The sequence below is a fragment of the Notothenia rossii genome, assembly GCF_949606895.1.
Source record: "Notothenia rossii genome assembly, chromosome: 5".
In the NCBI taxonomy this organism is placed as follows: Eukaryota; Metazoa; Chordata; class Actinopteri; order Perciformes; family Nototheniidae; genus Notothenia; species Notothenia rossii.
In genome coordinates, this window is record NC_136903.1 from 45,657,247 (window position 1) to 45,729,335 (window position 72,089).

Genomic DNA, 72,089 nt, shown 5'->3' on the forward strand with positions numbered 1-72,089 from the left:
TGCGTCCTAAAGGAAGCAGAACAAAGGATGAGGAGAGGATACCAATTAACAGATGGAATTCTCCCGCTAAAGTCATTTGATGTAATTACCAAGTTCATCTGAAAGCATGAAAATGAAAGTTTATTTATGTCTTCTGTAGACATCAATTGTCACTTACTGTTGTGAACAACATCATTTATCCAGATGCAGACAGATGTTACATGTTGTCGCACAAAACACACAAAAAGCTATCTAAATATTTTGCTTTCCTGCTACATAACATTCCTCTTACTGTTCAGTTTGTTCCTCCTTCTCTTTCTTTCTCTTTTCTATATCTTCATTGTCTTTTCTTCCTCTCAACCCAGATCTGGAAATGTACTGTACATTTAAGCTTCTGGAACTCAAAGCCAGTAACACTTACAGCATATAAAAGCAGTCTGATGAAGAATTAATATTGCTGCCAGCCTCGGGGTATCGACAGAAGAGCCTTCACCAAAAATAATTGAAGGCATCAGCACGACAGAGAGCTGCTCGGCATACATAGTGCCTCTGTGGTTTCAGTCTCCGTTCAACTTCTCAGAAAATGCATCTCAAGTGGTATCCACACTTCCATTTCGATGTCTTCTTCTGTTCTGCTGAACAGTCAGATCGATAAGTGGATTTTAATTATACTTAACTGACATTCCAATTTCTATAGGTAGTGCTGTACGTCCCATCAGCCCAGACATTAAAACTCAGCAGAAGGCCGTTCAATACACACACTCCACACACACTCCTTTTTCATTTTGTTGTTGTTGTAACCAGATAGAACTAGCAGACCAATTAGGCAAAAATCTTCAACTCATTTTCTAAGACGAGTATTGAATGAGTGATAAGTGGGGGGTGTAGCAGGTGGAGATTAAATAATTTTAATGTGAGCAGGCAGAGGTGGAAATGATGGCACAGTTGGCGATCACACCTGAGATCTGCTGTGTAATGACTGTAGATTGAACTTTTTGAAACTGTTTAAAGACTATTCTGTCAGAGCTATTGTCAATACGAAAGTGAGCAGCAGACTGTTGACCTGCTGACGGGAGCTCGCATGCCATCTGATTTCACAAAGTTTTGTTGTCTGACTATAATGTCTTCATACCGCTTCTCCTAATAAGTCTGTATTTTCATGTTTGCATCTCTTGCTGTAAAAGATTTTGCAAGTGACCAATCAGAGGACTCTTTATTGTTTACCGTGGTGACTCATAATCAAAAGAAGTTTGAAAGAAGGCTGTCTATTGTGACTAATGTAACTTCCAGATCAGCTACATCTGCTGCTGGTGGGCAAATCACAGTAATCTTACATTAACCACCTATCTGAAGCTTAAGAACAGTCAAGTGTTGCATTACTCAGATTAGGGGTGGGCTTGGCAAACATTACATGTGGTTTCAGGGGCTTAGGCTCCGCCACAGAGCATGGAGTCATGTGATGAACAGATGAACAGCAGGAGGCTATTGGATCACATGGACAGCACACACAGCTGACCCAGACTTGTTGCCTGTGTGGAAAGGAAAATGGTTGCTGGCGGGGGGTGGGGGTGTGTACGAAGGGAGACAGCAGCGGAGCCTGGTGAGGCTCTCCATAGGGGGCGGGGCTCAAACCCAACCCTGTAGGCCTGCTCAGTCGGAAGGCTGAACACTTGAGACACGTCCTGCCAGAGGCTGCCATTTTGCAGCCTATTGTGATGCCACGCAGAAACAGCGTGGCATCACAATAGGGTGCACAATTCTGATTGGGTGAAAGCTTTTACATTAAAATCTTCACAGACTGGGTTGTAGTGTCAGTGTGGAGCTTTACTGGTGTCACCTGGTGAACAGTATATTTGGTGTAGCCATTTTTTGCTCACAATTGTAAGGATTCAAAAACTTGTAATTATACAGTGCTGCTACAGTAAGGAAGCATGGCCACATGGGAACAAATCTGTGCAAACCAAACTGGGAGGCTTATTACATATTGTTTGCACACTGAACACCAACTGATTTCATTAATATAAGATAAACCATTATTTTTTGTATCAATGTGAAAATATGACATGCCTTGCATAAACACAAAATCCATGTGCTCATGTTTTAAATGGAGCAAAAAACACTTTAGACATGTTGCTTTTTACTGTTCAAAACTGGAGAGAGTGCCAGCTCAGCCAGTGCATTGAAAATCATCTCATACCAGACTTTCAACAAAGATAGACCAAACAGAGCAGTGTGGAAAGGGAAGTGAAGACACCTGCTTTCACAGCACTGTCCAATGTGCAGATCCTATCACATGGTCAACCTCACACCTAAACATTGGAAAATAAACATTACATTTAAAACGTATATTCTACATAAAGGTCTCACAGCAATACCATCCTCAATCAAGTCACAAATAAAGGCTTCAGTTGAGGTATATAAAGGCTTCATCCACTATTTGATCAATTCAAGAATCAATTCCAAGCATGCTGCTGAATAGTAACTGCTGGGAGAGTCTTTGAAGCAGGCACAGTCTTGTTCTTGGGAAATTATTATTGGGCTGAAATACACTCTGCTTTCCTCTGGGGGCTCGTGGGGATCAGTGTCCCATCTCCCATGTGATGCTTTGCAAGGATCCTAGTGCCAAAGCACCTGATCCCCTTCTTCTCTTATTGTCTATCAGTAAGGTAATATAACAATCTCTACTAAAAGCCACGACCAAGAACCTTACTTTCTACGTTCTGGATGTTTTCATCAGTTTTACATTCCCTTGCACCAAGATAAATGGTATTTCTCAACAAAGACGTCCTTCCCATTCCAGAAAAGTGCTTCTTAATGTTCGCAAAACTTTGAAAAAGCTTTACAATACATGATGCAACGGAGCCCTGGAGGGTTCATAGAGAGAAAAATAAATAAAACGTGGCCACGTTTTACTTTCTCGTTCGCACGAGATACCTTCTCGTGCGCACGCTTTAGTAACTCGTGCGCACAAGTTAATAAAGCGTGCGCACGAGTTAATACAGCCTGCGCACAAGTTAATAAAGCGTGCGCACGAGTTAATAAAGCGTGCGCACGAGTTACTAAAGCGTGGTCTCGTTTTGTGCGTGTGTGTGCGTGCGTGTGTGTGGGGGGGCGGGCGGGCATTTGTTTATGATAGTATCGTTCGTTCCGGTTCACTCCGGCAGGACTATCACATCGAGATTAAGATTAAACGACTTTCTTTCACTTGGGAATACACATATAACTATGGAGAACCAGATTCGTGGTAATTTGAAAACAAATGCCGATGGTGTCGGACACACACAAACACACCGAACACGCACACAGAGTGGAGCTGAGTACACACACACACACACACACACACACACACACACACACACACACACACACACACACACACACACACACACACACACACGCACACACACACACCCATCATGCGCCCCGGTGACAGGACATCTCCTTCATAAAACGAGGGGGAATACTCTGGTAGTTCGATGTGTGTATAGGTGTGTGTGGTTAAACGTAGCAGACTCGATCTCTATTCAGCTGTTCTAATGAAGGGAAACGCAGTGAAGTAAACAGTATAAGGCACAGCTCTTTGCAGCTGGTGCTGCTCTTCTCAGATTCTACTGAGTTACACATTACTGCCTCCCGTGCCCTGTACGACAAAGCCAGTTCAACAGACCCTGGATATGTTCGATTTACCCGGCTTAATAACCCTAACTAACGCGATGTCGCTAAGCGGTCCTCCGAAGCTGGTTATCAACTCAGTAAATCAACCAGGGTTTCTCTGACCGGCTGAGAGCACATTCACGTGAAAGGGACGGGGTTAGCAACATTTGACCAATCAAAAACATGGAGATGCGTGCTGACAGCGCAGCGTCATACTTCATGAATGAATAGTGTACATTTAGCAAATCCTGCTTCGTAGTACAGGCCACTAGTGCCGCAGAGATTTCATAAAGTGAAGGAGGTTTTCCTTCTATAAAACAGCTGTGGGCAGCAGATACTGTGAGTCACGGACAGGAATCCCTCAATTTAAATAAAACGAGGCCAAGCTTTATTAACTCGTGCGCACGCTTTATTAACTCGTGCGAACGAGAAAGTAAAAGGTGGCCACGTTTTATATATTTTTCTCTCAATTAACCCTCCAGGGCTCCGTATGATGCTATTAATTTGTTGTTACTGGCGAGTCTGTGACTTCCTATTCCTCTACATGTTAATTACAATCTTAAGCTTAGCAGTGGATAGCATGAAACCAAACAAATTGAAACGTCACTTGGATACCACACACCCCAATGATGTGGAGAAGCCTCTCGATTTCTTCAAGAGAAAACTTCAGGAATATCATGTTCAGCAGATCCGCTTCGTTAAAAGGGCATCAGCTACATTTGATGCGCAAATTGCATTATACAAAGTGGCCTATCGTAATGCCCAATCTAAAAAAACACACACCATCGCTGAGCAGTTAATACCCCCTTGCCTATATATATGGTTTCAACTTTGATTGACTCAAAGCTATTCCCCAGTCAGACAACACTGTTGCAAGACGCATTGACGACATCTCAGAAGACATGAAAGAGCAGCTTGTTGAGAAAATAAAAGAACACCACTTTGCACGCCGGGTAGATGGGGCTACAGATAGCAACAAGGAATGTATGTGAATGGCTTATGTCAGGTACGTTGATATAGATCAGGGGTCTCCACCATGAAAAAATAAAACAAGTCGTGAGCTACTTTTACTCGTCTTTTTTTGTTTTGTTTTTGCAGTGCATTTAGCACATTTGAAAATTATTTCAGTGTTTACGAAAAGAACATTTATGCAATTTAATTATTTTAACCTGCTTTATTTGGGGTTGGACCTGAACCTGGGCAGTGGTTCTCAACCTATGGTACGCGTACCGCTGGTGGTACGCCATCTCCCGCTAGTGGTACGCGGAAGAATCTGACATATAACAAATATTTGTATTTATTATTTTCTTTTTTTTTCAATTTTTATTTAATATTTATTTAACCAGATGAAAAACATTCACTGTAAAACCCAATGTTGCTCTTTAGTTATCATGACTCATTTTTACTTGTCAATACAACACAGATTTGTGCAAAAAGTCATTTTAACTTAAAATAATTAATTGATAACGTCTCAACCACATGGAAGTTGACTCAATTAAGACCCTTTGTTATGTTAACAAGATAAATCAAGTTGAGTCTAGTTGAGTTGACAAATGCACAAAAGTTATAGACTTGTGCGTCATCACGCTGTACGCTGTGTAGCACGTTTTGCGTCCTTCCCTGCTAAGCGCGCGCATTGTTCGGTGGATGGAACAATGCCAGAGACTGAATATACATCGTATTTTAACAAGGTGAGTGTAAATGTTATATTGATAGCTTACAAGTAATATTTAAGACATGTTTTACGTTTTTTAATTGGTTACATTATCGTCCGTGTTGCCCGTTTATTGAAAACGGAACAGCAAAACTTTTGGTGAAATTCACAGTGGGAATAGCTAACAGCAGCTTAGCAGCCCGAGTTAGCTAGCTGCTAGCAAACAGCGCAGCCATTCCCTCCTGTTTGACTTGTTGATTAGTTTGTCGTCCGTGTTGCCCGTTTATTGAAAACGGAACAGCAAAACTTTTGGTGAAATTCACAGTGGGAATAGCTAACAGCAGCTTAGCAGCCCGAGTTAGCTAGCTGCTAGCAAACAGCGCAGCCATTCCCTCCTGTTTGACTTGTTGATTAGTTTGTTTCCCAGACTTTTTAATTTAAATGACCCCCTGCCCAGTTTGGTGTGCGTATTGAGAATGTCTTTTTTATTTCATTAAAAAATTGTGTTCTTCAAACTTTTAATTGCTATAGTTAAAATGAGTTGCACGTGCACTAAATAGGCTATGAGTAAACCATGGTGGAGAATTTTTCGGACAACAGTTAATAGGATGCGTTTAATTTTTACTTATTATACACATATATATATACACATATATTTGTGTGTGTAGTTTTTTTCACATGCTGTTGCAATTGGTTGCAACAACTAGTAACGTTAGAAAAACTACAACACCACACCGGATCTAGCTAGACTGGAAACAAGACAATAGGCACGCGGTTTGGCAGCCGGCCAATAGTAGTAGGCTAACGTTACGGTTCGAGTGAGTGGCGAGCGCTATACGACGAAATGGATGATAAAAAGATTCAGAGAAATGGCCCGCCTTGCACGCAAGTACTTAGCAGCACCGGCAACATCACTACCTTCTGAGAGGTTGTTTTCAGTGTCTGGGCATGTTGTGCAAAAGAAGCGAGCTTCACTGTTGTCTGAAAATGTCAACAGGCTTGTCTGTTTGAGTAGCTGGCTGAAAGCAAAGAAGTTGTAGGCTTAGGTAAGCCTACAACTTCTTTGCTTTCAGCTTTCAGTTTTATTGGTTACCTAACTGTTACTGTTCATTGTTTCTGAAATACGTTTTCTGACTGCTATGTTCACAGCAAACTTTAGAAAAAGGAAATATTAAGCCATGGTTTAACTTTATAATTGTATTTTGTACTGCCCTGTTTGCATGTTGCTTCTAATAAAAGAAACATGTGCATAAAGCAAGCCAATCCACTTTTCCATGTTCATAAGAGCATTAAAATGAAAAAAAATAATGGGACAAAAATAAATCAAGGGACATTTAGAATAGATAAAATTGTGTGATTAATTGCGATTAATTGTGAGTTAACTATGACATTCATGCGATTAATCGCGATTAAATATTTTAATCGTTTGACAGCACTAATATATATAGCTTTGAGGAAAATATAACATGCTTATTAAACTACCATGTAATATCTCTGTCCTAATTCTTTCTTACTTTTCTTTTTCCAGGTGTACATGATCAAGATCCAAACGTGAATGCGGTGGATTTGTAAGTTTTGTACCTATTACTCAGGAAATCGCAAAAGAATAATTGAACATTATAGAGCCATTCATGGACATCATGGAAGAAATTGCCCTTTGCCCTGTATCTACAGTGACTGTCCGCTAGTTTTCCGATCACAGGAATCCCTTAATAAGCATTTAAGAGAACATGGACTTTCACATCATGGACCTGTTGGAGGGTTAAACCTTAAAATTAACTGTCAATTGTGTGACTTCAATTATCCAGTGACTATAAAACAGTACTTTGGTCATCTTGGGAAACATCTTAGAAACAAAGAGACAGTTACCTGCCCTTTTAATCACTGTTCTCACGAAACAAGAAATTACACTACCTGTACTTCGCATAAAAGTCGTTTTCACAACAATGCCACACTACAAGACTTGAAATCTGAGCTTATTACTCAAACACATTTAGGCGTGGAACTTGTGGCTGATCAAGTGGTTTCAGATGTCAGTGATGCAGAATGTTCTGAGGATGAGATTGTAAATGAGCAGGAGGATACCTCTGATAAAGTTCAAGCAAGACTTGCGTCTTTACTTCTGCGATTGGAAACTGTTTTACATGTCTCAAAGACTGCAGTTCAGCAAATAGTTACAGAATTTAGGGATACTGGTGTTTTATTGAGTGAGGTAAACAAAAATACTCTTGATAAAGCATTAAGGCAGAATGGATGTACCATTGATGAAAACACTATAAATTTAGTAAAGGATACCTTGTGCCAGGCAAATCATTTTAGCTGTCTTTCAGAGGGTGGGTCTTTGTCAACTGACAAAAGGAGGTCATCTTTTTTCAAAGAAAACTTCAGTTTAATCAACCCAGTTGAATATGTTTTAGATTTTTCATCAAAAAAAACATTTGTTTATGTGCCAATCTTGCGTGTTCTTCAAGCGTTATTGAATAGGGGTGATGTAATTGACAGAGTTTTGGAAGAAAACCGAAAATCACCATCTGGCCAGTATAAGTCTTTTTTTGATGCATCGTACTGTAAAGAAAATCCACTTGTTAATGGTGAAGATCTAAGTATTTCTTTGGGCTTGTATATTGATGACTTTGAGATCTGTAACCCTTTAGGCACCTCAAGAAAGAAACATAAGCTGTGTGCAATCTATTGGATAATTGGCAATTTGCCTGTAAGAGACAGATCATCATTGTCTACTATATATCTGGCTGCCCTATGCAAAAGTCAAGATATTAAAACATTTGGTTATGGTCCAATTGTTCAACCACTGCTGAGAGACCTACAGTTGCTTGAAAAGGAAGGAATTTACATCGACAGGTTAGGAACCAGTGTCAGAGGCACAGTGCTATACATTTCATCAGATAATTTGGGGGCACATTCATTTGCTGGCTTTCAGGAGTCCTTTAATGTGGACAAGTTTTGCAGATTTTGCCTTGCAAGTCGAAAAGATATTCAAACTTGTTCTGTAAGAAGTGGGTCATTTGTATTGAGAACGATAGAGTCACATAACCTGAACCTGTCTGAGCTTAAAGAAAACACAAATTTGAAAAGTGTAAATGGTGTAAAACGTGAATGTGTTCTAAATGAACTACAATACTTTCATTGTATAACAGGGTTTCCACCTGACTTTTTGCACGACCTATTTGAAGGCATTGTACCCTTTGAGCTGTGTTTGTGTTTGAAAAAATTCATTGACAGGAAATATTTCACATTAGATAATTTAAATACTGCCATACAGTACTTCCCTTATACGTACTCTGACAAAACCAATTGTCCTCAAAACATTTCTGTAAATTTTCATTTGTCTGGAACCATAGGAGGAAATGGCCACGAGAATTGGACTCTGTTAAGGTTGTTGCCATTAATTATTGGTGATGATGTCCCTGAAAATGATGATGCATGGTCTCTGATTCTGGAACTGAAAGACATTGTTGAAATCTTGGCATCGTCCTCTTTTACAGATGAAAGCATCTGTTACCTAGAAGCAAAGATCTTTGAACATAGGAAACTTTTAACAGATGTATTTCCTGATGTGAAACTCAAACCCAAACATCATTTTCTAGAGCATTATCCCCATCTGATTCGTTGCTTTGGACCTGTGGTTGACTTCTGGACATTTCGCTTCGAAGCAAAACACAGTTTTTTCAAGAAAGCTGTTCGTGATATTAATAACTTCAAGAACATTGTGTTGTCTCTGGCCAACAGACACCAGCTTATGTTGGCATACCATTTTGACATGCCTTGCCTGTTCAAGCCAGCAGTAGAAGTAGAGAGGACAACACACAATTCCCTTGAAAATGTGCCCCTCCCAGTCAAACTAGCTATTCAGCACAAATTCAGTCATCTGACCACTATATCACTTGCCACAACAGCCTTAATACATGGAACAAAATATGTAAAGGGAATGTTCATATCATTTGGAAGCACAAGTGGACTCCCTGATTTCTGCCAAGTCCTGTACATTGTGATAGTGGACAACAAGGCATTCGTTGTTCTTCAACCTTTCTCTGGTTGTTACCTGGACCACTATAGATGTTATGAAGTTTGCAGTGCTGAGGATTCCCAACTGGTTGTGGTCGACCCTGCAGAGCTGAACCACTACGTCCCCCTGACAGCCTACGTGGTGCAAGGCAGACTCCTGATTTCTCCCAAGGCATTCCTGCTACACTGAGGTAATCCTTTTGCTTATTTTCAGGATAATTTAAGTAATAATAATTGTCTTATAGGCCTTAGTTTCATTAACAACTCTACCTTATGTTCTATACTTTTATATAGTTCATTATTTTACTACCATTGTTTTTAAATAATAAAAAATAACCTTCTTTACATCTTAACAGGGTTTAAACAAAATCTTAAATTGATAGTCTACGGCAAGGCCACAACGCCTTGCATTGCACTCTCCTACAGCAAAACCCCATACTTAGTTGACTGAAGCCCCGTCCTTTTCCCATCTACACTAAATCTCTTCACCGAAAATAGCAGATCTACAAGCTCACAACATGTCAGACATAGTGAGCTTGTAGATCTGTAATTTACACAGAATGTTCCCAATATTGGGATATAGGCCTCATGTGGTTAAATTACTTACTAGGTCGGGGTTCTACTATGACATGTGATCATTACTTTGCCTTGTTTATAAGAAAATGTATATTTGTTTTGTTCTTTTTAGATTCACCATGTTGCTGCGTGTCATCCTAACCGAAGAGGACATTCGGAGGGTCACCATTGAGAACATGCCCGACACGGTTGATGACCTGCACTTGATCCTCAAAAACAAGCTTGGATTGGAAGGAGTTTTGAGGGTACAATTTCAAGATCCAATGTTCAATAACGAGCTTTGCAACTTGAGTAACATGTCAGATCTCCCTAAAGATAAAGTGACTTTAAAAGTGTACAGTCATCCTCTTGAAGAACTCCAAGTTCATACAGAAGAACTTTATTATCATACAGACTCAACGTTGGACACTGCAAGCTTAACCACAACCCCTGAGTCGAGCCCCAGTCGAGTCCAGTCCACCTGCAGTCGTCACCTGCCTCAGTCATTTCAGATCCCTACTTTTGCGTTTGATACAGAGCTAAGGTTAAGGGAAGGAAATGAAGCCTTCCAGAAGGATGGAACCCTTCTTGATATCTCCAAATGCATGAAATCAGACATTTTGGAAAAAATAGCAGAAGCGGTTTATGCCTATAGCCCATACCCACAACATGAGGAATATGCTTTGGTGGCGCAAGCGCTCATCAAAAAACATCCATGTCTGAGGGAACCAGGGTCTGTCGCTGGATGGCACTGTTGGACGTTTAGTTTAAAGTTTAAAATGGGTAACTTCAGACAAAAGCTCCGAGAGGCTGGATGCCCAGAGCTCAAGATCAACTCACTCAACTCACGGTCATCCAGCACATCTGGGAAAAGAACTCTTAAGAGGGCTAGAAAATCAGAAGTCAACTTCTTGCCAGACATCCCGGAAGGAAAAACAAAACACTCCCTTGACGAAGAAAGGACAGCAATGCTCACAGAAATGAAGAAGAGGATGGTTGATTGGAAGCAAATTCAAGCGATGATGACCAGCACCTTCTCTTTGCGGAGAAAGGAAATATTAGAGGATGAGCCACCTGTGGCTGACATCAAAGATAAATGGCCAGCACTGTTCTCTGAACGTCAGGTAAAGTACTTCTCTATTTCAAATGTGATTGAGGAAGATCAGATTGGAGGCTGATTAAGAATAGAAAGATATGTTGTACACAATGGCTAATGTCTGCTGTCATGAAGATTATACAGTTATATACATACAGTATATCAGTGATATTGAATTTACAGCCAATCCCTCGGCTTGTTCTTTGCTTCTTTTATGCCTACTAGATTGAAGCAGAGTTTGCTCGCCTCACCACTGTTGACCTGAAAGGCTGCCTCTTCGCTGGTCTTGACAAGTATCTGCAGAGGTTCATTGATATCTACAAAGCCAAGCCTGGTGTGGTGGAGCTGAAGAAGCTGTTGACAACACTGGATAGTGATGTAAGTATGCTTACGTGATATTTTACACTGTTTTTCTGTTAAAAAAAGTTCTTATAGTAAATGTTACTATAGCGTTGGTTCAGTAACAGGCTTCTCCCAGTCCCTGTCTCTCCAGCTCTTTATAAACAGCAAATGTACTTTCACACGGGTCAATGGTGTCATCCAATTAGGAGAAAGAACCGCTTTGTCAGCTTCAATTTTATAGTTTTCCAATTTTGTCTGCAGCTCTCACTCACACACACACTTATCATTTATTTACTGTTAAATACTCTATTCTGATGTTATCTGACTGAAGCTGTTCCATTGGTTGTGTATTGTCTATTATTTTTAGTGTTCCAACCAATGGAAAAGGACCGTTGTGTTGATGGGGATCCCCCACTACCTCAAAGAGGTTTCGTCCAACTTTTACAAGAAAGTTCAGGTATATTTTATTTTATATTTATATTTTCCGTCAGTGCAGATCAGGCCCCCATTCTTACCCTTACTTGTACGTATCCTGTATTTTAGGACCTAAACAGTGGGTTGGGACCAATCATGAGTAAAAGGCCCTTTCTTTGTTTCCAATTTTCCTCAAAATATTTACTTCATTTTTGAGCGCTAACCGCTCCAACATGTGGCTTTGTGTGTATGTCCGTACCAGCATGGCCTCGATGGCAGTGTCCAAGCTTAGGAGTATAAATGAACTCATCGAAAGCACCGCTCATTTCACACTGGGTGGGATTTTTTTTTTTTTTTTTTTAATAAAGCCCTTAAAAAATTTGGTTTTTAAGTACTCAACAGCTCATACTCTTTTTTTTTTTTTTTTTTGTGAAGTGTTGTGAGATTGTAGGTCAGCTATTTTCATTAGTTTGGGTCCCCGGGAGTGTGTCTTAAGATAAAAAGTTTAGGAACCACTGGTGTGTTTCATGCTTAATGCTGTTGTGGCCACAACAACAGAATCAATAAAGGTTTATTTTATCACGTTTTCCACTTTGTTTAGGCCACAGATGCTGAGGAGGACATGACAAGAGGAATGATGCTGGGCATCCTCATAGTGGCAGACGGGGATGATACTGTCAGTTTCGCAGTGGTCATCGAGGAAGAAATCATCTTTCCATCAGTCAGTGATTTTCCAACAGCTGTGTCACTGCTGATGGGTCTGCTCTACGCACTCAACATCGACTATCCCAAAGGCATAAGGTACACATTTGAAGTCATTCAGAAGGTGCTCATGGACATTGGTGGAGGCCATTGCACTGCTTTGGTTCATGGCTTGAGAAACAAACTCTTGAGGAAGACCATGTAAGCTTAAAGCAGAGTTTAAGCATTGACCCTGAACTTGATGGACATTGGAGGAGTCATGGACTGAGAAATGGACTCCCATTTAAGTTTGATTGTTGGAGAACTGCACACAGCAATATTCTGTATTGTTACATCGCTTGAGATACATACTCTTGAGGAAGCCCGTGTAAGCTTAAGGCAGAGTGTAAATATTGATACTCAAGTAGAAAATGCAAGTTCAACTGAACAAAAAAAAATGTGAACTTGGTATGAGAAATGGACTCTATATTTTGTTATTTTGGTTAGATATCCTGTAGATTGTGTACTGCATTTGACAATTTAATGACTTGTGCAGGTTTACATGCCACTTTGGAAGGGCACACACTGTGGATTTGTTGGGATATTTACACTGTGGATTTTGGGTATAGCGACACAGTGTATTTGGAACACAGTAACACACAGTGTATTTGGGACACATAACACACGGTGTGGATTTATTTGGGGGACACAGTAACACACACGGTGTGTATTTATTTGGGGGGGACAGTAACACACACGGTGTGTATTTATTTGGGGGGGACACATAACACACGGTGTGTATTTATTTGGGGGACAGTAACACACACAGTGTGGATTTGTTGCACTGAGGTTTTATCCACACTGTGTGAAACTTCAGTGTTTACTTAATCTTATTTGCGATGCATTATTTAGAATTGCACATGTTTTGATGCATTTTTTTTATTCTTTAGTTAATTGCTCTATTTGTAACTGGCTGCACATTGTTGAATGCCAACACGTTTGTTTAAGATGTCATCAAAATGAAAACTTAAATGTCGACTTAAATTTCTATAACTTGCAATGCAAAATATATTTGAGTATTGATGATTGCCTAAATAGGATGCATTAAATAATAGATAACACATCAAGTATTATGGTAGTATGATTAACTGCCCACAGTGAGATGGTAAGAAAGAACAAGGCAAGGCTATTAAAAAAAGCTTTCTGGTACAAATGTTCCATTTTGATGACATCATGTGTTGGTACTGTCTTAAAGGAGTAGTTCACCCAAAAAAGGGACTTATTTTCTATCAGTTACACACCCCATGAAGCCTTGAATTCATGGAGATTTATTTTTACTTTTGTTGGATTGGATCGTTGGATGGTTGGATTGTTGGATGATTGTCTTCTGATGCATTATTCTTGTTCCCAAAATTGTTTTTATTGAGACTCATCTGTTTTTATTAAAGATGCTTGAGTTGGATCTCAGTGTTTTTGGTTCATAAAGTTGTATCTTCAATAAAACAAGAAACATATTGGGCAGTATTTGTTGTTAAATTGTATTAGATGTCTGGGGTGAAAACTGCATTACATTTAAGCAGATAAACTCATTAGCATTGCAGTTAAATCAACCAAAAACTAAAGTAGTATTGACTTAAGGTTAAGTTATATCAACTAAAGGTATCAAGTTATATCAACTGAAGTTATCAAGTTATATCAACTAAAGGTATCAAGTTATATCAACTGAAGTTATCAAGTTATATCAACTAAAGCTATCAAGTTATATCAACTAAAGGTATCAAGTTATATCAACTGAAGTTATCAAGTTATATCAACTAAAGCTATCAATTAGTGAAGTTATATCAACTTAAGTTATCAAGTTATATCAACTAAAGGTATCAAGTGCTGAAGTTAAATTAACTAAAGTTATCAAGTTATATCAACTAAAGCTATCAAGTTAGACAAACTAAAGTTGGAGTTGAGTCCAATAGCAATATTTATTTGAGTTAACTCAATTGTCTTTGTTGTCTTGACGTAAAATTCTTTCGCAGCATGGATACGCAAATATTTAAGTTGAAACAACAAGTTGGGTCTTACAGTGTTGAGACACAATCTCATTTACAATGCTGACCTGGCCAAGAAGGCATTCAAAACAGGCTATATATGGACAAGTGCCATCAGTTTGAGGCTTGATTGAATAACATTAATTACAAAAATACTATCAAAATACTACAACGAATGAAAATAAGCTTGACATAATTGAAACTGTGGTTTGAATAAGTTCTAATAGGCTATTGTTGTTTTTAGATTTAGAAACACATTTTCTTTCAACATTTATTTCTGATGACGGACCATACTACCCGCGATTAGCGAACGTTGCAAGCAAGCTAAAGAAAGAAGAAAGCTGAATGATGTTGTGAGAGAGGTACAGAGGAGAATATTACCAGAGAAAGTGAACAAGTGAATGAGGAGGAGGACACTCATCCACCGAGCACAAGCGCAGGCTCTGCCATCAACGCAAACGTGATATGCACAGCCACAACGCTGTGATGGAGGAGAGAAGTGACTCAGGAAGAAGGCATTTGCGCAAATAATGGAGAAAAGGCTGTGACCGAGGTCAACAGCTGAAAGAGCACACACTTGTCCCTAATTGTTATCTTTTTTATTTTTTTATTTGCCACCACAGAAATGGCAATAGGAGGCTTCCATTATTATTGTGGAACTGAATTCCCAAGAGGACATTTTCTGTTACAATGTAGGTTGTTGCAGGAGGCCTACATTCAAACTTTGGTACAGGAAATGACATGTGTCAGCGAGAGAGACTGCCCTTTGTACATGTAGCTGTGTCTGACAATGAATAATGTTATTATGAATACATTTGCCTCAGAGACTGTATTTTAACATTGGTCATATGGTGGTACTTGGAGAGCCAACTATTTTCACAGGCGGTACTTGGTGTAAAAAGGTTGAGAACCACTGCTCTAAGGGTTTCTCACACACTCTAGGGGGGTCCAGGGGCGTGCTTCCCCGGGACAATTAAGTTTGAAATGTTTAAGTTAAATGCATCAATCTGGTGCGCTTTGAGCACAAAACGAATTCATAGATACTGCTCTCAACACTCATGAAAGAGAGCTGTATACTTTTCAATAATCCAAAAATCTTTAGAATATAATCACAACCAATACGAAATCATTTAAACTTGTTTATTTTATAAACTCCTCCATCTTATCTTATGTGGTCTAGTTAGCATTCTTTCTTTTTATTTATGCATATTTTAATAATCACTCCCCTTTTAAACTGCATTTTAAATTTGTGACTGTCCTATAGTAGGCCTACGCAGTGGAATGATTTGTTACTTCATCTTTTACTATATTAAATAGAAAAAGGTCTGCATTGGAAATATGTGTACATGACTAAAGAATTTTAGAACCACTGACATAACTTCGACTAAAGTTAACTATCCAAACACTCAGAGAGTCCCTTAAATCACCTGATATATAGTTATCAGCCTCTCATTCTGACAGGAGATAGCTCTCCCTCTCCTTGTTGTAAAAACAGCTTCTAATATCTGTTAGCTCTGAGCTAGCACCAGATGCTAACATCAAAGATCCCCATAACTGGTGCGCACTCTCTTCTAGCTCTCTCTCTCTAGCTCTCTCTCTCTCTCTGTTTCCCTCGCTCACAGAAGCGGTGTGCTCCTCCGTGACGATGGCGGCTTGCGTTAAGTAAATACACATTTGTCAAGTGGGGGACACAAACAGGATTTCGAAAAGTGGGGAGGACATGTCCCCCCTGTCCCCAGTGGAAATTACGCCCATGCGTGTGTGTCGTCAAGTGCAATAAATATATATGCAAGTTGCAACACACACAGTAAAACTCTCATGCCCCTCATGTGTTGTATAGGCTGGCATGAATAGGCTGTGTTCAATGGGGCTGATCTGTTATGTAGATTCTTACAGGTCAAGGTCAAACTCCTTATGAAGTGGTGAGGTGCCGCTCCACATTGCTTTTCTTCAAGACTGCAACGCTGGTCCCGCAAATCAAGCAAGAACGTGATATGGTCGATATTCATTGTGGAGGGATGGGGGGAGGAGGGGTGTTATAGATATAGAGTTGTAGTAAAAAGATAGAGTTCGCTATGATTGAGGTTTTGTTTATGCATAGGGCAGATTCTTCTAATTGTATTTCGATATTTTTGTGTGTATTTTTTACACTTTGGATTTGCTTGGAGAGCTACTTATTGAGACGTGTTGGAGACCCCTGATATAGGTGATCTACGTAGCCCCTAAAGGGACATTAAAAAAAACGGGTTAATATCTTGCGCACACGAGAAAGTATCTTGTGCGCACAAGAAACTAACCTGTTATCCCGTCTTTTTTTTGATAGTTTTTTTTAAAGTTACCGGTGCGCCAAGGAGGAAGTGGAGCACACAGGAGACAACCATTTCATAGCAGACTGTTATGTTTACGTGGGGAAATGACAGTGTATACATTATTTGAGATATAGTTCAAACTCAGACTTAATTTTATGGACACAGAGGCCAGGGGTGTAGAGCTATTTGTTTAAGCACCGGATTGGCAAAACAGGAGAGTCTGTAAACCAGTCTGCTTTGGTCTATGAATTAATGTCCGTGACTCTCGGAGTACCTGCTGCCCGCAGTTGGTTCAAAGGGAAACAAACACTCAGTACACACACACAGAGAGCGGAGCTGAGCAGAGTACAAACAGACTCACATCATGCATCCTGGTGACAGGACATCTCCTTCATAAAACGAATAAAAGGGGGAGTAATTGGGCAGTTTGATGTGTGTAGAGGTGTGTGTGTGTGTGTGTGTGTGTGTGTGTGTGTGTGTGTGTGTGTGTGTGTGTGTGTGTGTGTGTGTGTGTGTGTGTGTGTGTGTGTGTGTGTGTGTGTGTGTGTGTGTGTGTGTGTGTGTGTGTGTGTGTGTGTGTATCAAGGGCCGCTAAAGGCGGCTCGGTTCGTTGACGGCCGGCACCGCCCTTAGATGTTTATGTTTCTAAACGCCATTATTGAATTTGCGCTGACGGTCCACCGTTCCCCCGCAGCGAGGCTCCCCCCACGTTGACAGTACACTAGTAACTTTCGCAAAACAAGATCATTTCTCGTGCGCACGAGAAATTAACCTGTTATCCCGACTTTTTTTTCTCTCTCTCTCTTTTTTTTAAATTTCCCTTTAGGTGCTCTGTAATGATCTGAGCGAGGATTTTCTATTTTATAACTATGTCTTGACTGTGTGGGGATCTGCACAGATGGGGCCCGGGCTATGGCGGGAAAACGTGGAGGGCTACAGTCGCTCATCAAGTGCTGCACCAGGAGCAGTGTGGACCCCCTGCGTGATACACAGAGAGGCACTCAAGTTGATGCAAATTTGTCCGATGTTATCTAACCCCAGTCCCCCGTCAATTATATAAAAAAACGACCACTGAAAGCTCAACTTTTTTCCGCATTATGCGAGGGGATGGTCTCCGAGGACAGCCCTTCTATTTCACAGTGAGTCCCGATGGCTCTCTCGCATAAAAGTGCTGTCCAGGGTGCTAGCGCTGAAAGATGAGATCTTTCAGGAAAGGAAGGGAACATGCCAGCAAGTTTCCTCATGAAATTGGTTTGTGAAGCTACATTAATTGAATCTGCAGTTGCAGGGCAACAACACACACCTTCCACACCTGGCAGACAGGATACAATCCTCCAAACAAAAACTGGACATGTGGGGCAGGAAACTCCAACAGGGGGAAATCAACTAATTTGAGAATCTGAAGGCATTCATTGTCACCAACAAGCTGCAGAGCACAGTGTTTCCATGTATTAGAGATCACATCTCAGCTTCCAGAAATACTTCTCTGTAGATGACAGTGCCAAATAGGACTGGATTAGAGATTGCCTAACACGTTCAGCACTGCAGTAGAGGAACAATACATGGAATTACTTCAGAGTCAACCATGAGGCTGCAGTTCAAATCCAAGACCATGGCTGGGTTATGGGTTGGAGTGGAGAATGAGTACCCTCTCATTGGTCAAAGAGCTGTGGGCATACTGCTGCCTTTTGCAAAATCCTACTTGTGTGAGATAGGATTTTCTGCTGTTGCTGCCATCAAATCAGATCAAAGCTGAACATTGAGAATTAACTGAGAGAGGCTGTTTCAAAACAACAGAAGATCTGCAAGGGAAAGCAAGCACACACAAGTCACTGATATGTAGGCTATGGATGGTATGTGTGGAATAGAAATGGCATATAATTATGTTCTACCTGCAGTAGAAATGGTAGTTAATGTTGATTAATAGATTTTCTTCAAATACCTGTGAATTAACCTGAGAGAGATACCGAGGCACTCCCGCAACATCTTGCAGGAAACAGTGTCTGAGGGCATGTTCATTTAATAAACTATGAATGTTTTATATCCATGTAATGGGAAGAAACTCATCTAACTGATTATTCCAAGGGTAGTTTTCACAATAAGTAAAAACATTTTTTTGGACGGACACTATAATTTACAGTTTTTTACTATGTTCTGAATTTTCTTTAAAATAAAAAACATCTATATTGATTCTGACTCTTCTACATCCAACTCACAGGTTTATCATTACTTTGAGAAAAAATATTATTAATTTAACCCTTTTAGAAGGGAAGATATGGTCATTTGTTCTGGGAATGTCATTTTCGAGCCTGAGACCAGAAAAACAGGCTCAGGGCTAAACAGGTTAAAACATTGACTACTCAGGGAAGTAGGCCGACTAGTTTTAATAAGGCCTAATTATTTTACAGTGGAACAGGATCATCTGCAAATACAATTGCTTTAGTTCATGTTCAATCCATTATAAAATATAAAATTATTGTAGGATCTGTGTGACTTGTTATTACTAGTAGAGAAAATGTAATGTTTTTACAAGTTTATACAATTAATCTTACCAATATAGGTGGGAACCGTGTTGGGGGGGGGCTCGAAAACATTTCCAATTACCCAATTACATGGCTGAAAATGTTTGGAACCTGGGTTAATGTAGGTTTTAGTTGCATTCAAAATTCAATGGAATGTACTGTATATAAAAAGTGTGTCCTTACAGGGTGGTCCATGTAGACAATTGAACAGGTTGCTGAATCTAGATAAAGGTCAAATTGAAAAAACACTTTTTCAACCTTTACACAAGCTCCAAACTAAATGAAAATAACAGGTGGTGTGTTTACTCAGTGTTGGGAATAACGCGTTACTTTGTAACGCGTTAGTCGTTATTTTTGGCAGTGACTAGTACTCTAACGCATTATTTTTTAAATCCAGTAACTCAGTTACCGTTACTACATGGTGCGTTACTCCGTTATTTTTTATATAGTCTCGGCTTCCAGACGTTGGTGAGCGGCGCCAACAGCGAGGCGAACAGAGATGAGAACTGTACTTAAATACAGTACTTGAGTAAATGTACTTAGATACTTCTTGTGTCACATGCGGAGACGTGCTGTGGGCGTGTTTGTGTGTTTACTAACAAGACTATCATGGCGGCTGCGGAGCTCAAGTCGAGTTTCTCCGCCTGGAGATATTCTCACTATTTCACTTTTGTCGAGCACAAAGAAAATAACGTTTTAGTTAAATGTAAGTTGTGTCTTGGCGGGTCAAAGATCCTATCGACTGCCCAAAACAGCAATTCAAATCTGTTGAAACATCTGCAGAAACAACATGCTGGGACGAAGCTAGTAGCCTAGCTATGACCACAGACCCAGACTCATCCGACGCCACTCCACCTCCACCTAAGCAACAGCGGCTGGATTTTAACCGAGGGATGGCTAGCTAGGGAAAAGTTGATAAAGCCATTGCACGGTATGTTGTAGAACACATGCAGGCTATTTCTACTATTTCTATTGCTATTTCTTGATCAACAGATTGTATTATTCTCCAATGCAATAACAGTACTGAAATGAAGGCTATAAGGGCATTAATGGGAGCCCCTTTTTTAAGTAACTAATGCGTTACTGTTCACAGTAACGCGTTACTTTTGGGTGTAAGTAATCAGTAAAATAACTGAGTTACTTTTGAAATGAAGTAACTAGTAATGGTAACTAGTTACTGGTTTTCAGTAACTAGCACAACACTGTGTTTACTCATTATGATACTGTGTGTCAGTGCCCGTTACACATTTTTACTAAAACAATTATGCTTTTTTGTATTATTATCTGCCCTCTAGGGTGAGGGTTTGGGTATATTTAGTCAACAAAACATCCTGGTTAAGATGAGTGTATTTTGGTGTCCATGGCTGAACAAAAAAAAGAAAGAAACCAGTGCTGACCGTCGGAAGTGGGACTGTGTCTCAGTCACCTTCTTTGATAAGCCAACCATCCAGCCTGACCTCTTACCTTCCAAGTTATGCAGCGCTATAACAATGTCATGCTCAGCTTTTGGTTCTGAGACACTAGTCATAATTGGATCATATGACCAATAAATCAATGTATACATATGTACATAGTTTCTGTTCTTATGAGCCATGGTGAAGCTCTAAGTCTGTGGAACAGTCCCATATGATCTTTTAAATTCGTAACTCTCGGCTGATCTAAAAATGGCGGATCGTTGAGTGCCGGATTCTGCGTCTTCACAGAGCTGGCGCAACCTAGAACCACACCCATCTGTCACTCAAAGCAGAAGGACATACCCTTAATCATGCTTTACAATAATGAGTGAGCTGAATTCACCTTGGCACAAGTCACTTTACTTTTTAAATCAAAGAAACCAGCTTATTTTTCCAGGCTTGACAGACTGTTTCCTGCACACTATGAAGGAATAGTCCATTGTTTTTTGTGTCAAATTGGTACAATACAATTCTTTATCAGGAAATATTTGTAAAACAAATATCAACACTTAGTTTGAGATACAGCTTATCAAAGACTGATCTTACCTGTTGGAGCCATCATGTATTTTGTGTGTTTTATTTTATCTGCACAAGGTGAATGTAACATGCAGTTCTGACATTGAACACAGGATGGAGCATTCATATGAGAGTGAATTTGGTAATCACCTAGTGAGTCAGGTGGTTGGGACGGGAAGCAAACAGTTTTTGACCTTGTCAAGACAGTGTCGTGGAGCCGAGTCGAGCTGTGAGTTAACGTATTTGTATCAGAGCGTGACTGGCATTCGTATATTGTTCACCGAATGGTAACAGACAGAGCAATGTGGATACCTTCATATGATAAATATATTGAACTTCAAATACATTGATCTGTAGATTCAAAGATATACAGATATGGACCCACCCGAGACAAATAACAAAGTGAGGTAATTTAGTACCGTTTATTATTGCACTACTTTTAAATGCCTGTTGAAAAATGTGGTCATTTTTTGATAATTCCAGCTGTCCATCTCTCCCTTTGGAGTGACACTTTGTTTCCAGCAGAATCTCCACTCACAGCCACAGCATGTCTCAGCTCTGTAATTTGAATGGATCTCCTTGCTAGCGTTTCAAAGCTGACCAAAGTGACTCATATTTCATACTGAAGGAAATGTATAGATTGTCACCTCAGTACTTTTGTTCCACGTTCCCAATCTCTTCAATCCCTCATTGTGGACCAGACACCAGAAGGGGGCAAAACAAAACACCAGGAGCCATTTTGTAATCCTTCACAACTGCCATCCCCAGAACAAATGATGGCTTCAGATAATCAAACAGGAAACACACAAGCCAAGGTGATTGTTTTTGTAATGAAACAATAATGAAACCTCTCCTGCTGGAGTTGTTTCTCAGGAACAAACAGCTGTGAGATGCCTTCAGGCTGCCTTTAGGGGGGCATTTCAAACAGGGCCGCTGGAATCACATCACAAAGCTGGATCTGCCCAGCAGTGCTCTGCTGTCACTCACAGCCAATAACAAAAGGAAGGCAAATGCAATAGTCTTTTACACCAAACTTAACTTTAAGTTAATTAATTACACAATTAATACAAATTAAAACTCAAATTAAACATTTTATATGATTTAATGCTGTAACCCATTATTCATTTCTCTTTATGTTGGCACAGCGTCCCTCCAGCTCTGAGAACAGTGCTCTTTACTTGTGAGCAGGGGCGCCGCCAGGGATTTTGGGCCCCATGAAAAGATATCACATTGGGCCCCACCACCAGGCCCAGGCCACGCCAACCAAGCACAATGCTGTAACCACACCTCCAGAACCCAACCGACTCATTTATGCTTTAAATAACTACCTGTACAGGCTTGCATCTATCTTGTAGTCCAATACTAACTACACAATATTTACTGACACTGAGCGGTGAACATATAACACTGTGCAGACGTGCAACATTCTACTGCCGACGCCAGCTCCCCGTGTCCTGTCGGCGTATTGACCGTCTCAAGTCACCTCTCCAGTTCCCTCTCAAGTCATCTCTAAAGTCTCCTCTCGAGTTCCCTCTCAAGTCACCTCTCGAGTCACCTCTCAAGTCACCTCTCGAGTTCCCTCTCGAGTCACCTCTCGAGTCACTTCTCAAGTCCACTCTTGAGTCTCTTCTCGAGTCACCTCTCCAGTCCCCTCTCAAGTCATCTCTCAAGACACCTCTCGAGTTCCCTCTCGAGTCCCCTTTCAAGATAGTTCTCAAGTCCCCTCTCGAGTCTCACCTCGAGTTCCCTCTCAAGCCACCTCTCAGTTTCCCCCTCGAGTCCCCACTCAAGTTCCCTCTCGAGTTCCCTCTCAAGTCATCTATCAAGTCTCCTCCCGAGTTCCCTCTCAAGTCTCCTCTTGAGTTCCCTCTCAAGTCAACTCTCGATTTACCTCTCGAGTCACCTCTCAAGGCCCCTCTCGAGCCTCCTCTTGAATTCCCTCTCAAGCCACCTCTCAGTTTCCCCCTCGAGTCCCCGCTCAAGTTCCCTCTCGAGTCCGCTCTCAAGTCATCTCTCAAGTCTCCTCTCGAGTTCCCTCTCAAGTCACCTCTCGAGAGCCCTCTCAAGTCTGTTCTGCCAGGGGTCCTGCCAACCCTATGCCCTGTGCCGTTGGAGGCCCCGCCGACTACTCTTCTGCCGGGGGTCCTGCCAGCCCTATGTCCTGTGCCGTTGGAGGCCCAGCTGACACCTGTTTCGTCGAGGGTCCTGCCAACTCCATGTCCTGTCCTGTTGGGGATCCCGCCGACTGCTCTTCTGCCGGGGGTCCTGCCAACCCTATGTCCTGTTCCGTCCAGGGTCTCGTCTGCGACTGGCCCACCGGGGGTTCCGCCGGCTCCTGCCCATCCTTGTGCCCGGCCTCCTGAGTTCCGAGCGGCTTTCGCCCTAGAGCCCGGTCTCCTGAGTTCCCCAGCCGAGGACCCCACTATGAACTCTGCTTTGCCCCCGGGCCGTCCGCCCGAGGACTCCATCATGAACTCTGCCTTGCCCCCGGGTCGTCCACCCGAGGACTCGGCCATGGACTCTGCCTTGCCCCCGGGCCGTCCGCACGAGGACTCCACCATGAACTCTGCTTTGCCCCCGTGCTTCTGGGTTGTCGTCCCGGACCCGTCCTCTGGACCCCCCACCCACCCTTTTTGGAATTTCGATTTTTTGTTTGTACGTCTGGAATCCGTCCCTTGAGGGGGGGTTCTGTCACGATTCTTGTGTTGTGTCACGTTTTTAGTTTTATGTGTCTGGTAGTGGGTGTTTTGCTTTTCTCCTTGTCATGTTTTCCTCCCTGTGTATTGTCTGGTCTTTTCCCTGTGTTTTGCTGTCTGTCATTAGTTTCCCTGGTGTGTCTAATTTCCTGATTGTTTTCACCTGTCACCCCTTCTGTGTCTCCTGTGCTCATCAGTGTCAGCCCCGCCCCTGATTGTTCCCACCTTTGTCTTGTTACCCTGTGTTTAAATTCCCCTGTCTCCCAGTGTTCAGTATCAGTTCGTTTTTGTCTTTGGTCATGGTTAGGTCTATGCTTTGTGTCTATGGTCATGGTCAGATCTATGCTCCTCGTCTTTTTCCTTGGTCAGGTCTATGCTCTTTTGTAAATTGTGAAAAGTTTTGTTCCTCACCACGTGAGCGATTTAATTTTTTGTTCTCATTTTTTGTCATGTCATCCTGAGATTAGTTAGTGACCATTTGTTGCTGTATTTTTGGAAAATAAAGTATCCTACCAATACTTTACCTCTGTCTCCCGGGTCGTGCAATTGGGTCCTACCTCCTAAGTGTCTGAGTTCTAAACAACTTTCTTCAGAACAGAGAGAAGTAAACTTTAGACAAACTGCTCCCATCTCGACATTTTACACACAAAACCAAAAAAACAACATATATCAGTTCATTGGGGTTCCCTGATGCTCACGGTCTGGTATTTTTTTTTTAGAGCCATAGTTTCTGAACAGGTGGCAAAATTGTCAGATATAATCCTCAATGCATTCTTAATGGCACTCAGTGCTGCAGTTGATAAAGTCGTCACCATGGTAACCTCTGATCTCTGGGTTTACACACACAGGTGTTTGTAAACATTCATTCACTACTACTTACATTTAATATCTTTATTTAACTCCTTCAGCCTAATTTCAGCTGCAGGAACCATTCAAATATCAAATATTCAGCCTTTTCAGCACATGATGGGAAATGTTCAACTTTTTCAAAATAAGTTATACTTTTTAAAATATTCAGCTTTTTAAAGTATTTTTTTAACATGGAAGTCATTGCAATGCATTTGAGCTGTAACAATTAAAACACACACACACACACACACACACACACACACACACACACACACACACACACACACACACACACACACACACACACACACACACACACACACACACACACACACACACACACACACACACACACACACACACACACACACACACACACACACACACACACACACTCTCTCTCTCACACTATTACGTTCCCTTCTGAGCTAGGGGAATAAAAGGGAAGCAACACAACCAGATTGGTATTGGTATAATTATAAGTGGTTTTAATGCACAACAGGTGAACAAAATGGCAGGCAAGCAGCCTGAAACAAACAAAAGAGCCAAAAGGGCACAGGTTGACAAATAACCAAACAAAAGGAGGACTCTAAGAAAGGAGTCTAAAGACATACAGGGAAAAGGGAAAAGTTTGATTATTAACTTAATAATCAAACTGCTCTTTATTAGTCACATTAATAATTTAATAAGCAATTTTCCCTCTGCTGGTAAAGTAACGTGTTTTTTTTCTATTTTAAGAGGGATCAGTAAGGAAATGCTACCGTGAAGGAGTTTAATTGATAAGATCCCTGATGTTAAGGTGACCAGAAAGTTTATTTCCACTGTGTACAACATGTTTGAAGGGACCCACAATCTATCTTTATGCAAGGGAAAATGTGCAGCGAGGCGGTCTCTATGGGGAAAAGAACACCTGAATCTAGATCCCTCTGCAGGTGGTATTGTAACTATATGTTGATGCTAATACTTTTGTACTTTTACTTGAGTAACATTTTGAATGCAGGACTTTTTATTGTAACCGAGTATTCCTACACTCTGGTACTTTTACTCAAGTGCAAGACCTGAACTTCTCCCACCTTTGACAATAAATCCTGAGTGGTTGCCAAAAAAAACCTTGTTCTGAAGTTTATTTTGTTCTGGTTCTGGTTCTGCTGGACCCTGGATTCTGATCGATGTCATTACATTTGGTGAAAATCACATAAGGAGTTGTTTAAGACTCGTTTTGTCAAAGTGTAGGACTTGGACTTGACTTGAACTTGCCCATCCTGACTTGAGACTTGACTCGGACTTGCAAAACAATGACTTGGTCCCACCTCTGCCTGTGTCTAATGAAAGGAACCTAAATACAAGGGGAATAGTTGTTAAAACCTAAAAACTCAACAAATATAGTAGATATCAATGAAATAATTTAAAGCAGCCACTTACAAAGAAATACACATAGCTTGGCATATCAATCATCGTGTTAGCATTATAACTGTGAGAGGAGATCTGTGTCAAATCGCAATTTTTTCTCAAATACAGTATACTCACATTTTATAAACATGGGGAACAACCTACAATAAGAGAATGTAATATTTGCTGTATATGTAGCAATTAACAAATATTGACTTAGAAGTGAACAATAATAATTATTTTTTAAATGCAGGAGAACCAATATGAATTTCAGTTGAGCAACATTTGAGTTATTTCACAATAATGATGAATCTCATTCTCCTTGAGCTACCTGCAACTGTTGTTGATAGAAAGGGAAGCTAGGCTGTGCTCTGGCAGTGGCTTGGACAGATTGAAATACAATCTCAGTTATAGTGGAGTTTCTGTGGTCTTATGTTAATCCTCAACCTATAGACAAGTGCATTATTAGAGCCCTTACACCCATCTTTGGTTTGCACAAAGCCCCGGTGTGATCTTGTTGAGGGGGGGATTTGGAGCAGGGGGTTTGTTATCCCGGATGATTCTGTGCAGGTTTTGTTTTCTTTCCTCTGCTCTTTCCTTCTTGTGTGTGTCGTGTTCCCAGTGCTGAGATGTCACAGCCCGTCTCTCCAGTTTCTTTTTCTTTTTTCTCTCCGGGCTGCGGATTGGTTCAGGTTGGCTTAAGACCGTCTAATCCTAGATGACAGTTAAGTAATTATTGTGGAGGCAGGCTTTGCCCAAGACACTGGGTATTGAATGAGGCTGTGGAGGCTATTGACAGGACGTGGGGGAATTCTGTTTTTCCACAGTGTGAGCTTTGGTAGCATGAGAAATTGGACACTTCAGGCTTATTCCACCTTGGCCAGTTTAGAGTGGGCCATTTGTTGTGGATCAAGTATTGCACAAAGTGGTTGGTTATACTGTATGTACTGCTTTCTCTCCATATAAAACGATACAAAAATACTGCTTTGGGTGAATAAAAACTATGACAGTGATATGTGTGGATAATCTGCATTAAAGGGGACGTTGTTACTGGATAGACACATTGCTGTAGAATTGAATAAAAATGTGCAACTTAAAATGGAACTCCTTCAGCACCATTACATTTAGATTGGAAAGCGAGGAATTGGTTTGTCATTGTCTCATGCTGCCATAACAACAATACAAACCTCATTAGGGGTTGTTTGAATTCGAATAAGCTTGTATGTTGTAAAGAACACCAATAATCCAGTGGGCATGCAGAATATGGAATATGTCAGATACATAATATAGATGTGATGAGGTTATGTTAGACCTAGCTGGTGCCTGTGAGTTTCCATAGGTTCTGTTTGGACCCAGTTTGTTCTGTAGCTGCTCCCACAGCGGTGAATATGCATGATTTAATGTTTCAGATGCGAAATCTGACTGACTAAATAAACGGAGCTAGTACCCTGTATTAAACATCTGCATCATGTCAATACAATATGAATATTTAGATATAACTTATTCAATCTAAATACATATAAAAGGGTCACATTATTCTCTATAACCAGCAGCTCCCAGACCAAAATTGACAGATCTTCATGTCAGTTTATGGTGCGAATATGGAGAAGTGCGTGCATAATTTCAAGCACTGCATCTCTTCCTAATATGATTATTTATCCTCCGCTTTTGTCTGCATTTCAAGTCGGTGATATTTCAATTATGAATATCAACAGAGGGCATATTATTGGGGTATTTCCAGGACTGTCTCAGAAAATTAGAATATTGTGATAAAGTTCTTTATTTTCTGTAATGCAATTAAAAAACAAAAATGTCATACATTCTGGATTCATTACAAATCAACTGAAATATTGCAAGCCTTTTATTATTTTAATATTGCTGATTATGGCATACAGCTTAAGAAAACTCAAATATCCTATCTCTAAATATTAGAATATCATGAAAAAGTATACTAATAGGGTGTTCAACGAATCACTTGAATCGTCTAATTAACTCGAAACACCTGCAAGGGTTTCCTGAGCCTTGAAAAACACTCAGCTTGGTTCAGTAAACTAAATCACAAGTATGGGGAAGACTGCTGATCTGACTGCTGTCCAGAGGACCGTCATTGACACCCTCCATCAGGAGGGTAAGACACAAAAAGAAATTTCTCAAAGAGCAAGCTGTTCACAGAGTGCAGTTTCAAAGCACATCCACAAAAAGTCTGTTGGAAGGGGGAAATGTGGCAGGAAACGCTGCACAACCAAGAGAGATGACCGCAGCCTTAACAGCATTGTGAAGAAGAGTCGCTTCCAGAATTTGGGGGAGCTTCAAAGACAGTGGACTGAAGCTGGAGTCCAGGTATCAAAAGTCACTGTTCACAGACGTGTCCGGGAAATGGGCTACAATAGCCGTATTCCCATGGTCAAGCCACTTCTGAACTCAAGACAACGGAAGAGGCGTCTGACTTGGGCTGAGGAAAAGAAGCACTGGACAGTTGCACAGTGGTCCAAAGTCCTCTTTTCAGACGAAAGCAAGTTTTGTATTTCATTTGGAAGTCAAGGCGCCAGAGTCTGGAGAAAGGCTGGAGAGGAGCAAAATCCAAGTTGCTTGAAATCCAGTGTGAAGTTCCCACAGTCAGCGATGGTTTGGGGAGCCATGTCAGCTGCTGGTGTTGGTCCACTGTGTTTCATCAAGCCCAGAGTAAATGCAGCTGTGTACCAAGATATTTTAGAGCACTACATGCTTCCGTCTGCTGAAAAGCTCTATGGAGATGAGGAATTCATTTTCCAGCATGATCTGGCACCTGCCCACAGTGCCAAAACCACCAGTAACTGGTGTACTGACCATGGCATTACTGTCCTCGATTGGCCTGCAAATTCCCCTGACCTGAACCCCATAGAGAATATGTGGGGTATTGTGAAGAAGAAGCTGAAAGACACCAGACCCAACAATGCTAATGAGCTAAAGGCCGCTATTGAAGCATCCTGGGCATCCATAACACCTCAGCAATGCCACAGGCTGATTGCCTCCATGCCACGCCGCATTGATGCAGTAATCCGTGCAAAAGTATTCCCAACCAAGTACTGATTGCATTAATGGACATTTTCAAATGTTTGATTGTGTTTTGCTGTTATAAATCTTTTTTTTTTACTTGGTCTGAGGAACTATTCTAATTTTTTGAGATAGGATTTTTGAGTTTTCTTAAGCTGTATGCCATAATCAGCAATATTAAAATAATAAAAGGCTTGCAATATTTCAGTTGATTTGTAATGAATCCAGAATGTATGACATTTTTGTTTTTTTAATTGCATTACAGAAAATAAAGAACTTTATCACAATATTCTAATTTTCTGAGACAGTCCTGTATAATGGGGATGCATAACACCACGCTCACTTATCCTTGTGTTGAGCTAAAGGGTCTCTCCATATCATATATCATATATATGTCTGTAGGCACTTGGTGTTGTGCACCAACAGAAATGTTGACATAGTCACATTTTATGTTGGTTTTTGGTTGTTTTGTTTTGTCACTCACCGTTTACCCAGCGCCGTATAGACTGAGAGTTACGTCATCTCCGTTAACTCCAATGGACCACTTTTTTACAGCAATGGCGGATCGTGGAGCCTCTCAATCGTTCCCCGGAAGTTAGCGCCAAGGCTAGCAGAGCTGTAGAGTTGCAGCATAATAGACCGTTCGTGACGGACTTTTAAAGGTAAGAAGAAGTTTAAAGATTTATATTGCGGATATTATCAGTACATCTGATTCAAATTAACATGTGTATTAAAGGATGTCAGTGGATTATCCCTAAATTAGTAGATTTAGGGAACGTTTACAGATAACAGATAAAGCTAGGATAACGGATCAAGTTAGCAACACACGTTGAACAGCCGTTTAATTGTAAATTCCGTTCTCTTAATGTCATTTCGTCCAACGTTGTTGAATTAGAGAAGAGGGGCTTCTAAACGGGATTGTATGCGGGGGTGGAGGGAGTTAAATATTAGATAAATATAACTTTGATGCGTGTAAGAGTGAGTGTTTTTAGCAGAGCCATATTGTGTCCTTGTGATTATGTTGATTATTACCTGTCTGTATAGTGTTGCAGCTCAGCTGATTTTGGATTGATGGACTTAAGTGAGAGTGAAAACACAAGGTAAGTTTAATACTACTGTTTTATATAAGTAAGCATACTTAACATGTATTCTATCACTGTATTATATAAGTAATCTTGTCAGTAACCTACTTTATGGCAGGTGGAGGGGCAGTGATGTTACAGGTGGAGGAGCAAAACTGCAAGACTGCAAACTCACAAGACAGAGAAATCAAAGTTTGTTCTCCAGAGAAGAGGTTGATTTCACTTCATTTATTTCCTATTTTCTAAAGATGTGGAAATGGCAAAAAAACTAACTTGAGAGCTGTAACCAAGACAACTGTAACAACATGAGTAGAGAGCTACCAAGGTTTTTCAAGTCCCTCTCTTACTCCATTTTGCCAACCCAAACTTCCAGGTACATGACGGGACACCTTGCTTGTTTTTGTTGTTTGCGCTCTTCTGGCTGGGTGGTGGCAGTTGGAGGGCAGTGATGTTTGCAGGTGGAGGGGCAGTGATGTTAGCTGTTACACACCAGGCTCAAACTTAACACATTGCATCCTTCTTTGCAGTGTCCTTATTCCTGGAAGGGGAATCTGCAATTCCTGCAGAGTTTTGTAACCCGTTGGTCCGCACGCAAAACACATTTTTAAAGCCTTCTTAATTGTCTCATTGCTCCATTTCATCCCCTTTGTGGTGAGTCTGCCTAATGCCTTAAGTTGGTCTTTTGAAAACGTTTTCTTATATTCGTTGTCCCTAATTTTCATTGTTTTCCTGAGAGCTGAATTGTCCTTCCTGATTTTTCTTAGTGCAGACTTTGCTTTTTTGGTGATTCCTTCTTGGCTCTTTAATTTTCTCTTTAATTCTTTTTAATAGATCTGTTTGACTGGCTGCTGGTTCCCTCGTATGCTGACTGGCTGCTGGTTGCCTCGTATGCTGACTGGCTGCTGGTTCCCTCGTATGCTGACTGGCTGCTGGCTGAGTGGGTGGTGTCCACCCTCCCTGTCTCTCCTCACTAGCCATGTCCTCTCTTTCTTCACCCTCACTTTCCTTTCTCTCAGTCTCCTCATCCCTTCTTCCCTCAATCTTTGAGACTAATGTAAGTAGAAGACATGGCACTGTAGATTTTCGAACACTTAAAATATTATACCACTTACAAATAAGTAATATGACTTTTGTTACTAAGAGTTCATACTTATTATACCTGTGTCACCTTTCACACTATAGCTGTGATCATGAGCTATGGGCTTTGTAGATACAGGTCCCGGGGTGAATCGTGGTGCAGGGGCCCTTCTCTTTTTGACCACAGGGCGATGCACGAAGATGGTGGGTATAGCCTCTGCTCTCAGCCTAGTCTTGCCCTTTTTTGTCTTGACAAACTGGTCTGCATCAAAATGTGCCTGCGGAGTGACTTGAGGTTACTTCACACACAGAACAACTCAGTTTTGTCTGCCCACATACATATTCCATAGTGGTTGAATACACGGTATTAGGAAACACTTTATACTTACTGGACATGTTATACTCATTACATACTGTATATAAAATATGACCAAGAATGTGAGACAACTTTATAGAAATTCATATCACATCTGTTACTGATGCCATTTGTCATACTTTGTTAAACTCACAAATAATAAAGTTCCATAACTTCAGTTGGGAACAAAGACCACACCCTATCTCCCCAAGGCAATTTCCCATCCAATAGGTGTGCTATATAGGTGTGTATAACCCTTTCTCCTGTCTGTTACTCCCTCTTTCAGCACAATAACCAGAGGGGGATTCAATGGAGCCTGAATACCTGCACTGAGACCCTCACCCTGCACCCTGAGTCTCAACTCTCAGTGTTTTTCAAGCCTTTCCCTGTTTTTTTGTATTAAACAAAACATTAAGCTTTCCCAATGGTGTGGTTTTCGTTTTGTGAAAAAGTGCAAATGCAGTGTTTGTATATAATAACCTCACATATTGTTTTGCTGTTGGTTCTGAAATTGCTCCTGCTGACTTGAGCCAGCCATTTTTTCCTCCGCTCAGTGTCAGTGGAGAAGCCGTACATTCGTACTCCTTTCTCGGAGCGATTTGAGCATCCCCAGGCAGCACAGCAAACCATGGTGGCGACTAGGAGGCATCACAGAAAACCAGGACAACACGGAGGAAAAGGCACAGACAAACTGCATGATATGCTATTCAATGTTTATTGAATTCCATGTATTTGCAATGGATGTTCCTAAAACAACACATTTAACATCATCATCATGCTGCTGCTGCTGCTGTTGCTGCTGCTAGTCCTTTGATAGTCACCTGTCGGTCTCCTGTCTTTTCTGAAAGCCATAAAGATGACATTAATCATTTAGATAACTTGTGTCCTCAATTACCATGGGATTACTGAAACTACCATGAATTTAAGAAAATGGTAGAAATGAATCTAATCTGAATTTTGAAGCATTCCTTTAGATCCCCTCCCTCTAAATATATCAATAAACATTAGAAAGCGATGCTCCTGACTACCATACAAGTTTAAGAAGATAATATTGGTTTTAAAGAATTCAAAGCTATAAACAGCAACAGGCTCTTTAACCAAGGCACTGTTAGCCTAACATGTAAACTAGTTGTTCACACTAATCCTAATATTATCACTTAATATTAGCAAATTCTATTTTATTTTAAAAAACATATTGATGTAAATACACACACATATCGATTTGATGTATAAATATTACAAATCAAAACCTTTATTCACTAATAATTACCAAAAATCGTAGTTATATCTCCTGTTATCAATGCATTCACATTGCCCGCCATGAACTTCCGGGGAACAATCCTCGTCTGCATGAACCACGTGACGATAACCGTTTTTGGACTTCCGCTGTCGTAACTCTTCTATCTATATGGCGCTGCGTTTACCCAGTCATTCCAGGCTCCCTGATTGTCTACCTTGTGCGTGTCTCCCGCGCTCATCAGCACCAGCCCCGCCCCTGATTGTTTCCACCTGTGTCTTGTTGTCGTGTGTTTAAATTCCCCAGTCTCCCAGTGTTCCTTGTCAGTTTGTCTTGTCTCATGCCTAGGTCAGATCTATGCTCTCCTTGTTGTCAAGATATTTTGTTCCTCACTACGTAAGCGATTTTCCTTTGTTCTCTTTTGTCATCTATTAGGATATTCCTTGTACTTGCGTCCAGGAGAGAAACTTAAAATAAAGAGACAAATGGAGTCTCTGAGAAGGTTCAAATGGGTACTTTAATTAAGTAACGTGGTAATAGAACAAGCAAAAGGTAAAGAAGAGACAATAGCCGGTGTTGTCTTGGTGTGGCAGCTGCGGAGTAAGAAGAGAGCCAGCTGTGCTCACCCGCCGCCTTATATCCTCTCTTGTGCTGTGGAGGAGGGGGCCGGCCGCCTCAGTCTTCAATGTCCGACATCGAGTAAAACAGAGGATTTCGACATTTTACATTCAATGCTTACATCCACACGCCTTTTCTCCTCCTTATCTCTTTCATAACTTTGTATTTAATACTTTACAATGGCTTCAATAGCCACTTTAATAATACTGTACGGTCGCCCCGGATGTCGTCATGAAGGATTTTCAGAATAAAAGCTTGGCATTAAAGTTGTGCAAGAACTTCCGTTTTTTTCAGAATAAAATAGCTTTTAAGCTGACGGTATGTTTAAACTAAATATAGCCATAAAACATTGATTTTAATTTCTAACAGATCTCATCGAGAGATTTTAAAGTGATTATTTGTGTTCACCTATTGAAAATAAAGTATTTTACAAATACTTTACCTCTGTCTCCTGGGTCATGCAATTGGGTCCTATACCCTGAGATTCTGAGTTCGTAACATAACTAACTGACCATTATGGACTCAGCCGACCCAAGAACACTTCACGCCGCCCTGTCAGCCCAAGGCGTGAAGATTTTTCACCACGAGGAACAGCTGGGCATAGCCAACCAGGGAATAAAAGAGCTGGGAGGACGCCAGGCAGAGTTTCAGGAAGTCATCTCAATGCAGATGCAACAACTGACTGCACAGATTAATCAATTATTCACTCACCTACAGACTGCTCCTCCGGTGACGTCATCCACAGCTGGGGGTTTCCTTGTCGAGAATCCTGCTGACACAGTCAACCCAAACCAGGCTTTTTCTTCCTCTTTACGACTGGCTCTTCCGGAGAGATTTTCCGGAGATTCCATGAACTGCAGAGCTTTTCTGGTACAGTGCGATCTGCACTTTCAACACAACCCAGGAGCCTTTTCGTCTGACCATGGTAAAGTGGCTTTTAGCGTGTATCACTTAACGGGAAGAGCTGCAGCCTGGGCTACTGCAGAATGGTCTAGAGACACTGAGTTATGTTACTCGCTGGCCGATTTCATAGACACTATGAGTCGCATTTTTGATCACTCGTCACCTGCGAGGAATTATGATGTGGGAAACAAGGCACTGTTAGCCGTAAAAGCTGCCCTTGAGGAATGGAGACACTGGCTAGAGGGGGCAGAGCAGCCGTTTTTAGTCTGGACAGACCACAAAAATCTGGAGTACATAAGAAAGGCTGAACGCCTCAACTCCCGTCAGGCCAGGTGGACACTATGTTTTAGTAGGTTCAAATTCACACTCTCCTTTCGTCCCGGATCCCAGAATCAAAAACCTGATGCTTTGTCTCGTCTTTACGATCCAGAACCACTTGCTGTAGAGCCCAAGACCATCCTTCCACTTAACCGTGTGATCGGAGCCTTTTTCTGGCAGGTGGAGTCGGACATTAAAAAGGCAAATGTCATGAATCCAGCACCTAGCGATTGTCCCAACAATCTGCTGTTTGTTCCTGAGTCCATTCACTCCAAGGTCATACACTGGGCTCACTCGTCTGTGATTTCGTGCCATCCGGGAGTAACAAGGATAATGTTCAGGATAAAACAGCGTTTCTGGTGGCCAGCCATGAGGAAGGATTTGGTGGAGTATGTAGCAGCTTGTCCGGTGTGTGCGTGTAATAAGACCTTGTCTCAGGTCAAGATGGGCTTGCTCCAGCCGCTGCCGGTTCCCCAATGTCCTTGGTCAAACATGTATCAATGGACTTTGCGACAGGACTTCCCTCATCGAGAAGCAAGACTACGGTCCTAACAGTGGTGGATCGATTCTCAAAAATGGCTCACTTCATCCCATTGACCAAGCTTCCCTCTGCCAAAGGCACCGCAGAGGTCATGATGAACCAGGTATTTAGGATCCATGGATTCCCTAATGACATTGTTTCCGACAGGGGTCCACAATTAATTTCCGTTTTCTGGAAGGAGTTTTGTCGACTCATAGGCGCCACCGTCAGCTTGTCATCAGGTTATCACCCTCAGTCAAATGGACAGTTGGAGCGTCAGAACCAGGAACTGGAGACTAAACTACGTTGTCTCGTCTCCCAGAACCAGACCACCTCACATGGGTCGAGTTTGCCCACAATACTCTCTCCATTCCATTGTGTCAATGGTTTCCAGCCTCCACTTTTCCCAAACAACGAGGAAGAAGTAACGGTACCATCGGCTCATGCCATGATCAGAAGTTGTTGCGGAGTTTGGGCTGGTGCTCGCCAGTCTCTTCTCCGAAGTTCAGCTCGGATGAAGGCTGTTGCAGACGTCCATCGCAGGGTCGCTCCCTCCTACAGACCAGGCCAAAATGTTTGGCTTTCCACCATGGACTTACCACTCCATGTCGCCTCTAAAAAACTGGCTCCGAAATTTGTGGGTCCTTTTTAAAATCAAGCCAGTGTGTGAGAGCACACTTGTTCCCTCCTCCAAGCCCCCTCCACTGCCCCAGTTCTTTGAAGGTGGTGAGGTCTACGAGGTCCGTAAGCTACTGGAGGTCCGTAATAGGGGGAAGGGGAAGCAATTCCTGGTAGACTGGAAGGGTTACGGTCCTGAGGCGAGATGCTGGGTAGCTGCTTCATTCATTGTTGACAAAACTTTGATCCATGATTTATATAATCAGCCTGGGCCATCAGGAGTCGGCCCTAGAGGGGGGTGGGGGGCCACCAACAGAAATGTTGAGATAGTCACATTTTGATGTATTTATATGTAGGTTTTTGGTTGTATTGTCTTCCACTTCCGGTTTTGTTTTGTCACTCACCGTTTACCCTGTCCTTCCAGGCTCCCTGATTGTCTACCTTTTGTGTGTCTCCCGCGCTCTGTAGTGTGAAACACGAGCTATTGAGTCAGTGTTGTGGTAATATTGGTTTCGTCTGGATCTGTGAGCTAACCACGCCCCGTTCATTTTAATATAAGAAATGGAAATGTAATGTGGCATTATGAAATAAAATTCCCCATAAATAAATAAATGTGGAACACCTTACCCTGATGGATAGGTTAGTGTGCACTGATCTTCTCTGAAGAACCGACACCTTAATATGGTGGAGAGGTTTGTGTGCCCTAATGAACCTGGGGACTGTGTTGTCTGGAACCTTGTGTTCCTGGTAGGGTCTCCCATGGCAAATTGGTCTCAGGCAAGGGGCCGGAGGAAGCCCGGGGTCCCCTTCTGGAGCCAGGCCCAGAAGGAGGACTCGTCGGCGAGCGTCTGGTTGCCGGGCTTGCCACGGAGCCCGCCAAGGCACAGCCCGAAAAGGCAACATGGGCAACACCTCCGCTTCTCCGTCCCGCGGGCCCACCATCTATGGGAAACAGCCAGAAGGATGACAGTGAAAGCAGAGGGTCTCGTTGGACCAGACCCGGACGACAGAAGCTGGCTTTTGGGGACAGAAGCTGGCTTTTGGGGACACTGTGGGGGAACGAGCCGGAGCTTATGCGGGAGGTGGAGCGTTACCAGTTGGATCTGGTTGGGCTCACCTCTACGCACAGCGTCGGCTCTGGAACCTTACATCTAATGAGGGAATAATCCGGTTTTGGGACAAAATTAACATGGGATCACTCCGATCATTGTACGTACTTCGTTTCACTGGAATATTAACGGTCAGATTGAATACAACATCGACCTAATTTCTCCAGTCAATGACGGGAGAGTTTTGAAAGTGACAAAACACTGTTCCACACATTTAAAAACACTTTTAACACAATTAAACAATGTTTACCCAGGATTCAGGCACCTTCCCTGGCTTGTAAAATGCGGTGATGCGCCTTGGAGGTATCAGACTATTTAAAACATGTACACCCAGGATTCAATCACTTTTCCTGGCTTTTAAGTACTGTGAAGCAGCCTGTTCTCTGGCTGCGCCATTTTTCTCCAGGTTTCAGAGACTTATTGCTGGGTAGAAAAGCCATGTGCATCACCCTGGATCTCTGCATGTGTGCCTGTGAGTCTGAGACCCTAACAGCAGTGACTCTGCTGTTTTTACCTTCTCGTCCATTTCGTGAGTAAAATGTGGACAAAATGGAAAGATTTCCGTCCATTTCGTGAGTCAAATGTGGACGAAATGGACAGATTTCTGTCCACATCAGCGGCTGTTGAATTAAAACAGTTTAATGCACTTTTAACACTCGATTCGTGCTCCTTTCCTGGGTTATAAAGTGAGATGAAGCAGCCTTTCCTCTGCGTGCGCTCTGTGGGTCTCGCAGCCTGCTTCTCCGGGGTGCTGGAGAGTCATTTTCAGGCTCCTCTCCACAGTTGTCCCCCTAAAAATGATTTGTAATCATTATTTTTGCATTTAAATGATTTATTTTATCACTAATATGGTTCCCTAACACACCGCACATAGTCTTGAGCTCACTGGGGTCCTGCATATGCTTTAATCAGGCGTTTTAACACTTTTTTCCATGAAAATTATTTGTATTCACTATCATGGGGCTATATAAATACAATTCCGGGTAATTTGGAGCACAATTGTACCTTTTACAATTTAAATGTATTTGTATTATATATGTGTGGGCTATAAAAGTGATATTTCTGGGTGACTTTGTCAGTTTATGGAGCTTATCCCACAAATCCTGGAGGTTCCAGGCCGAATTTGGGAGCTCATAGACGGCCTGCCATGCACCCCCACCCGTGGAAAGAAGAAAAGATTGAAGAAAACAGTCAATTATATCTTCAAATAATCAAAAATGAAGTTTTAAAAAGTTCTCGAAAAAACGACTAAGTGCCAACGGAGAAGGGGCTCAACAAAGCTCAACCCTTCTGCGCTTCGGGCCGAAGCCCCGGAGACTTTTCCACTCCCCTGTTGCAACTTACAACGGAGAGGGGAAACAAACCCTCCCCTACTCCGTCAAAAAGATTCATTCATCAATTTCAGACTACTGTCTGCACGAAATCGGAGACCCGGTTTTTGAGAGGATTCAGAAAAAAAACGGGTGTCTGATTTCATGGAGGAATTTATCCGCTCCATGTGCAGTCTGGCTCGGATTCATTTGTTGCCCGGAGACCCCCCAGCATGGTTCTTAGCAAACTTTAACTTTTTGAACTGGTCTCTGGAGGCATGTAAGGGGAGTTGGCAGGGGACTCTACCCGCATTATGAGGCCCTATTTTCGGATACTTTTTTTCATTTTCACCCCTTTTCTATGGATCTCCAAAATGTTAACAGACTTTTTCTGCCTCCCGAGGAAAGTGAGGGGAGTTGACAAGGGACTCTACCCGCATTATGAAGCACTATTTTCGGATACATTTTCTCACTTTTCTATGGATGAATTGAAACGCATTGCCTGGAGGATAGGACCGATAGATTACAGACTCTCTGGCCGCCTCACAAGTCACTATTGTTGGACACTTTCTTTGCTTTACCCCAGTTCTATCACTCTTTCCTCCTTTGACCATAAAACATGTTTCCTGCTGGGGTACTGCCTGGTTCTGGGGCACCCCAAACCCTCTCATGGTCGGGGCACCATGAATTGATGCATCAGACCCAATGTTGCCATCGACACCAGTTGGTGCAGAGGTGGGACCATTTAACCCGGTGGTAACCCAAGTCCTCCCTTGGTCCGTGTACCATGCATTGAAGCATCGGACCCATGGTTGCAATCACCAGTTACGCTAACGCATACAAACAGAGAAACAGAAAATAAATTAAATACAATTCATTGTGTCTGGTTTAGTAAGGATGTCGTCCGAATGCCCGGTGTGCAGACTCTTCTATCTGGCTTTGAACAAGCACCTTAAGCACAAACATGCAGTGCGGAACCTGGAGGAAAGAGGCATCATTCTTAAAATGGCCAGTGGCAGAATAAATGTTCGGACCAAACCCTGTCCCATCACAGGGTGTTCGTATACTGGGAAGAGACAAGACTGTCATGTAACTCATGACCACCCTGAGTTCTCCCGAGATGAGGCACATCAGGTCATGGCAAGGCTGAAGCATAGTGTGGCCCTGCAGTTGCTCAATGACCTCCGAGAGACTAATCCAATCATTGGAATGGCTACATCATTGGATATAGACAATGAGGAGGAATACCCGGTGCACCCTCCACCCTTCTCCCCACATACCGAGTGTGACGAAGAGGACTGCAGGCAGGTGATGCTGGAAAATGTGGCATTGAGGGCTCAGAAGGATGCCCTCATTGATGAGGTGAAGACCCTGTGCTCCAGGCTGAAACAGGGGCTAAAACCCAGGAAGCAGAGTGCCACTGCTGCTCTGCTTGAGGAAGAGGAAGAATGTATACGATTTAAGGGCCTGGCAATCTCAAGTACCCCCGGCATGAACACAGTAGCCTCCGGCAGCAATACCCCTCTCAAGACCCCGGTGAAGACTGTCATGAGGTCCATAGAAGCCTCTGCGAGTGAGACCCCTCTCAAGTCTGTGATGCGGTCCCCAGAAGCCTCCGGAAGCAAGACCCCGGTGAAGACTGTCATGCGGTCCCCAGAATCCTCCGGAAGCAAGACCCCGGTGAAGACTGTCATGCGGTCCCCAGAAGCTTCCGGAAGCGGCCGCTGAGAAGCGCATCCCTGATCTCCTTAACCTGATGGCTATCAATCCGACCTCAATCACCCAGTACCTGCTATATGGCTATCTAACCCTCCATTGGAGCCTCCTGTATGGCCACCGTCCGGGTGTGTACGCAAACATGACCAACACGGAGGTCTTTGAGGCGGACAGAAGGGGCACTGCTGAGGGCTACTTCATCCACGTGCAGGATCACAAGACTGCCAAGACATTTGGTGAAGCACAGCTGGTGCTTACAATAAAGGAGTTTAGCTGGGTCATGCGATGGATGGGGATAAAAGAGGGCTTGTCCGGTCCTCAGAGTGAATTCTTCCTTTTCACATCGGGGAAGCAGGCTTCCAAGAACCTGAACGCTCACTTGAAGAGGGCTTGGGCTGATGCTGGGCTAGAAACAGCCGTCACCTTCACCATCTTGCGCACTGCCCTGGCTGACAATATCAAGCATCACCAAGATCCAGAAAGCAGGTCGATTCTCGCTAGGTTTATGTGCCACGACGTAAGCACTGCAGACCGGTTCTACGCGAATACGCCTGGAATAAAGGAGGCATTGAAGATCCGCCCCATGTTCAGGGCGGCGGCAGCAGCTGCAGCAGCATCATCATCAGAAGGAGGTCTACCACCGCCAACTACCTCCGAAGAGGACTCAGGGGCGGAGAGCAGCGATACCTCTTCTACAGGACTGATTGATACTCCTGATGAGGGGAAAGGGGCCGTGGACTCAACCTTTTTTCCCCGGTGCACTGTACAAGTTAGACGGCTATTATGGCCCCCAGGCCCCTGTTAATCATGTTGTAATCATGTTGTTATTATGTTTATTTTGTATACTGTTTTTGTAAAAATGGTGTGATAATTAAATAAATAAAAAAACATTAGTATAACCTTGAAGGTTCCCAGGGGCAAATACAGTGTCAGGTATCAGACTATTTAAACAATGTGTACCAATGATTAAGACACCTTCCCTGGCTTGTAAAATGCGGTGATGCGCCCTGGACGTATCAGACTATTTTAAACAACTTTTCCCTGCCTTTCAAACACGTATCCCTGGGTGTTTTAGCCTGTCATTTTGCAGGATATCATTTAACATTGACCCTCTCCTGAAAATGGACATATTCTGTGCATTTCCGGGAAAGGTTACATGTTAAATTATATCCTGCAAAATGACAGGCTAAAACGCTCTTCCATACGTTTAAAAACACTTTTCCGACTATTTTAAACAACTTTTCCCCGCCTTTCAAACACTTGTTCCTGGGTTATAGCCTGTCATTTTGCAGGATATCATTTAACATGGAATCTCTCCTGGAAATGGACATATTCTGTGCATTTCCAGGAGATGTTCAATGTTAAATGATATCCTGCAAAATGACAGGCTACAACTCTCTTCCAGACGTTTAAAAACACTTTCCCCGACCATTTAAACATTATTTCTGGCTTGTAAAGTGCGGTGATGAGCCCTGACAGTATCATACTATTTAAAGGGTTACCAGGAGCATGAGAATATCCTCCAAAGAAGGGGTGGTAGTGTCATGAATAAGGCCGAATATGGATGCCGATGTGCGGACGGTAAAGCACCGCAAAATCCACCCCCTTTAGGGTAACCAGGGGCATGAAGTTCTGTAGGGTGTGAACATCTGGGTTTAGTCCGTGGGGGAGTGCTTAAGTCCGGGGGCCCGGGGTCTCACGGTGCACGAGGTTATGGAAGTACCACTGTTGCCGGAGGTCCTCAGTCCGTCCTTTGGGGCTCTGTCAGGGGCTACAGAGAGGTGGTTTTCCCGGTCCCTCTCCTGGAGGTATGAATTAACCTGAGCTCCATGTGAGGGAGAGAGGCTGGAGGTCATTAGGCCGTCCTTTGGGGCTCTGTGAGGTGCCCAAAAGAGGTGCTTTTCCCGGTCAATTTTAATGGAAGTCTGAGCAGAGTGTGCATGTGAGGGAGCCGTGCTGGAGCTGCTTAGTCCGTCCTTTGGGGCTCTGTGAGGTGCTTTTCCCGGTCATTTTTAATGGAAGTCTGACATGAGCAGAGTGTGCATGTGAGGGAGCCGTGCTGGAGCTGCTTAGTCCGTCCTTTGGGGCTCTGTGAGGTGCTTTTCCCGGTCTATTTTAATGGAAGTCTGACATGAGCAGAGTGTGCATGTGAGGGAGCCGTGCTGGAGCTGCTTAGTCCGTCCTTTGGGGCTCTGTGAGGTGCTTTTCCCGGTCTATTTTAATGGAAGTCTGACATGAGCAGAGTGTGCATGTGAGAGAGCCGTGCTGGAGCTGCTTAGTCCGTCCTTTGGGGCTCTGTGAGGGGCTAAATAGAGGTGTTTTTCCCGGTCTATTTTAATGTAAGTCTGACATGAGCAGAGTGTGCATGTGAGGGAGCCGTGCTGGAGCTGCTTAGTCCGTCCTTTGAGGCTCTGTGAGGGGTTAAATAGAGGTGTTTTTCCCCGTCTATTTTAATGTAAGTCTGACATGAGCAGAGTGTGCATGCTTTGAAACTAATCCACCCAGGCTTAGCATGCTATTTTAGGGTATAAATCGTACCTTGTCACCATGCATGTAGCTGCATTTAAAAAAAGCTTACAGCACCGGGTATTCCCAGGCGGTCTCCCATCCAAGCACTGACACGGCCCGACCCTGCATTACTATGGGTCTCTGAAACAATCTGACTTTTACCACACTGTGAGCAGGGTTTAATCCGATTTTCAGCACTCTTTCCCCCGCAGAAACTAGTTTAAATCACCGTGGTCACTATGGTGGGGATTTAGGAATGTACCTGTGTGTGGTGCGGAGCTTCCCTGCACTTTAAATCCATTGATTTGCCCTGTTTTTGTTGTATTTTTTACTATTAATGCACTGTGCTCCCTGGGATGACGCGCCCTCCTGTGGGGACACATGAGAACTGCACTCAAATCACTTTGTGCTTTTTAAACAGTTTAACATATTTTTTTCCACATTTAAAAACCGCTTTCTGCCCTGGAAATCATTTCTAATCATTATTACCGTTATGGAGGGGCTGCAGGAACACTTTCCCCGCCTTACAAACATGTATTCCTGGTTAAAATAATCAATTTGTTCCGCCTGCTTTCCGTCAGCACTTCTGCGGCTGTCGGATTAACACAGATGAATGCACTTTTAACACTCACGCAGCCAGAATTCCTGCTCTTTTCCTGGGTTACAAAGTGAGGTGACGCAGCCTGTCCTCTGAGTCTCCCCGCCTCTCAGAGTCTTATTTCTGGGTAAAAAAAGCCATGTGCTCCGCCCCCTGGATCTCTGCATGTGTGTGTGCCTGTGAGTCTGTGGCTACTGTCCACATGCCCGCATTATGAGGCACTATTTTCGGATACATTTTCTCATTTTCACCACTTTTCATGTTTTTATTATGTATATTGTTATATTATTATTATTATTATTATTATTGTATATATGTATACTGTGTATACTGTTTTTGTAAAAATCATGTGATTATTAAATAAATAATAAAACATGAATATAACCTTGAAGGTTCCCAGGGGCAAATACAGTGCCAGGTGTCAGACTATTTAAAATATGTTTACCCAGGATTCAGACACCTTCCCTGGCTTGTAAAATGAGGTGATGCGCCCTGGAGGTATCAGACTATTTTAAACAACTTTTCCCCGCCTTTCAAACACTTGTTCCTGGGTTATAGCCTGTCATTTTGCACGATATCATTTAACATTGACCCTCTCCTGAAAATGGACATATTCTGTGCATTTCCAGGAGAGGTTACATGTTAAATTATATTCTGCAAAATGACAGGCTACAACTCTCTTCCATACGTTTAAAAACACTTTTCCGACTATTTTAAACAACTTTTCCCCGCCTTTCAAACACTTGTTCCTGGGTTATAGCCTGTCATTTTGCACGATATCATTTAACATTGACCCTCTCCTGAAAATGGACATATTCTGTGCATTTCCAGGAGAGGTTACATGTTAAATTATATCCTGCAAAATGACAGGCTACAACTCTCTTCCAGACGTTTAATAACACTTTTCCCGACCATTTAAACATTATTTCTGGCTTGTAAAGTGCGGTGATGAGCCCTGACAGTATCAGACTATTTAAAGGGTTACCAGGAGCATGAGAATATCCTCCACAGAAGGGGTGGTGGTGCCGTGAATAAGGCCGAATATGGATGCCGATGTGCGGACGGTAAAGCACCGCAAAATCCACCCCCTTTAGGGTAACCAGGGGCATGAAGTTCTGTAGGGTGTGAACATCTGGGTTTAGTCCGTGGGGGAGTGCTTAAGTCCGGGAGTCCGGGGACTCACGGTGTGCAAGGTTATGGAGGTGCCCATGTCAGGGACACATGCTGGAGGTCTGTGGTCCGTCCTTTGGGGGTCTTGGAGGGGCCACAGAGAGGAGATTTCCCCGGTCTCTGTCCTGGATGAGTGAAATAAACAGAGTCTCCATTTCAGGGACACATGCTGGAGGTCTCTCTCCCGAGAGTGGACGTCCATTGCCTGTAAATAGGTCTAACATTAGGTCTGTCACTTTGGCTAACCGCACCACTGTCTGTCGTCTCCCGAGAGCGGACATCCATTGCCCCTAAATAGGGTTAGGGTTAATATTTAAGATAGTGTCAACTCAGGTAGAAGGAGGAATAGCGGGGAAAATGATTCGAATAAAATCTTGGACTTGTAAATATCTAAAGAAGTGGGACTTGAATTTAGGGCTAGCTGATCAAAAGATGCAAAGGTTCCATCAATGTAAAGTTGTTTTACAGACACAATCCCATTGATCCCCCATATTGAAAAGGCAGCATCAGTGATAGAGGGAGTGAAAAGCGGATTGGAATGCACAGGGGACAGTCGAGGTATTCCCTGGAACCCAAAGTGCCGTTTAAGTTGAGGCCAGATCTTGAGACAGTTTTTAACTACAATATTTTTGGAGTATGTTGAGGATGGTAACGCCAGGGTTAGGCACAAGAGGGACATCAGAGAAGAAGAGCCACATGAGGCATCCTCAATCTGCAAGCAACGCTGGAGGTTGTTTGTTAATACAACGCCAGGACAATAAAGTTTGAATGTTCGTGGCCCAATAGTAAAATAAAACGTTAGGCAATGCTAAGCCACCCATTTCCTTGTTTTTTTTAAGAATGTTTTTTCGAATTCTGGGTGTTTTCTTGTTCCATATAAACTGAGAAATTGAGCAATCAAGTGAATGGAAGAAATGTCTCGGAATGAAAACTGGTATACACTGAAAAATATATAGAAATTTGGGGAGCACATTCATTTTAATACAATTTATTCTGCCAGCCAGAGATAGAGGTAGGAGGGACCAATGGTCGAACCAACAGAGTGGAGAAATTGCACTTAAACAAATCTGAGAAGCGCTTGGTCATGCAAACGCCCAGATATTTAAAACTTGCCAGAGAGGTCTTAAACGGTAACTTTGAAAGGGGGTAGGCTGTAGCTGAAGCGTTAATGGGAAGCAGTTCACTTTTGTTAAAATGTAACTTATAACCCTAAATCTGCCCAAACTCCCTCAGCACAGCCGATACTGGAGGAATAGATTTTGTCTGGTTCCGAGATGAAAAGCAGAAGGTCGTCAGCATACAAGGAGAGTTTATGCTCAACTCCCCCCCTTGAGATGCCCTGCATCTGACTGGACCTGAGGGCCCTACCGCCAGCGGCTCAATGGCAATGGCAAACAAAAAGGGTTGAAAGTGGACAACCCTGCCGAGTTCCACGTTTGAGGGGAAAATAATCAGAATTAAAACTGCGGTCGCACATGTGCGCACAGTGATCAGCGGGCCCTCGCGTCCATGCGCCTGTCGGGGAGGGAAGCCGGTCGTCCCGGCGTCAAGCAGACGCTCGCGAGTCCTCGGAAATGAGCCGTTGTGATTTCTATCATTTTCACGTCCCAGACTCCCAGGTCCTCCGGCAGCGGCCCGGAAACGGATGTCGGCGCGCCGTCTCGAAGGAAAACAAATTTCTCTAAAGGCTCATCGAGGATCGATTTTCGAGGAGGCTGTCTGGAGGAGCCGTAACCGAGGATACACTGATTTAGAGGACAAAGGAGTCTCTCTGTAGGAGCTATAACCGAGGGTACACTGATGTATTCTCCGGAGACTATTTCAGCCAACAGTGATGTTTAAAAGAGGCGTGACGCATGGCTGGACTTATGTCAGCGAAGCACAGCTCTGAAAACTGTTCCCGTTGTGATTATAAGTTATTCAAGATGATGAAATGTGCATCAGACTTTCTACCCTTTACCGTTTGTTTGTTTACTCACTAATCACATCTCCCCTGGATGTTAGGTTATGCTTTCATTGTGAGGCGATGTTTACAGTGAGAACAGCTGCTGAGGTCAGTGCAGAAAGCAGAACAGTGTGTATAATATATCGCTCAATAATATATGTAACAGGCCTATATTTCACACTTTATTTGTAGGCTTTAGGAGATATCTACAACTAAACAGTATATTTTTCATGAAACCATATAGGGCTTCACATAATAAAATATACAAGGGCTGTAGCCTGATATTTAGTATATGCTTTAGGAGCTGTTTGTGTTGTTCTACAATGTGGTTGTGTGTGTGTGTGTGTGTGTGTGTGTGTGTGTGTGTGTGTGTGTGTGTGTGTGTGTGTGTGTGTGTGTGTGTGTGTGTGTGTGTGAGTTGATGGTGCAGGCAGACAGGCGGGTCTCGGTAGCTTAAGGTAGTATGTGACATATAAATGAAAAATGGTACATTCTCCATTAGCTTACGAGCTAGTGGATCGCCGGAGCTGTTAGATTAACATGAACATGCTTATTGTAGTTGTAAGTGCACTGCCTTGCGGCCTGTAGCACCGTCCTTGATGGAGCATATGTGTGGGCTGGACCTGTATTTTACAGGAAAGGAGTGAGCAGAGAGTCGAGTAGTTGTTGATTCTTGTTCTGTTTTCTGTGAATATCTGCCTCACCCTCTCAGACTTTGAGTTGCACGCGCTACTAAAGAGACGTGTTACCATGGAAACCAAACAATGGTGTAGCTGTATTAAAGTCCGAGTGGAAACAGTCGTGTGTAAATCTGATTTTGTCAGAAATCGGGAGAAATGCGGGAGAAATATGACACCGGGAGGAAACCGGGAGAGGGCAATGCAATCGGGAGTCTCCCGCGAAAATCGGGAGGGTTGAAAAGTATGCATATTGGATAAGGGCTGAACTTGTCCTGCATTGGAATTTTTCTGATCATTCCCTTAGGAGGAGTTCGAAAGAATGTGCTTAAAACGCACATTTTTCAAAATGGCCAACTTTCTTGGGGGCGGGGCTAATGGAAGGCAATTTGAAATATGTGTGCAATCATAATAGCAATATGTATACAGCGTTTCGTGAATATCGGAATAACTATATCCGAGTAGTTTGGAGTAATTTGCGACATGAAAATCGTCAAAAATTGTGTATTCGATGTTAGCTTACGACCACCACGATTGAGCTATCAAAAATGTTCTTCTCAATTTAGCATCATATTGGATAGGGGCTGAACGTGTCCTGGATTGGAATTTTTCCGATCATTCCCCTAGGAGGAGTTTTCAAGAATGTGCTTAAAATGCATGAAAAACGCACAAACGACTTCTTGGTGGGCGGGGCTAATAGAAGTCAATGACAAATATGTCCGCAATTCCATGAGAAATGTCTTTGCCAAAATTCATGAAGTTCTGAGAAACTATATGTGACTACCTCACAATAGGGGACGCAAGTGAGCAGTTTTTTTGAAAAGATTACGTTTTTTTTTTACATTCTCTAAAAAGTCGTGGGCTCTGACGTGTGTCCCAAGTTTTGCGTCCGAAGCTCATTTTATGCTATCGCAATTTAAAAAAAAAGTATAGGCCACGCCCACATTCTCAAAAAAATAGTAGTCCATCCGCTCTTGAGTTATAAATTGGTGGTGTTTTTGGCGCTCCCTATAGTCCAAAATGAAAATGCTTTGGTGTGCCTATTCCCCAAGAAAGACTGAACCTATCTACCAAAATATGTGATGTTTGGATACATTGTTGATGAGTTATGAGCATTTCTTTCTAAGCCCAGCCTTTTTTGCAAGTACGTTTTGACTGACGGTGGCAATATTTATCGTCCTAACATGCTCATTTTCTACGGTAATGTGTCTGACCATACCACCGATGCTGTATACGAAGTTTGGTGTTGAAAAACTGAACATTGAAATATAAGTGAATATTTAATTGTTTATGTAAATTATGCTAATTAGGCTTTGGGTTCCAAGAGGATTATTTGTAGAGCAGGTCCACCCGGATATGTGTGCAAAATTTCAGGTCATTTGGAGTTACGGTGCGACTTTGTACATTTATTCCGAAATGGGTTTTTCATAGGTGGCGCTAGTGAGCACGTTGGAATATTTAACCCATTGACTCCAGAATATTGTATTTGTCACCAGTCCTGGCGTCCGTGCAAAATTATACAACTTTGTCAGTGTCCTAAAGGCCTCAAAAACAGGAAACACCAGCAGAAAAATGATAATTCCACCAATAACAATAGGTTCTTCGCACTTCGTGCTAGGAAGCCGTTGGGTCATAGCGCTCCGTGCTCGGGCCCTAATAATCATTATTTGTGCAGACGCAAGCTAGGGGGGATGTATAGAAGCCTAATCCATGAAATAAATGTGTCGCCAAACCCAAATCTTTTCAATGTGTGAAATAAATAAGGCCATTCTACCCAGTCAAAAGCTTTCTCAGCGTCCATTGAAATAATAATTTCCGGGAGATCAGGAGAAGAGGGTGAATACAATATGTCAAATAACCGTCTGACATCGTGAAAAGAGTGTCTGTCTTTAACAAACACTGTTTGATTTGTGGAGATAATAGTAGTCAGAAGAGATTCTAAACATTTTTGCTCGCACCTTAGCTAAAAGCTTGACGTAAGCACAAAGCAAAGATATAGGGCAAAAATTACCACAAAGAACAGGATCCTTGTCGTTTTTCAGTATAAGAGAAATAGTACCCTGACGTAGCGTAGGGGGAAGTGTGCCAGATTGAAACGATTCATTAAACATGTTTAGCAATAGAGGGTTTAATTTATCAGAAAACATTTTTTTTAATTCAGCAGGGAAGCCATCAGGGCCCAGACATTTCCCACTCTGCATCAACATTAGAGCAGCTTTTAATTTATTAACTGTGAAGGGTTCATCTAACCCAGACGATATTTCAGGATCAATGGGGGGGATGTTTAGGAACCTAAAGAAGTTGTCATATTGTGTCTCATCAGATGAGCCCTCAGAAGTATATAATTAACTATAAAAGTCCTTGAATTGGTGATTAATGGTTTGAGGATTAATAGATATTCCATCAGCAGTATTAATTTGAATGATGTGCTGAGAGGAAGAGGATTGTCGAATTTGGTGGGTGAGTATTTTGCTCGGTTTATCCCCGAATTCCTAGTAATTGTGGCTTCTTTTTGAAAGTGATCGTGTTGCCTCTTCTGAGGCCAAAATGTCAAATTCAGCCTTTTTTGTCAGTAATTCTTTGAGAAGATTTGCACTGGGGGAGTCTACACATCTTGTCTGCAGATCCGATAAAGCCCTGGAAAGTCAGATACTCTTCTCAGTATTGATCTTCCTTTGGTAAGCGCAATAGGATAGTATTTCCCCTCTTAGATAGGCCTTGCACACTTCCCAAACTGTTGCTGCAGATACCGCTGGGTTAACATTAGTGGAAATAAAAAGGTCAATGCGATTCCTAATAGTTTTGATAAAATCCGGGTCAGAAAGTAGTAGTGAAGGTAAGCGCCAGGGGGAACGTGATAAGGACCTGCCGGGAAGAGAGATGTCAACAATGACAGTTGCGTGGTCCGATATAACTATAGGGCTGTATGAGCACGAGCTAACAGAGGGGAGCAATTTGTTATCAATAAGAAATAAATCAATTTCGGGAGAAAGTACCATGAACAGGAGAAAAGAAGGAGAACTGCTTGGCACTAGGATTCAAGAAAGCGCCAAACATCTGAGACTGCGTATTGCTCCATGAACAGTTACAGTTGGATAACTTTGGAAGATTTAGATGGGGCAAAGGGCTTGTTAGATGAACGGTCAAGTGAAGGATCTAAACAACAGTTAAAATCACCTCCCAGAATGAGCTGGCTGGAATTGATGTCAGGAATGGAGAAAAGAAAATGTCTGAAAAAGTCCTGGTTGTCAAAATTCGGGCCATACACGTTCGCAAACGTCAGATTGTTGCCACATATTTTGCCAGTTGCGATAATAAAACGGCCACTTGGGTCTGATATAACATTGGACACAGAGAATGGGACAGATTTATGAACAAGAATTGCAACGCCACAGGCCTTGCTCGAAAAAGACGAATGGTAAAGCTAGCCCACCCACCCTCTGCAAAGTTTAAGATGGTTGGAGGTGGGTTTCTTGCAAAAAGGCAATTTTAGTGTTTAAATGTTTTAAATGGTTAATCACATTATTACGTTTCACAGAAGAATTCAGGCCCCTGACATTCCAACTAGTAAATCTTAAAGCACCACTTGGTGCTGTTAAGGAGTTAGAGCTTAGCATAACATGATACAGGGCAGGAAAAGAAAACGTAAATTAAACAATATAATAAAAAACCTAACTGAAAAAATATTGGACAAACAGTTTGTTCAAGTCCTGAACAAACTTGACGGCCTCTGGAGCAGACATGAGCCATGTCCGGTCACCGTTAGGCAGCTTGGCTGGGAAGAGGAGAGCCGGCTTGTACCCGCGCTTGTACAGCTCAGCCATGGGGCTTCTGTACTTGGCGCGCTGCTTTAACACGTCGGGGCTGTAGTCATCGTACAAGCGGATCTTATGGCCTTTGTAGTTCAGCTCACCCTGCCTGCGGGCCTCACGGATCACCAGGTCCTTAATTTTGAAACAGTGGAAGCGCAGGATGACAGGTCTCGGTCTCCTTCCTGGGGCAGGCTTGGGCGCGAGGCTCCGGTGATAGTGGAGTGTATGCTGTCCATGGTAGATGTCAGAGACTCGAATGAGGATTTGAAATCAGCCGTGAGAGCTACTCTATGTTCATCCAGTAGCAAGCTAATGTCAGCCAAAGTTATGCTCGGAGTCGAAGCTGGAGTTATGTTAGAAGTCGACGCTGACGGAGACCCTTTGCAGCTTATTTCCCCTTTGCTTTCGACATTGCCAGAGGTCTTTGCAGTTAACACTGGCTTATAAAACTGTTGCAAACAAATTATGTTGAAAAAAGACGAGGTTTAAAAGGTAAATAAGAGTGGGAAAGTTAGAGCCAGCCGAGCACACGTCTACTCAGCACAACTCATACCGGAAGTCTCCTCATGATATTATCCCTTAAAGGATAATTATACAGTAATGGTTATTTTGTATTCTCTTGTACAAGAAAGCCCAGTCTATAACTGCCAAACATAGGAACTTGGTACAGTACCTTCTCCCAGACACAAATACTCCAATAAAATAGTTTACTTTATCGGTATTGGTATTACCAATGCTTACTATTTATTTGATACCAATTTGGTAATACAATTAATAAAAAAGAACACGGTTTGTGAAGTTAACGTGTAACCTCAATAATTAACTCCAGCTTAACCAACCATATTGTAATATCTAAGTAATCATCTTGAAATATGACATTAATATTTGTAATATACACACATCTTACAGTGAGGTTATTTTCACATACACTAGGCCGCTCTTCAACACTACTTTGACGTTAGCTTGTCTACATAATCAATCATAGCAAATTTTAATTAAACTTATCAATGCATAAAGTTACATACCTATCTCTCTAAATTACAAAGATGACCTTATTTTACCAACCTCAAACATAAGCCGTTTGTTCTACAGTATTATCCCACTTAATGCTTAACACTTGTCTTTTACGTTTTAACTTGGAGGTTACGATTAGCATCGTTAGCACAGATGTAGCTACCACTCGCTTACTACATGCTAACCAAAGCCTTAAAGAGCAACTTCCAGGTTAAAGACACCTGTGAATACATGTGTAGGAAAATGATGAATACACTAGATTTTCAAAAAAATATACAGAAATATACACTACAGTGACATATGGCGTCGTTTTTGTAAGAAATGTTCACTTCCGCATAAAAAAGCCTCGGCACGTGACCTCCTGCGTGTGACGTAACACGGGGGACACAAGGGGGAGAGCGGCCGGTGTAACGTATTAATAAACATGGATCCCAATGCTAGTTTCGACACAGAAGACACAGAAGAAGTTGAACATGAATATTCGAATGCATATGATGGACCACAACCTTATAATTATGAGCCTGCTAGGCGTCCAAGAGACCAGGAGCAGCCAAGGATTAGAAGAAATAACGGCCATCGGAGAGAAATTGAGCTGTGGTGTGAGGAGAACCAGTGGAGAACTGGGCAGCTATCTTGGTGAATGACTGGCGTTAGCTACAGAATGTTAGCTAACGTCACATCACAACATTGTAAAGTTAGCTATCATATATCAGGCTATAACTAAAGTAGCATTGATAATATAGTAACGTTACTGGCAGGACTGTTGATACTGATCCATAACAGAAACTAATGTGCAAGTATCAGCCGTATCTCGCGTTACCTAATGCAACTCCACACTACGGTGCTGTGTACCGGAGGAGAGACGCGAGATACGGCTGATACTTGACGATCTGGCGGAGAAAGGTTGTGGAGCCTCCGTTGATATGTCGTTGTAAATGGCTTGATGGAAAGCAGGTGTGTAGTCGGGGAGGGTGCACAGCTGATTGCAGCAGGTGAGTGGAGGTTGAGCCGGGAGCCAGGAGTGACAGCCACCACGCACACACAAACAACACAGTACCGGAGGGGAGAGAGAGAGAGAGTAGCGAAGGGGGGGGGGGGAGAGCGAAGTAATACGGTTTCCTGATAAAGCTGTGGAGAGTATTTGCTGAAGGGAGGTGGATGCACAACGCACCCAGGAACGAAGGCTAGCTCCGGTCCTTTTTACTGTGGACTCGATGTCCTGACAGGCTGGTATTTGTGCAACCTGCACAAACACAATACTGCACCATGATTACAAATGGTGAAATACAATGTAAAACTACCAAAAAATACCAGCTCCTTAAAACACAACCGCTCCACTCAACGCAACTCTACTATACCCGCGGTCAGAGAGCGGAGATGTGTCCCCTGTGTGATGTAATATGACGCGTTTGACGTATGACCTTAAAAAAAAAGCAGTTTTTAAGAGCAGAGCTCAAAATTAATCCTTTCCCTCTGAATTCCTGCCCTTAAGTCTCGTAAAACATATCAAATCCTGCATTCACTTTTTTTAATTGTAATTTTCAAGCAAGTTTAAGCATAAATGTAGAAAAAATAAAAACCTGCAAGATGCTCTTTAACATTCATTAACCTTAGCTGACTAAAAACATAAGCAACACATAAATAAAGTACAGAATTTCACTTACCGCAAAACCGCATTCATGCACCGTCTGTTTTAACCGCAGAGCGAGTCATAATAGTCCGATATAAGCAGGGTGTCACGGTTTGTGAAACAAGCAGGACCCAAATGCAGATATAAACTGAAACTTCCTTTATTTCAAGGCTATGATATATATATAGACAATGACAAAACAGAACACTCACCGCAGAACTAGTCAGGGAACAAGACGAACCGACCAAGACAGACAGACAACCCAGAACTTAAATACACACAAGACCAATCACACAACAAGACACAGGTGAGGAGGGAGGAGAAAACACAGGGGCCCAGGTGAACATAATCAGACAATTAGACACACCAGGGAAACTAATGACAAGAGGAAAAACACAGGGGAAAGGACCAGACAATAACCCAAAGGAAAACATGACATGGAAAACAGCAAAAACACCCAAACCTACAAAACTATAAACGTGACATAACATGAGAATCGTGACACAGGGCCGCCTTAATGCACGGGCTGATCTGGGCTGAAGCCCAGGGGCCTACGGAGATCGGGGGCCTATCATTAGCCAATTGAAAAGAAAAAAAAAATTCAAATATATATTTTTTTTATTTTGGGTGTTTTTAAAAAAATGTTTAAATAAACAAAGTCTTGGCTTTCAGAATATTAAACTTATTTCCAAAATCACACGATAAATACATTTTTGAAGCTTGTAAAGGGAAGAAGACAGCTCTCCCTCGCCACTCTGCTGTTCCAGAGCTCCGCTTCCCCTCTCTCCGCTGAAATTATTAATGTAAGGTGTATAGTAATCATAGATAACACGGCAGGGTCCGTTACAGTTTGTTTTCATCTGATTTCAAATAAACAAAGTCTTGACTTTCAGAGTATTAAACTTGTTTCGGCAAATTCAGATGATAAATACAACTTTGCTTGTAACGGCATAATTACAAGCGGAGAACGGAGTAACTTGACGTCACAGCAGGCATAACAATAGCCAGTGTTTCTCGTGTTTTCCGGGAAACAAACACAATACACACAAACGCAAAAATACACGAACACACACACACACACACACACACACACACACATAAACACACACACACACACACACACACACACACACACACACACACACGTGAGCTTCCCCCAGACCAGCAATCCAAACGAAAATATGTTCCCTCCATACTATTTTGATAATTTGCTCCGCTAGCCAATCAGATCGATGGATTCCAGAGATTTTTCTCAAAAATGATGATTCTGTAACACTTAGTGGGCACCACTTAACAGCCAATCAGAATGAGAATATGTTTCACATGTGACTTATTCAAATTGCGAGTGATTGAGTGACAGATGAAGGTTGTTTAGGAGAGAAGAAAAAGTTTGAGAGTGGTGCTCGGAAAAGGAAATTGTTGAGGGAAAAGTTGTTTGGAGACAAGCAGCTATTACAAAACATGTCGAAGCTTACAGGTTATTTTAAACCTGTAGGCCAGGATGAGGCTGTACCGAGCGGCAGCGGTGCCGGCCGCGGGGCCTTGGAGCCAAGTAGGCAGTCTGGTTCTGATAGCGATGGAGTAGCGGGAGAAGAAAAACAGACAGGAGGGACATTATCTGTTTGAGGAGATGGAGAGGACGACGAGGACTTGCTACGTGGAGGGGAGCTAACGGCAACCGGACAAATACATGAGGGAGGCCCCGATACGTCACTCATCTGGAGGAGAGGACCAGGCCCGCATAGAGCAGAGTGGAGAAGTGCGATCACAGAGCCTGCCGAGGCTATAAATGACTTTGATTTGTTGTTTAAATAAGGGGCCTACAAAAACTATCAGCCCCAGGGCCTGATGGCAGGTTAAGGCGGGCTTGGATATAAGCATGAAGAGTAGTCCACAAGGCACCAGCAACAAACACGGCCAAGTTCAAGTAATTTTCCCCGGATGAGCTGAGCAGGCAGAGTCCCTGTAGCATCACGGAGCTGAACGCTAACAGCAGCAGTCACTGGACAGACCTGTCACTCAATGTGGCCACGCCCTAATTTATGCATAACTTTAAGGCTTAATATAGCTTAAACAAATTATAAATGGTAGTGTTTTACACTTTACAAGGCTCCCTTTTGGCAGTTATAAATGTTAGTAACTCATAAATAAATGGTCATAAAGAGATGCCAAGAAACATTAAGATGGAAGGGGGGGAATCAACTCAGTGAACAACAGATACCAAGAGCCGCTTTCACACCAAGTACTTTGCTGTACTTCGTTCCCAGTACAAACTCTTTAGTCCCGGAACTGTCCGAGTAGATCGTGTTCACACCGGAACAAGTCCCTGAGGGAGGATTGAAGCGCAAATGAAGCCGCTGACGTCACTTCTTCAACTTTGGGTTTACTGGCAGGCCGCAAACAATTTCACGACGTATACTGCCACCCAAAGTCTCGGAGTCCCCCAGAGTTGGGTACTGGGCAAGTCCGCTTCAGTAGAAGCTGCTGGGAATCTTCCCAGCAACTACTAGACATGTAAGAATTTACAAAACATCTCCATGTTTTTATTTAACCTGTTTAGCCCTGAGCCTGTTTTTCAGGTCTCAGGCTCGAAAATGACATTCCCAGAACAAATGACCATATCTTCCCATCTAAGAGGGTTAAATTAATAATCTTTTTCCTCAAAGTAAGGTTACACCTGTGAGTTGGATGTAGAAGTGTCAGCATCAATATATATGTTTTTATGTTAAAGTAAATTCAGATTGAACACAGTAAAAACATTTAAATTATTGTGTCCGTCCAAAAAAGAAATAATTGCTTATAGTGAAAACCACCCTTGAATGATGGGACGGTAGACTAAAAGCTTTAGGAATCCAAACTACAACATATAATAAGTACCCTGTATCAAGATTGATTTAGCAAAAAAAAAACAATTCTGGGGTCATTTGGGTGGATTTTCCATATCTCTGGCCCCCCTTGTTCGATTTTGCTGATTGACATCTCTTTCTAACCGTCAGAGCCAATGGAATCGAGGGGAACTCCCACATACTCCTTATTTGGTAATGTGTGTGTGTGAGACTGCCACATAGCCAAGACCAGAAGCTGCGATAACTCTGGTGGCTGTACTGCAGCTAACTTTTTACATAAAAATTGAATTATGGATTATAAATTAAAAAATATATTACCCAGAAACATTATCAACCTATGGATTAACCGATTCAGCCGCGTTTTTTCTCGTTTTAATGCCATTGAACAAGTCTTTTGATCAGATTGACAGCTACGTTTAGACGATCTCTAAAAGCTACGTAAAGGTACGTGTTGTGATGTCTGAGTTTGCTTCCCCTGTCACGAGTTCGGATCACTTAGTGATGATATATATACCTAAATAATCTCTGGAACCTCAGCTTTAATTGGATATCTTGTATGTGCAGCTACGATAAGTAATAAGGGTATCTTTTATCTTGAGTTCTGTGCTAAAGTGCGTTAGCATTTTTCGCTCAGGGGTCATTTAGATGCTTCTTATGAGACTTGTGTTTTGTTTTGGTAAAAATGGTTTGTATCGTCAGTTAGCTGAGATTATTCCCGTTAATCTGGTAAAACAGATGAATAGGTTCTTAAATATTAAGATCCCCTGAGACAGTGTCGTGAAAAAAAAAAAAAAGTACCCGCCGGCGGGGACCTTGGGGCTTAACTGTAGTTTCCCCACAGCAGCAGACGCACATTCATGACGTCCGCTGGCACATACGTTAAATACGTTGATAGTGTAAGTGCAGTCGGATTCTCAAAGCACTGCAGTCTCTTCTCCTAAATCCTTTTGAATTCTCCTATCCACTATTCCTTAACCCTGAAACGGTGTGTCAAAGCTCTACCACCCCCCCTTTGTTAACAAAAGATACTATGTTGCGGACTCTTTGTTTAAAACTAATTGCCCATCGGAATGTGTGGAGGAAGTTTCCCAAGGGGGATGGGACATTTCATACATGCAGGGTAGCATTGCCGGTCTGAAAGGGTCTCTGGAAATATCAAACATTTAATTAAAGTTTTAAAAACAGTGACAGGTTAAAATCAGAGGTGGAAGAAGTATTCCGATTATTTACCTAGGTAAAAATACGTGTTAGAAGCAAATGTCCTGCATTCAAAATAGTCATTAGCCCAAGTGAAAAGTGTTATCATCTGAAAGTAAAATTAATCATTATGTTATTAGTATTAAATATATATAATTTGTACAACTTATATTTAGAAATACTCTAATTATTGATGCATGAATGTGTTCATCCATTCAATGTGGCATCAGCTATAATGGGGTTAATGTATGATATTACTTAATAATACAACACATTACTGTACAATACGTGATAATGTATGAGTTGATTTACTTTGATCTACTGTACTGTGTAAACCACAACAATATTACAAAAAATATACTGCACATTAAAGCAGGTAAAAGTATGAGCATAACAAATAAACAAGTGTAAACATTTAGATTATTATTATGATTATTTAATATATAAAGACTATATATTATTGAATTACAATTAAGGTAATAAGATTAGATATACTATTTGATCTAAAATATTAATCCATTTTCATTATAGCAGCTAGCCTGTGAAAACCATAACAAATAAGTGATAGAATGCTCTTCAGCAAACACAACTGCATAGCTGCAAACATTGCAAACAGACTAAGTTCAGCTGTACTGTATTTGTGAATGAAGCGCCATCTCATGGTTAAATCCTGTAATTGAACAAAGGGGGAAATTTGGCAACGCCCTCTAGCAATTTAGCAAGTCCTATCTGGAGTGCTATGGAGCTATTTCAGGGTCATAGGTTTTGATCATTCAAAAAAATGCAATTTATTTGAAAGTTCAAGTTTTTATCCTCAACTTTGAAAAATACTATGATGTATTCAAAATAAAAAAAAGCATTTGAAATAATCTTTCAGCTTGAATATTATTTTTGATTTTGTTCAGCAATTCTTTGGAATAAAATATTTATTTTCAGATTTCACTTTTATACATATTTTGATATTTGAATCCTTATTTTTTTCAGTTGCACACTTTTCGTTTTCAGATTCAAAACGATATTTTTTTCGGTTTCAAATCTTGTTTTTTCAGGTTTCACATTGATTTTCACCTTCAGATCGTTTTTCACTTTCAGACCTTTTTTTTTTCGCTTTCAGATCTTTTTTTAGCTTTCAGAATTTTGGCCCTGATGTTGCATGGGGGGGCGGGGCTTAGCAAAGAGTAGTTTGGCATCCTGAATAGCAGGCCTCCCTCGGTCATGTTGCCTTCAAGGATGTTAGGTAGCGCGAGAAATATAACTAAATACTTTCTCTACACAATACTCCGGTAATTGGTGGTAAACTGATACCAGCGTCAAAGTTCCGTTAAGCAAGCTATTGAGCATCGTAATTGGCATCAATCAAGGTATAAGAGCAATAAACTGTGCTAGAATGTGAACAAGGAGCTGCAATAGGATCTTCAACTCTCCTTTTGTATTTGCACCAGTCTATTTTGAGAATATAGCCTGAGAGAGGACTGTCATTCAATAAGTCCTTGATAGTACATTTTACAAAATGAGAGCGAAGAGAGGAGGTTGAAGGAATAGAGAAAGAAAAACACAACAAGCACATTCAAAGTCATGCTGGAGCTCTAATTGAGTTATGCAGATAGTGTGTGTTGATTGCGCAACACACTCTCACTCCATAATCGTCCAGGAGCGACGCTTGGTCAGGGTCCCGTGGCATGCAATTGTGACGCTCCTAGGCTCCTTCGGCTTCATAAAGGGACGCAAATAGCTTTCAACTGATTGCAATGTATTCCCATCTGCGGCGGGATTTGACGCTCATGGAAGCACAGCATTAGTTTGTGTCGGCTGCCCTTAAAGGCAATGTGAGCATCCATTCCCATTGGATAACGGAGAATTGTACACCCGGAAGTAAGTATTCTTACTGTCGATTGATTTTACAGTGATATCTGCACTACTCATCGACTAAAAAACACCAGATTATCCTTGTTAAGGCGAGACACGGCAGGCAAAATCATCGTTTTTCATGCCCATGTCAATTTTGAGATTTTGTGCTATTTTGATTCAATAAGATGTTTTCTTTCAGGCTTTTGGAAGGAAAACGTACAAAATACACATTTAGGTGTTTATTTTACTATAGTTTGTCTATTTCCGTCGGTAGATTTCTCCTAAATTCACCAAAAGTTAGCAATCTAACGTAACATAAAGTGCCGTGACCGCTGTTTGCTCCATGTCATGAGAGGTACCGTTGGAAAGCTCAGGTTCTCCTGCACAATCTCATCGGATCCAAATATGGTCATTTCCTTTGTATCAGCAACCAATTGTGAAAGTGCAAAGGGGTCATCTGACCAAAGAACGGAATCTTATTGGCTGGTGTCAATTTCTGACAACGTGATTCGTTCAGATGCGTCACGTAATGCGCCATGACACTTCCTTGTTTATATTTGCGCTGAAAATTTAAATCTCAAAATGCCGAAACATCCGCGAAAAAATCGTTCAAAGAGAAGAGGAAAACAATTGTCACTTGCACGTAGCAAGGTAGAAGACAAAACAAATGACCCCGAACCTGAAAAACCTTCACTTAGTGCGTCAATGCGCAAGCTGTCACCCAAAGAGCAGGAGGGTTTAGATAGCGCCACACAGCAGTGGCTGATAATACATGTAGCGCGGCTGAATGAACTGCTCAGTGGGTTGATTTGCCCAAATTGCGCAGGGACAGGGCTCAAAGTTAACATCGATCCGCAAAACCATGGTTTCTGTAGCAGCTTAATTTTAGAGTGCAGTCTGTGTGATGGTGGGTACCGCAAAAGTGTGTACACATCTACACGTCTTCAAGACGAAACCAGGAAGGATGTTGCTTTTGATGTGAATGTGAGAATGGTGCTCTTAGCGCACGAGTTAGGCTTGGGCTATGCAGCTCTGAAGAAAATAAGCAAAGTGTTGGGGATTCCTGCACTTCATCTCAAAACCATCAGAGACATGACAAGAGAGTGACAGGTATAGAAACAGGATTGAGACCAAGAAAACTTGAACTATTGAATTCAGAGTATAACTTATCAGTACATTCAGTTGACTTATTTTTTTCTCTTATTAGTGGCAGAAATAGAGAGAGGCCTGGAGTCACTTGACAGGACAAGGGAGCAGGTCAGGCAGGCTTATGCAGATGTGGACCCAGATGTTGCAGAGTTGCTGAGGGAGGATGCAGAGGCAGTTATAAACATCAGCGTGTCATTTGATGGCACATGACAAAAGCGAGGCTTCACATCCCATTATGGGATCGGTGTGTGCATTGACATCCTTACTGGATTGGTGATAGACTATGAAATCCTATCATCCTATTGCCATGCTTGTGCTCTAAAGGGAAATGCCAAGCAAGAGCAAAAGATTACAGAAGAGGAGTATGACAGTTGGCGACAGACACATAGTGATTGTGCAAGAAACTTTGCAGGGTCAAGCAAGGCAATGGAGCAGGAGTCAGCCAAGAGGATGTGGGCTAGGTCTGTGAATCGCCACCAGGTGCGGTACACAGAGATGTTGTCAGATGGGGATAGCGCAGCATTTAGGGAGGTGGTTGCACTGAACCCATACCCTGGGCATGAAGTGGTGAAATTAGAGTGCATTAATCATGCCCACAAGCGAATGGGTACAGCACTCAGAAAAATGAGTTCACAGAAAAAGTTAGGAGGGAAGGGTGTAGGGAAGCTGACTGCAAAGAAATGCAAAACTTTGCAAAATTATTACAGGGGGGCAATTCTCAACAACCAGGGTTCAATCGATAAAATGAAGGGAGAAATATGGGCAGGTCTCCTCCACGGCATGTCTACTGATGACAGCCCCTTACACACCAGGTGCAATCCCTCCTGGTGTTGGTATAGGAAAGCAGAGGATAATGGGGAAACACCTGGTAGCCACAAAGAACATGCTGGAAACTTTTTAAAGCGAGAGGTGGGGGAGAAGCTTATCCCTGTGTACCACCGCATGTCAAGTGACAGCCTGCTCCAGAGAATGCAGCATGGAGGTACTCAAAATGCCAATGAGTGCCTCAACTCTGTGATATGGGCGCGGTGTCCAAAAACGGTCTTTGTGGGGAAAAGCAGGGTTGAGGCAGCTGCAAGTATGGCCATCTCCACCTTTTATGAAGGTGCCTCTGCCATGCTGGCTGTTATGGAGAAGTTGTGGCTCCAGAGCACAGCTGTTACTGTCAGCGCAATGAGACAAAGTGATTTGCTGAGAATTTCAAAAGCTGAGGCCATTACATCTGCTAGTTTGAAATATAGGCGCAAGAGTCTAAGCACAGCAAAAAAGGTGAAAAGACATCAGCAGGAGATGCAGGAGGGGCCTACTTATGGAGCAGGCATGGACTAGGGTGGCAGTTCTGCAGTGCGTGTGTTACTGTGGTCGTAGTGTGTGTGTGTTACTGTGGTTTTGTTCATCAGGTACATACTGTGTTACTCAGTTTTCAGTTGTATTGTGTTTTATATGTTCTATATTGTTGTTGTTGTAAGTATTAGATTAGATATTGTGTCTGAAAATAGTGTCTTCCAATAAAAAAAATATGGAATTTGACAATACATATCTTTAAAGGTCGTTTTCTCAAAATGAGTTTTTTCTCCTACTCTGAGCACAAAATGTCCACTTCAGTAGCACGTAGACACACCAAACCTTCCAGTTATATTCCTATCCATATTCTGAAGGCTTTTACAGAAGGGTTTGTTCATTTATCATTCATAGCCTGAATTATATAACATTTTATACCTAAAAACATGGCGAAAATTGATATTTTAGGGCTGTTGACAGTATTTTCTGATTTATTTAGTGATAAAAAGAGATATAAAAAATCCCTTCTGTAAAAGCCTTCAATTCTAATATGACAACAAAATGAAACAAGAATTTTGAACCTGGCTTTATCCAATAAAAAAAATTAGTTTCCTGAAATGTGTTAAAATATGCGCATATTTAATGAGATTATGGCTAATTTGCATATTTAAACATGCTATTTCTGAAAACTTGTAATACAAAAAACAATTGCCTTATTGTAAGTAATTAACTGGAGAAATTTCTAGCTGATATCTTTAAGTTAAAAAAATTACCCTATTCACCTGTAGTGTCTCGCCTTAATTACACAACATTGATTGGTTTAAATTGTGTGCAATGCTTTTGTATTTTTCTCCTTCGATTCGGAGAAACAAATATTTTTTCGGAGTAAAGGATGGCAGAAGACACTACACTACCCAGAATCCCCAGCTATCGTTTAGGACTACACCATGTGCTCTGTTTGACAAGCCCCGTGATTAGTTCTCAAGCTCTGTGATTGGTTGACCTCCAACTGCATTCCATTAATTCCAATGGCTGGCGTCTATGTCACGTGATTTTCAAATTTCTCGCTGCAGAAAAAAAAAACATGGCCGAACTTTGTTTTATTCTCGGTGGAAAATGCCTATGTTAAAGTTAGTTTGGCCATTAAAATGCGTTTTGATGTCATGTGATGCGAGAAATATGAGTTGTTATTTCAGATTATGTGTGCAGTGGATGTACACGATCTTTAGTTTGCTAGTTATTACGAAGATTACTTCAGGAAATTGTGTCCATACAACGTTTTCATTGTTACCAAGGTGGTTGCTAGGGACGCTGCTATCGATATTATTTCTGTTATGTTGTGTAACTGTTTAATGGTGTTATCTTTATTGCTACCCCCTTCACCGTCAATGTATAGTGTTGGTCCACAACGCACACTTATTAGTTTAACATAATACGCATCTAAGATTGTGGCATAGATACGTTATTTTCCCCTGTGAAATTCTCCATTTACTCAACAATAACACATAATTATCCTTGTGTTTATTTATTTGTTTGATGAATACACACAAGTTGGAGTCCGTCAGGACCGAGGGTCGGAGCAGCTCATTTGCTTTAGAGAATATTACCCCCGGAAGTAAGTATTCTCTCCGCTTCGCTTGACAAACCCTGTGATAGTCCTCAAGCTCTGTGATTGGAGAGTGTGCTCCGAGGGTTACGCCGAGCGTCGAACAGCACTTGAAATGGGATGGAACCACGGCAGACTGTCCAAAACTGGATTTGAACAGGTCCCCCCCTCCACCACCCCGTCCCCAGAACTACACATGCTGGCTATTGTGTTTCGCAACATGTTCTTTATCTATTGCACGTCTCTACTGGGAGTTGTAGTTTTAAATACGTTTTCGTATTTCCCATAATAAGAAGTTGCCAGTATTAAACTGTGTACATCCCTGGAGGTTTAGGGGATAGGAAACACTCCAATTTAAAACATATAATTAATAAATGGGTGAAAATTCCTTGGGCCCATAATGGGCAGCATTAATATATATACCCACATGCCAGCTGAGGTCAGAAGAGCTTTATATAACAGCTGGTCTTATGTCTGTGACCCCTCCTGTTGTTAATTGATAAGCCTGAAACATGCACTTGTCAAGGTTCAGAGGCACATTTTGCAAATATGGCAGTAGCCATCGATCATCTTAAGATAAGATATACTTTATTGATCCCAAGTTGGAAACATTTGCATTACATCAGCATGTGTAACAGTTGTAAATATGCAGTGGTGTTTATTTGTAAAACATTTAGTATAATCACACAAAGTTTTATATTTAATGATTCTGTGTTCTTTATTTATTGATTGTTCAATACCTGACAAGGCCGGAGATGAAATATCTACATACATCTTATAAGACTATAATACATATGTATAATATCAGTTAAAATAAGTGCTTCAACATAGTTAACATTGCTGGAGGTATGCACAAATATTGATAGATGTCTTTTAATGCACTATTGAGGAACCTGCGACCCAAGTTTTTCATTCATTGCATAACTACACCGTTTGTGAATATGATATGTCAATAAAATCTTGAAATCTTGAAAGGGATGTGCAAAATAGTTATTATATACAGTCTTTAATTAACTATTAGTAGAGAATAACGAGTAATGAATATACTTTATAGGGATCCTATTAATATCTAATAATAAAAATAATGAAATGCAATAACATGATTTAACCACCAGGTGTCCCTTTCTATAAACTGTGCACCTTTATGGTGTAAATACAGCCTATTTACCAATTAGATCAAATATAAAAGTCAGCCGAATTAGTGTTGATACTGCAAAGAGACGTATTGTGTGAAAATAAATTTAAGATGTTGTTTAATTGCTGATATATTTATGATCCACGACACGTTTTCAGTGTTGGCGGCAGTTCCTCATGTTTGTCTAGAAGTCTTCTCAGCAGGGCTCTAATAAATAGAGAACTACGGCAGATATGTAATATTTAATGCAGCCGAACCGTGTATTACAATGTCGTTATGTGATGACTTTCAAAGAGAAAAGCAAGCACACTCGAAATAACTGCACGCCACGGGACCCTGACCAAGCGTCGCTCCTGGACGATTATGGAGTGAGAGTGTGTTGGATTGCGAGGCATTTTGAGATGCTTTCCTGCCGTCTCCTGGGGACTGGAACGGCCCGATATAAACAGCATTAATGGAAGCAGATGAAAAATGCTCACACTGCCTCAGCTCTCTGGCAGGCATTTGTTTACCCAATTTGAATAAGAAGAAATCTATCATAAAAGCCAAGTCTTTGATGTTTGAAATGGCGGAAAATGGCGCCGCCCAAAGTGGCTGCCTGTACTGAGCAGCTCTTCCTTTGTTTCTAGCTTTTCTCTTCTTTTCCCCCACTACTTTTATGTTTTAGTGGGTTTAATTTAACTGTAATGTTGGGACACTGTTCTCAACTTGTATATATTATTGGTAGGAGTTTTACCCGTTTTGTTTGTTTGTTTTTTTTAAATCACATTTCCAATGGATTCAAACGGCAGGACAATCACCTACTCAGAAGAAGCGCTCCTCTTCCTCCGGGGCCGAGCTGGATTGCCACCAAGGGATGTACCAGCTATTATACGCAGACACAGACGGGGGACATGAGCTGGAGTCCTCGTGAAAAAGAACAGGGAGAATAAAATGAGGAGATTCAAACCTTATCTGCCCCCCTTAATCATGGGGAACGTCAGATCGTTGACAAACAAGACGGACAAACTTGCAGCACTCGTGAAAACCCAGAGGGAGTACCGGGAGTCGAGCTTGCTCTGTTTTACAGAGACATGGGTACACTGGGATATTCCAGACTGCCTGGTGGAGCCGGACGGCTTCACGGTGGTTCGAGCCGACAGGGACACGAGGAGCGGCAAGAAGAGAGGCGGGGGACTTGCCGTTTTCATTAACAACAAATGGTGTAACCCTGGACACATAACTGTAAAGGACAGTATCTGTACTCCGGACATAGAGCTGTTGGCGGTGAGTTTGTGACCGTATTTTCTACCTAGAGAGTTCTCACACGCCATTGTTGTTATTGTTTACATCCCGCCGGGTGCCGCAGCGTTGCAGGCGAATGACGTCATCCACTCCTCCGTTGCGGGATTACAGACACATCACCGCAGTGCATTTATCACGGTTAATGGAGATTTTAACCATGTAAAAGTCTCGAAAAGCCTTTCAAACTTCAGCCAGTGTGTCACCGGTGGCACTAGGAAAGATAAGACACTGGACCTGCTGTATGCCAATGTTAAGGCGGCGTACAGCTCCACCATCCTCCCCCCCCCTTGGCAACTCAGACCACAACCTAATAAAGCTTGTTCCCAAAGAAAAGCCTCTTGTCAGGAGACAGCCGGCTGCCACAAGGACTGTACAGCAGTGGTTGGATGAGGTCGAGGAGGAGCTGAGGGAGTGCTACAGGTCAACAGACTGGGACATGTTTCTGAGGGTTCACGGTGAGGATATAAATGGACTCTCCCATTGCATCACCGACTACATCCGTTTCTGTGAGGAGAGCATTGTACCGACCAAAAAGGTACGATGCTTCCCAAACAACAAGCCCTGGATCAATGGGCACATTAAATCCCTCTTGAACAGGAAGAAGAGGGTTTTCATGGTGAGAGACACTGAGAAGGCTAAGACTGTACAGAAGGAGCTGAAAAAAGAGCTACGGGCAGTCAAGGAGAAATACAGAGATAAGTTGGAGAGTCGTCTGGAAGCCAATAGCTCTAGAGAAGTGTGGGGAGGGGTGAGGAAAATCACTTGGTACAAACAATCAAGCACGGCTGTGCAAGGGACCCCTGAAGGTGCAAATGAGCTAAACCTGTTCTTCAACAGGTTTGACCGTCCCATCTCCAGCTCAACAGGACAGCAGGGATTCCCAAACCCTGGCACCACTACTCCCCCTTCTTCTTCTTCTTCTTCTTCTTCTTCTTCTTCTTCTTCTGCTTCTTCTCCTCCAAACACACCCAATTCCACTCCAGGGGGGGCATCAGCCACTCCCAGCAGTTTCACACCCCTAATAATCACCAACGGACAAGTTAAGAATCAGCTATCGAAGATCAACATGAGGAAAGCAAGGGGGCCAGACAAAACCAACCCCCGAGTGCTCAAGGCGTGTGCTGGTCAATTAGCAGGAGTTTTTCAGCACCTCTTCAGTCTCTCCTTGAAGCTGATGAAGGTGCCGGACATCTGGAACACGTCTTGCATTGTCCCGGTGCCCAAAAAGACACGTCCCAGTACCCCAGGAGACTATAGGCCTGTTGCTCTGACTTCACAAGTCATGAAAATCTTTGAGAGACTGATTCTGCAGCACCTCAAACCCCTCGTGTGTGACTACATGGACCCTCTACAGTTTGCCTACCAGGAAAACATTGGTGTAGAGGATGCTATCATCTACATGCTCCACAGAGCCTACACACAGCTGGAGAAGCCGCACAGCTCACTGAGAATTATGTTCTTCGACTTCTCCAGCGCCTTCAACACGATCCAGCCACACCTGCTAGCTGCGAAGCTGTCAGTGATGCAGGTGAATCACAGCATGGTGGCCTGGATCACAGACTACCTCACCAGCAGACCTCAGTATGTCAGACTGCGGGGCAGCGCGTCTGATGTGCTGCTGAGCAACACCGGAGCCCCCCAAGGAACTGTGCTGTCACCTTTCCTTTTCACCCTCTACACCTCTGACTTCCACTTCAACTCCGGCTCATGCCACCTACAGAAGTTCTCTGACGACTCCTCTATTGTCAGCTGCATCACAGATGACGATGAGGAGGAGTACAGGGCCCTGGTTAAGAACTTCGTAGGCTGGTGTGACAATAATCACCTCCATCAGCAAGACTAAGGAGCTGGTGGTGGACTTCAGGCGGAGCAGGAAGAGGTCTCTGACCCCCATCACCATCAGGGGGGAGGATGTGGAGGTGGTGAACAGCTACAAGTTCCTGGGTGTGCACTTAAACAATAAACTGGACTGGTCAGACAACACCGATGCTCTCTTCAGGAAGGGACAGAGTAAGCTGTTCTTCCTGAGGAGGCTCAGGTTATTCAACGTGTGCACGAGGCTGCTGCAGATGTTCTACCAGTCTGTGGTGGCCAGTGTGCTCTTCTTTGCTGTGGTGTGCTGGGGTGGAAACACTAACACTAGGGACACTGGCAGGCTGAACAGGCTCGTGAGGAAGGCTAGCTCTGTAGTGGGAGTACAATTGGACAATCTGGGGGAGGTGGCAGAGGGGAGGACGAGGAGGAAGCTCGACAGCATCCTAGAGAACCCCTCCCACCTACTCCATGCAGAGCTAGTGAAGATGAGGAGCACGTTCAGCCACAGACTCATCCCTCCTCAACAACGCACCAAGCGCCTCGGACAGTCCTTTGTGCCTGTAGCCATCAGGCTGCACAATAAGGGGCTAATAATGAAAAAGAAATACAATTAAATCACTGGTCATAAATATACAACCCATGTTAACTTTTCACTTGTCACTTTATAACTTAGATGATGACCAAATATGTATACTGTATATGGTGACAGTTATTTTACTCTTATTTTTATTCATCTCCTATTTTCATATTATTTTCATATTATTGTCATTATTATTTTTTTCCTTGATTTTATTTTATTTATTATTTATTTTAGATGTTATTGATCTGTGTGAATCTTTGCTGTACTGTTTTTTTTCACGCTTACCCTGTTGCTGCTTTGTACAACTGAATTTCCCCTCGGGGATTAATAAAGGTATCTTATCTTATCTTATCTTAAGTCGTTAACAGTCAGGATGACTCGCTGCCGGATCCTTTGTAATGCACTTCCAACATCTGAACATGAAGAACATGCACACTGTGCAGATACGGCTGCCTTCACTTCTCATGACAACACACATGTAGAACATCCCACTGTTAGACACCAAGTTAAAGGAACAGCCCATCATCTGGAATGTGTGTCCAGGGAGTCCACTTGGACAAACACAGGAGTGGGCAGGTTACGTAACATATGCAGTGGTGTAATGGAATTAAGTACATTTACAAGTACTGTACTTAAGTATGATTTTAGTGAACTGCTTTACTTGGAATTTTGGAAGCCAATATTGTATTTTTTACTCAACTAAAGTCCTAAAGTATCTGACCAAATGAGTCAACAATTACTTTACAGATAAGGATTATTAGCTAATAAAACATATAAATATACTAATAAATAAACTATGATATATAATTAGAGGTTAATACATCCAGTAGTAGTAAATACAATAATTAAATAAGCTGCAATTTTATCAGCAGTGATGAACACATGATCGCATGAATGATAATATATCATATATATTATTCAAAAACTCGACATGGCGCACAATAAGTATTTTTACTTCTGGTACTTTAAATATAATTTGTTGTCAATACTGATGTACTCAAGACAGATTTTGTAAACAGGACAAATTATTTTAACACTGTATATTTCTACTTTTACGTAAGTGAAACATCTATAAACATATGTCATTTAGCAAATGAACATATCTGTAGGTGATGCTGGACTGGAATATAGATGACAGCAAAGAGTCACGTCGGAAGAAACAAAATGGCCGAGATTCTAGCAAAGAAAACAAACTATCAAGAATGGAAGCTTAACTCAAAAATGTGTTGGTAAAGCACCACATATGAAAGCTAAAACAACACAAAAAGATTGGCATTTGTAAATAAGTGAAACTGGTGTGGCACACACACAGAAGACCGCCCTCCAGCAGCAGATGCATCCCAGCTGCTCAGGGATTCAATTCCTTGGTGTAACTCTGCAATGGCTTCGCGAGACGAGAACAACATCCCTGCAATCCACTGCTTACCGGGGGGCTGATTGCAGAGAAAAAAACATATGGTCCTATTTACAACACAGCAAAAAACGCAACTAAAAAACACAGCTGAGAGGTTCACTGTATGGATGGATACTGTGTGGATACACGCATCGTATATGCAACGTTTTTATTGGTTCTGCTGCCACCACAGCTACAGCAAAACGCTTTACAGATGCAGGCCATAAGCACAAGGAGATAATGGAACCCTGGGAATAAAAGTTAAAAGATCTGTGTCAGTGTTCGCTGTGTGTAGGCGTGTGATTGAAGGAGAACCAGTTCCATACGTTATTTTTACCCACAGAGAATTGATTTTGACAGTTAATTGAATTGCCTATCTTGAGCAGCTTTGTCTCTAGTATTTTTCCAACTGCAGTCGTCATCTGCATACGATATTAACTCGCCCTACCTGAGCATAAAACGCAGCTCAGCCACAGATAAGCTGGCTGTTTTACTGTCACCTCACCAGAGAGAGGAAACTTTTCTCCAGCAGAGGAGGTAAAATTAGCATTTAAATAGCAACACATATTCTATCATCGGACTTCATTTGATGCAACAGCAGTTGACACACAGTAGCAAAACAAAAAAACAATCAAGACAAGGAGAAGGGGAGAGAGGAAGAGGAAAGAATATCTTAAGCACCAACAAATACACAGATTTATCCTGCTGATGTCGAAGACAGGAGATTTTTTATCACATGAAGGCGTAGCTTTGCGGGCACGAGTTCTACACCTTCAGCTCATCGCTACAAAGTTACAGTTATAAAGTTACAGCTATAAAGCAGCGCATGTCAGCAGCACCCAGAGGAGATGCTGACCTGTGGTGGCGTCTGCTGCACACTGCAGGTCAGAGGCTGGGGCCCAGCTCATCTAAACTGTTACTTGGGTCTCACAAGTCTCCTAGACTTTGTACAAATCAGGTGATTCATGCTCCCTCCATGCGTCTATCGTTTTTCTAACCCACACTTCCCCATAACGAAAGCATTGACGCAGTGTCATCCCGATCTAAATAAACCAACGTTGACTGTTAGTAAGACAAGGGATACAACATACTCTCTCCAGGTTTCACCTGACATCCTTCCTAACGTGTTGTGTACTGAAAGAAAAGTGAAGCACACATTTTTGACGAGGACAATTAACATACTAAGAAAAACTGTGCTTTAAGACAGCATGTGCTTGAAGGAAGGAAGTCAAAGGGTGCAGACAGGATGTTCTCTTGGATGAATTTCCTTATTGTTAAATTATTGATTAATTGATTATCACAATGACATGATGAATTATGAGCAATTATATTTGATAGTAATTATATAGTAAGTATTAAAAGTCATTTGTGGTTTTATAAATGTTATCAAACAATAAAGAAGCCAAACTTTTATTTTGGTGTCAGCTTGTTTTATGTGACAAATTGCAATGCTGTTGTCATTTTATCCTGAATACATGTTATTTGCTTTTGGACTTATTCTTTGTGACTTTCCTATTTTCATTGGTTACAACCATAATTTCAATGCTGTAATAATTTTAATTAATAGCCATTGTCAAGTGACAGGAGCACACGTGAGAGCAGGGCATTGTATTGCAGTGAGGGAGCAGAAAGGAGAGGGTTCCTCAGGTCCTGCTCTCAGGTCTGCATGCTGAGACTCTTCTTTCCTCAGAAACTCCAGATGAATCTCCTCTCAGTGTTCCCCCCACACATCTATGTTTTCCTTTTTTTCCTCCTCAATGAATACACTTAATCATGACTTTGGCACCGGAGCGGAATTATTCATAGGCTATTGAAATGCGAGCGCTGAGCCATTAATCAGAAAGTAGTAAGTGCCGAGGGGTGAGGCCAGCACCTATTAAAATATATGTCCTTTTAATTTGGCCGTGTGGCACTGGCAGAGTGCAGCATACATGCTCCACCTCTCTTTAATAGTCTGTCATTTACTTAAAGACGAACAGGCCAAGGGCAGCTGTGGCCGGGATCAAGGTCAGTGAGGCACATATTGTTTCATGTTTACTGGAAACGAAAACACTGTTTACTCACACCGACTATCATTTATCGTTTCAAAAGGGGACATCAATACTCTCAGCAGTAGACATCATCTGGGTCGCTGATTTAGTGCTGTAAATAGGTCATTGTTAATACAAAATAAAATAAATAGAATTAAAAAATGATTTATACTGCGTCTGAAGGATTGCCAGTTTATATTTCCTAAGGATGTAATGTTCAGATACTATTTCTAAATATATATATATATATATATATATATACAGAGAGGGAGAGATGTAGAAATAGTATCTGAACATTACATCCATTAAAGTGTACATATACAGTGGGGCAAAAAAGTATTTAGTCAGCCACCAATTGTGCAAGTTCTCCCACTTAAAAAGATGAGAGAGGCCTGAGAGAGGCCTGTCATTTTCATCCTAGGTACACTACACAACTATGAGAGACAAAATGAGAAAAAAGAAAATCCAGAAAATCACATTGTCTGATTTTTAAAGAATTT

At 42.1% G+C, this 72,089-nt stretch overlaps 1 protein-coding gene and 1 long non-coding RNA gene across 4 annotated transcripts; both read left to right on the forward strand.

The window, feature by feature from the left end:
* The first annotated feature begins 5,279 nt into the window (after positions 1-5,279).
* LOC307041954 (sterile alpha motif domain-containing protein 3-like) lies at positions 5,280-13,912 on the forward strand. 3 transcript variants are annotated; one of them, XM_079685571.1, is made up of 7 exons: positions 5,280-5,324; positions 6,816-6,855; positions 9,362-9,501; positions 9,999-10,989; positions 11,187-11,339; positions 11,671-11,760; positions 12,319-13,912. In XM_079685571.1, the coding sequence occupies exons 4-7, from the start codon at positions 10,006-10,008 to the stop codon at positions 12,622-12,624; spliced, it is 1,533 nt and encodes a 510-aa protein (XP_079541697.1). In that variant the 5' UTR covers positions 5,280-5,324; positions 6,816-6,855; positions 9,362-9,501; positions 9,999-10,005; the 3' UTR covers positions 12,625-13,912. The 3 variants fall into 3 exon arrangements, with proteins under 3 accessions (XP_079541697.1, XP_079541696.1, XP_079541698.1); XM_079685570.1 differs by lacking the exon at positions 5,280-5,324 and having other exon boundaries at positions 6,351-6,855; XM_079685572.1 differs by lacking the exon at positions 5,280-5,324 and having other exon boundaries at positions 6,354-6,855; positions 9,999-10,131; positions 12,319-13,860.
* Positions 13,913-29,796: 15,884 nt separating this feature from the next.
* LOC307041870 lies at positions 29,797-31,940 on the forward strand. Its single transcript, XR_013808917.1, has 3 exons — positions 29,797-29,870; positions 30,818-30,941; positions 31,122-31,940. It is a non-coding gene; the product is annotated as an uncharacterized lncRNA (long non-coding RNA).
* Positions 31,941-72,089: the final 40,149 nt, after the last annotated feature.

Bases quoted from the DNA above. Each gene is read 5' to 3' on its own strand.
- LOC307041954 (XM_079685571.1), top strand. From the start codon at position 10,006: ATGTTGCTGCGTGTCATCCTAACCGAAGAGGACATTCGGAGGGTCACC. The intron at 11,340-11,670 runs GTAAGTATGCTT...TATTATTTTTAG, and splicing joins TGACAACACTGGATAGTGAT to TGTTCCAACCAATGGAAAAG. The intron at 11,761-12,318 runs GTATATTTTATT...CACTTTGTTTAG, and splicing joins ACTTTTACAAGAAAGTTCAG to GCCACAGATGCTGAGGAGGA.